The sequence below is a fragment of the Dromiciops gliroides genome, chromosome X (genome assembly GCF_019393635.1).
Source record: "Dromiciops gliroides isolate mDroGli1 chromosome X, mDroGli1.pri, whole genome shotgun sequence".
NCBI classification, from domain to species: domain Eukaryota; kingdom Metazoa; phylum Chordata; class Mammalia; order Microbiotheria; family Microbiotheriidae; genus Dromiciops; species Dromiciops gliroides.
The window spans coordinates 19968549-20040637 of record NC_057867.1 but is presented as its reverse complement, the minus strand read 5'-3'; the positions used below and the strand labels follow the sequence as shown (position 1 = coordinate 20040637).

At 39.6% G+C, this 72089-nt stretch overlaps 1 protein-coding gene, 2 long non-coding RNA genes and 1 pseudogene across 3 annotated transcripts in view; 2 read left to right on the top strand and 2 right to left on the bottom strand.

Annotated features, from left to right (window-relative positions):
* Positions 1–1152, bottom strand: part of LOC122733485 (signal peptidase complex subunit 3-like) — a 6293-nt gene extending 5141 nt beyond the window's left edge. Inside the window, exon 1 of the mRNA XM_043973930.1 lies at positions 1–1152. This exon is cut by the window's left edge and continues 5141 nt beyond it. Coding sequence (XP_043829865.1) covers positions 529–1071 — 543 coding nt within the window. The 5' untranslated portion in view covers positions 1072–1152 and the 3' untranslated portion in view covers positions 1–528.
* Positions 1–1229, bottom strand: part of LOC122733486 — a 6370-nt gene extending 5141 nt beyond the window's left edge. Inside the window, exon 1 of the long non-coding RNA XR_006353879.1 lies at positions 1171–1229. This is a non-coding gene — a long non-coding RNA (uncharacterized LOC122733486). The remainder of the gene's footprint in view (positions 1–1170) is intronic.
* Positions 1230–40904: 39675 nt separating this feature from the next.
* LOC122733784 lies at positions 40905–41468 on the top strand (annotated as a pseudogene).
* Positions 41469–57049: 15581 nt separating this feature from the next.
* Positions 57050–69204, top strand: LOC122733665. The gene is made up of 3 exons (XR_006353940.1): positions 57050–57186; positions 59023–59114; positions 69120–69204. It is a non-coding gene; the product is annotated as an uncharacterized LOC122733665 (long non-coding RNA).
* Positions 69205–72089: the final 2885 nt, after the last annotated feature.

Here is a 72089-nt window from a genome sequence, read left to right as displayed (position 1 = left end):
AAATATGACAGTATTTTGCCGGTTATCAGACTAACTCAAAAAGGGTACAAGAGGATGTCTACATCAGAATCACATCCAATGCTCATTTGCATGAATAGAAGACATATACTACAGAGTTCTTTTAACTCTACAGGCACCAGGAAGTTTTAACTATCCTTCATGCTCTTATTCCATAAGGATAATGGAAATGCAGAGAATACTTCAAAAAGATATTTTACAGATCAAGATTGAGGGTTTTTCCATTTTTATTAATAAGAAAGGTAATAATTCAGGTGGCCAATTAAAAAAGAAATGTTGCAACCCATTTACCTTTCTTTTTCAGTTACGGTTTTCAATGTTGGCTATTGTAAAAAAAAACGAAAACAAAAGAAACGTAATTTTTCGGTAAAACTTCCAACTGAGGGCAAGTCGAAATATCTCTTGCTTTCAGAACAAAAGAAGAGGGAGCAAGAAAAGGGGAAAGGATGGGGCCAATGGGCTAAAATTCATGAAATATAAAAAGATGTTGATGAAATTCCGAATAATAATTTAATAATTCTTTGTTATTTCATACGAATCTGGGAATGGAACAGAGATACGTCCTGATCCGGTCACGAGAGGTAGAATCCCAGCATTTGGTACAACATTCCAAGAGAGGGTTAAAGTAACATTCCTGTTTCCCCTGAGCCCATTTCCATCGTCAAAGAAAAAATATTTCGATTTCATATCTTTCAGCAGCAATTTGGGATTATCGCCTCTCAGAAGGATCTTGTCCCAAAGGACAACCTGGTTGAGAACATTATTTTTGGTGGAATATTCTGCTGACAAATAGAGAAACAATTGCTTGACATTCCAATCAAATATGTTCTCTAGATCAGCGCTTATGTCAAATGTAATGAAGCCCAGATCACTCCGCTCTCTGGGCCCAGTAAAGTCCTCTATATTTTTGAGCATAATTCGGGAGACATGCAGCCGAACCGGGACGCTTCGGTCCTTAAAGGCGGTGGTGATGAAGCAGCCGAAGGTCAGCGCCGCCATCACGCTCAGAGAGAAGGCGAACAGAGAGTTCGCCCGCGACAGAACCGTGTTCATCGCGGCGGTTCGGCTCGGTTCGGTGGGGCTCCCACCCTCCCTCTCGCTTCCCGCCCGCCCTGCCTCCCTCTAACACGCTACCGCTAACGCTACCGTTACCGCCACAGAGACGACCCGGTTCGGTGCCACTCCGCTCCTCGCCTTGTTTCTTCTCCCTCCTCGGTCCTGGACGTGCACGCTCCTCCCGGGAGCGAGCACGTCGTCGCTACGGCATCGCTGCCGCAGGCCGCCCCACCTCCGCACATCCCCCACCCCAGCCCCACCCTTCAACCCCCAAATGGGCCCAGAAACCATTTTCTGTTCCCTTTTGAAAATGCGACTTCCAAATTCTCTCCCTTCCTCCCCCCTCATCGAGAATAGATTATATAGACATAGTCAGGCAACACATATTTTCAGATCGGTCACATTTAAATGAAAACAGACCCCCCCCCCTTCCAAAAAATGAGTAAATAAAGTGAAAAATTGTATGCTTTGAGCAGCATTTAGACTTTATCAGTTCTTTTTTCTGGATGTGGGGAGCATTTTCCATCATGAATCCTTTGGAATCGTCTTGGATCATTGTATGGCCATGAGGAGCTAAGTCATTCACAGCTGATCAGACAATATGGCTGTTGCTGTGTACAAATGCATTGGTTTTATGCATTTCTAAGTTTCTGACCTTTTTCTTTGTCATCAGCTGGCCTTCCTGGCTTCCACAAAACTCCCTCCAAATTCTCATTTGATTTCTTATTCCAATTCAATAAATCAAAACTCTGAAGAGGAAAGTCATAATGTGAAGGGATAACTCTCATTTCTGACACCAAAATCATGTCCTGCTGTGTTTTTCTCCTAAGAGAAGGCTGCTGGGGACCTGCAGCACTACTTCCATTTATACCAGCTCAAAAAACCTTTCCCCTCCTGCTACCAACCTGAGATCTCCCCCCATCATGTGAAAACTCCCTGGTGTAAAAAGAAGAGTTTTCATATCATGCTGTACTAGTTTTAGGAATCCACAAAAAAAGGAATTACAAACATGCTATCAGACTAAGCAAATACAAGCATTAAAAACATGAAAATGGGGGCAGCTAGGTGGCACAGTGGATAAAGCACTGGTCCTGGATCCAGGAGGACACGAGTTAAAATCCAGCCTCAGACACTTGACACTTACTAGCTGTGTGACCCTGGGCAAGTCACTTAACCCTCATTGCCCCTGCAAAAAACAAAAAAAAACAACACAGAAACCAATATCATCACTGTGAGAAAAACAGCTCCTGCTCAATAATTCTCTGGAACTCAGCAGCGATGTGACAAAAGCTAGTTTATTTCCTTCTCACAAGAAAGAGGCACCTCAGTGTGCAGCTATTGGGTGCCAAAAATTGAGGCTCACAGGCCCCATTTTATCCCCTAGTCCATAATGGGAATGGCCCCTCCCCTTTTTCATCACTTCTCTGATTACTCAAAGATTACAATTGGAACCTAGTATTCCCAACCCTCTGCCTCCACTCTCCTTTGTGAGGAAAATATCCATTAGCCTCTGAATCAACCCTCATCTGTGAATACACTTTCCCAGACAGGGCAACCCTTGTGAGGGGAATCTCCATTAGCCTCTGCATTGAGAGGAGACAATTACCTAATTCCTCACAACCACTAAAATCCTATACTCCAAATGACTTAAAGTTTAAATTTATAAAGGAAACATTAACTGAGCTATAAGACCCAGTAACACAAAAGTGACAATATTTCAATGTGACTATTTCAACTCTGACTAAGTCTCATGGAAAGATAAGCAAAAAGAAAAATAGACCTGAACATTATGTCAGAGAGAATAGAGCTGAAAGACTTAAGGCATCTTCTAAATGAAAATTGCTCCAGGAAAAAACACATTTCTTAACACCATAGAAAAGTTTTACAAATATACTTTTTGAGATAAGACAATAAAGGAATGTTGTCTTTGTTTTTCTGAGAGCATCCTGCTCATCATTTCTTACAGTATTCCATCACAATCATATACCATAACTTGTTTGGCCATTCCCCAATTGGTGAACATCCCCTCAATTTCCAATTCTTTGCCACCACAGAGAGAGCTGCTATTTTTTTTTATACATATAAGTCTTTTTTTTCCTTTTTAAAAAAATCTCTTTTTGGATACAGAGTAGTGGTATTGCTAGGTCAAAAGGTATACATGGTTTTATAGCCCTGTGGCCATACCTCCAAATTGTTCTGTCATGGGGTGCAGAGCACCCCAGAAGTTCTCTGGGGCCCATCAAGGAATCTTCTCCTTGAGAAACTAAACCAGAGGACAGATAACGCCTAGAGAGATAAGTGGAACCAAATCAGACTGAGCTAGGTTTGGATTCCCACCCTTCATTCTGGTCTCCCTTACCCTGGGGAGATAAATTTGGGTGTGGCTGCAGCCTTTGCATTCTGAAGAGGGATCCGTAGCCACCCCTCACCCAATTCCCCCAGCTACCACCAGTGGGGGATGGTCCTCCCTCACTAAAGGAATTTTTCACAGGCAGATGGTCCACCCCCATCAGTCCTCTATAAAAGTACCTTCCAGTCTCCTGTTCGGGGAGATTTGGTACCTCTGAGCCATGTGCTTTGTACCTATCTCCCCATGAGAAGTCTAAGGATTTCTTTCATGGTTTCCCTCCTCCCACCCTTCCCTTCCTTTGGCCCTAAATAAACTACCACCTTATTCTAACTACTTTTGTGTGCAAGAGGGTGTAATTCTTTAAAGAGGAATTCCCAAGAACCCCAACCCCATACCCCATCTCCCCCATTACAGTTCTACAGAATAGTCAAATCGGTTCACAACTCTACCAACAGAGCATTAATGTCTCAATTTTCCCACTTCCCCTCCGACATTTGTCATTTTCCTTTTCTGTCCTGTTAGCCAATAGATGTGAGGTGGTACCTCAGAAATTTTAAATTTGCATTTCTCCAATCAATAGTGATTTAGAACGTTTTTTCACATGTAAATTTACTCCTCTCCACATACTCAGCAATTCAGGGACACTGGTCTTCCTGTTCTTTCTTGCTCAGTTTGCTTCACATCCCAATTCAAATTTTATACTGGCAACCCCACTTGACTCCACGAACTTCAAACTTCCTAAAGAAGAGATCAGCCAGTACAAGACAAGGGCCCCCAGATATTCTCTATCTCAATCTATCCAGGTAAGAAGGCCAATGCTCCAGACCCATTTTTTCCATGAAGACTTCCTGAGATGTCATAGATAGATGGACAGACAGATAGATAGATAGATAGATAGATAGATAGATAGATAGATAGATAGATAGATAGATAGATAGATAGATAGAGCAAACATTTCTTAAGCATTTACTATGTGCCAAGCATAGGCCCCAGGTTTATCCCACAGGACACGGTTGGGGGTGGGCAAGGCAGCAATCAAGGAGAGAGAATAGAAGAATATGGAAGAGTGAGTCCAGGCAGTTCTGAAGTGAACCATGGCTTGGGGACACAAGAGGCCATCACAGCCAACCTCATTTTTACAGATGAGCAAAACGGAGGCACGAAGCAGTTAAGTGACTTTCTCAGGGACACATAGCTAGCAAGTATCTGAGGCAGTGTTACACTCAGGTGTTCCTGACTCCACTTGCAGGGTTTTATCCACTGCATAGCTGGGCTGCCTCTTTATTTTCCATGACCTTTCATACCCAATCAGTTATTAAATCCCTAATGAATTATCCACTAGCCCATTCATCACAGCAGCTCTTCCAAAGCTTTTCATCCCTGCTGACATGTTCCTCACCCTCTCAGATGAGAACCCTGCCTCATATATTAAAGGAAAAAATGGAGTCCATTTACCAAGAGGTCCCTATTTTCTCCATTCCATGCCATCATCTTCTGCAGATTGATACACTAGCATCCCTGCTCTCACTTATCTTCAATTTCTCCCTATCTATGGGTTCCTTCCCCCATACCTACAAACACATCCATGTCTCCCTCATCCTCTTGACCTACTCCTCTTCACCAGCTCTCATCCTCTCCTCCCTTTTGTGGCTAAACCTATTGAGAAGGCTGGCTGCCTTCAGTGACTCTACTTCGATTCTTTTCTCTCTCTTCTTAACCCTGTACAGTGTGGCTTCTCTCTTTACATTCAACTAGAATGTCTCTCTCCAAAGTTACTAACAATGTCTTAATTGCCAACTCTAGTGGCTTTTTTCAGTCCTCATTCTTCTTGACCTCCCTGCAACCGCTGATACTATCAATCTTCTTCTCCTTGATATTCTCTTTTCTAGGTTACAAGACAAGCTCTCCTAGTTCTCCTTCTACCTATTACTGCTCCTTCTTAGTATCCTTTTCTGGATTTTCACCTAGAACACATCAGCCAACTGTAGGTGTCCTTCATGGTTCCATCTTGTACTTGCCTTTTCTCCCTCTGTACTTGGTGATCTCAGTCCCCTTGAATGTGGTTGTCCTCTCTATGGTCATGATTCTCACCTCTAGTTATTCTGTCCCAACCTCTCTACTGACCTCCAGTCTCACATCTCCAACTGCCTGTTGGACATCTTGTCCCATAGAAACCTACAACTGAGGTGAACTCATCATCTTCCCTCCTGAAGTTTCCCCTCTTTCAAATTTCCTGATTACTGTTGAAGGCACCACCATCCTGCCAGTGACTCAGGCTCATACCCATAGTGCTATCTTCAACTCCATACTCTCTTATCCCCACCACATCCAATCTGTGGCTAAGGCCTCTTGATTTTGCCTCTGTTACATTTCTTGCGTACACCTCTTCTCCTCTGTCACTGTCATTACCTGGGTGCTAGCCCTCATCACATTAGGCGCAGACCACTAAAATGACCTTCCCAGAGGTGTCCTGGCCAACACTCTTCCCACTTTACCCAGCTGTCAAAATGGTATTCCTAAAACACAGGACATACTCAAGCATGTTCTCCCTGTCAATAAACTCCAATCTTTCCTTCTCACTTTTAGGACCTCTTTTTTCTAGCTTCAAAGTGATTCATTACCTGCCCCTCCTTCATCTTTCCCACTTCTGGTCATCAGCTCAGCCTCTGAAACTGACCCTCCTTCCCCCAATACACCTGCTGTGGTCACCACAGTCTGTTGCCCCTCCTCACCTAGGCCTGGCTACTGGTATAGAGAAACCAGGGCCTCTCCCCTGCCTGCCTGACTCTAGGCCATGCCCTGAGGGCTGAGAGGAACAGGGCCTTGGACCCTCTGGCCCAGCTCGGGGTCACAAGGAAAGCCCCCTGCCCGCCTCAGGTCACAGAACACCACCTCCTTCAGTATCATGTTTAGCCAACCATCTTCATGGTTACTGTTTGTGCTCCATTGGCTGTGATAAGCCATGCCTCCGGATGTAAGATCATAGAAGGGTTAGTGGAATCTCACCCCCCAGCTAAGGAAGGGCCAGTTCAGTTGAGGGGGGTAGGGTAGGGCTGCTGCTGGGGGTCCTCACACATCCCCTCCTACCACATACCCCATTTTATTCCTGTGTAGCCCAGACTCTTCCCACTTTGGTTCCCTAGGTCTGCCTCCCTGACCAGGCCTGGGTATGAGTCGGACCCTCCTAGAGGTCTTGTTGGGGTCCCCACTCCCCGCCCCCATTCGCTGGTGTCTGGGCTAAGTCCAGAAGGTGGGACCCGGTGATTCTTTTGGTCCCTCTGGTCCTGGGGGAGGGGTGAAGAGGATTGGGGAGAGGATCACCCTCCCCCACTCATCCCTCTTGTTTCCTCACTTTTCATTTAATTCTGTTTTTATTTTTATTCTGGACCTCAAGGGCTCCCAATCAACGGGGCATTTCCATGTACATGGACAGATTAAAAGGTGGTATCTCGGGCATCTTCTCATTCTTATTTTCTCCTCACCCATCCCTATATCCCCTGACCCTCTCAGTCCCCAGCCTGTGGAGAAAAAGAAAACAACAGTTTAAACAAGGAGTCATACTCAAATTCCCACCTTGACTGTGTCTGAAAATGTTTTGTCTTATTGCATCTTGAGTCCATCACCTTTGTGCCACAAGGTGTATTGCATGTAATTAGCTGGTCACTGCACTGGTCACTTCTAAAGTCTGTCACTGTGGTAAAAGCCATCCCTTTTAGGGATTCCAACCTCTCCCTTGCTATACCCTATCTCAGGGAACTGGATGCTGAAAGAAAATGTCTTTAAAGGAACAAAAGGCAGCTCCTACCTAAGATTTATTTGTTTGGGTTTTTTTTGTTTTTTTTTTAGGCAATGGGGGTTAAGTGACTTGCCCATGGTCACACAGCTAGTAAATGTCAAGTGTCTGAGGCTGGATTTGAACTCAGGTACTCCTGAATCCTGGGCCAGTGCTTTAACCACTGCGCCATCTAGCTGCCCCCCTACCTAAGATTTGTAACCTATTTAACTGGCTTTTGCTGACCAATTTTTAAAAACTTTTAGGAAATTCCATTTAAAAGGCTATAAACATAATAAACAGAAACCTCACAATACTCAGGGTCCAGAAAGACAAATTCCCCATTGCCTAAGTCCAGATGTGCATCTTTTTCTGGATCTTAACCTATAGCCTCTATCATAAGAGCCATGAGTGTCTGGTATGATTAATCTTCAGTCATCTGAACTCAAGATTTATCATTGCATTAATTAAAAATCCAATACTTTTCAAAATCTTTTTTTCCCTTTAACATTGTTGTGTAAAGTGTTCTAGTTCTGCTCACTTCAGTCTCCATCACAATATAACTAACAATATAACTCCTAGTTTTCCTCTGGAACTGTCCATTTCATCATGGCTTATGGCAGATAATATTCCATCATATTCTTTTGCCACAATTTGTTTACACATTCCTTACTAGGTGGCCACCTCTTTCATTTCTACTTTAGGGCTACTACAAAAAGAGCTGCTATAAATAATTTGCATATATGATGGCTCCTTTTGCAGTAGGCCTGGTATTGGTATTGTTGGTTCGAACGATAATCATGTATTAGTGCTTTGGGGTCATAGTTCCAACTTGCTTTCCAGAGTTTCAAGAACAGTTCAAGTCTCCATTAATGATACATTAGTATGCCTGTATTCCCACAGCCCCTGCAATCTTTTTTTGTTTTCCAAATTCTGGTGGGTATGAGGTGAAACCTGAATTCTTTTAGTTGACATGTCTTCAACTATTAGTAATTTGGAGCATTTTATCATATGGTCTTTGATAGCTTAGATTTCATCCTTTGAAAATTGCCTGTTCACCCCTATACCCCAGCACAAGAAACTTGAAACAGGGACCCTGGTGCCCCCAGGGCAGACCTCAACTTAAAAAAAAATAAGCTGCAGTATGAGTAAGAAACAAAAAAGAGCTCTCACCACTGAGAGCTTCTGTTATCAAAAGGGAAGAGGCAAACACAAATTCAGATGAGGACAATACTCCCAAATTGCCTACATGTGAAGCCTCAAGAGGGAAGATGAATTGGTCTTAAGAATAAAAAGCCGTCTTAGAAGAGCTCAAAAAGGATTTTGAAAATTGCCTGTTCAAAGACTTGAAATTTGAGGGGATGCTCATTAATTAGGGAATGGCTGAACAAGTTGTGATATAAGATTGTGATGGAATGTAATTGTACCATAAGAGATGTTATAAAAACTTGGGAAGATTTATATGAAGTGATGCAAATTGAAATTAACAAAGCAGGAAAACATTATAAACAGTAACAGCAATATTGTAATGCTGATCAACTTTGGAAGACCTAGCTACTCTGATCAACACTTTGATCCAAGACAATTTTAAAGGACATATGAGGAAAAATACTATCTACCTTCAGAGAGAGAGAACTGATGAATACTGGGTGTAGATTGAAGCATACTTTTTTTTCATTTTACTTTTATTCCTTGCTTGTTAGCCTCATTTTTTGTAATATGGATAATGTGGAACTATGTTTTCCATGACTTCACATATATAATTGATATACAGCTTGCCTTCTAAATTGGTGGTGGACAGGCTAGCGGAAGTCAGAGATTTTGGAACTGAAAAATGCTTTTAAATGAAAAAAAATTGTTCATATCATTTGACATTTCATTTATTGGGGAATGACTCTTACTGGTATAAATTTGAATCGGGCAATAAACATTTATGAAGCACCTAATATGTGCCTTGTGCTAAGGCCTTAGTATACAAAGACAGATAAAAGATACCCGCAGCTCTTAGTGAGCTCAGAGTGTAATATGGGATACAACATGAAAATAACTGTGTACAAACAAGCTATATAATGGGTAAATAGGAAATAATTAACAGGGCGATTGCAAGAGAGTTAAAGTAGATTGAGAAAGATATCATATAGAAAGTGGGATTTTACTGATGTTTTTAAGGCATACAGGAGGTGGAAATGAGGAAGGAAAATATTATAGGCATGGGGGACAGCTAGTGAAAATACCTGGAATCTGGAGATGAAGTGTCTTGTACAAGCAACAGCAAGGGGGTTGGCTTGACTGGATTTCAAAATCTATGGTAAATGGGGTATAAGGTATAAGAAGACTAAAAGGTAAAAAGGGGCTAAGGTTCTGAAGGGTTTTCTATGCTAAACCAGAGTATCACATAAGCAAGGAGAGAAGAGAATAAGAACCAGAAAAGGGTGGTCAATAGTGTCCAGTGCTAGAGGTCAAGAAGGATGAGGACTGAGAAAAGGCCAATAGATTTGGCAGTTAAGAGATACTTAGTGACTTTGAAGGGATCAGTTTCATTTTAATGATGAAGTAGGAAGCCAGAATGCATAGAGTTAAGAGAGTGAGAGGGAAAGAAGTGGAGGTATCTGTTGCAGATGACTTTCCTCAAGAGTTTAGCTGCAAGAGGCAGGAGATTTAAGGGATGGATGGATCAGATGAGCTTCTTTGGGGACTCAAGAACATGCTTGTAGTCCATAGGGAAGCAGTCAGTATACAAGGAGAGATTACAGATTAGTAAATGTGGGGATAATAAAAAGAACAGTCTGATGGATGACAGGATGAGATATGCTCCCTTGTGCATGCAGAGGGGTTTGCCTTGGTGAGGAGAAGGGCTACCTTATTATGTGAGAATGGAATGAAGGAAGAGATGGTGGCACAAGGCATGTGGGTGATGTGAGATGAGAAGCAGGGGAGAAGAGGGAATTCTCAGCAAATGGCTTCAATATTTTTGGTAAACTATGAGGCAAGGTCCTCACCTGACAGGGCAGAGGAAGGGAATATGTGGGAGGTACGAGGAGAGATAAAAAGTTTGCAATAGGTTTTGTGGTGAGTGGGATCATGAGTTAAATAGGAACATTTAAAGAAGGATTGACTTGCTGCAGTGAGTACCCAGTTGAGGTTATGTAACAACATTTTAGAAGATTCAGTCATTATTTCCTGAATTCCTCCAGTTTCACTTCTCAGCTTGTATGAAGGAATGAAGATAGTCGATGGTGAGAATGAACCAAGGCAGAGGCTGGACTGGCAAGATCAGGAAGGACGCAAGAAACTCTAGAGAAGAGTACAGTTTAGAGTTCAACTAGTTTACAAAGGACTCAAGATGGAGAAGGGAGGGGAGTATTTCTAGGGCAGGGGTGATGGCCTGGGAAAAGACTGAGAGATTGAAGGATTAGAATGAGAATAGACTCTGATCAGATGAGGGAATTTCACAATTCTTGAACATGGAAGTGTCTTATTTGTGGGTGATGGCAAGATCAAGGGTATGCAGGTCATGTGAAATGAGTAAACTGAGGAAATCTGTGAGGTTAGGGTGTTTGAACTATCAACATGCATGCTGAAGTCCTCTGATATGAGAGCAGGAGTTGGGGAGATGAGAAAGACAGTGACCCAGACACTGAACACATGAAGTAAACAAGGGTAATGTCCTGGAGGCCTGTAGACAACAGCTACCAGATTTCTGATTAAGTGGTAGATATGGATGGAGTGAACCTTAGAGGACAAGCTATTGAGCAATGCTGGAAAAGGAAAGCCTGGAAGTCATATGGAAAGCAAGGAGTGTTCTGACTTTCCCACCTTAGTGAGTAGGGTGAAAGGGTCAAAGTGTAGCCAAAAGGGATACCAAGGGAGGCTGTGTCATCAAGAAGAGCTCGGAGTGGGAAAGGTAAAGATTTAAGGTGAAAACAGGTTTGTTCCCTAGGGAGTTGGCATTCCAGAATGCAGAGTGGAAGGGGTAGGTAGCTTTAGAGAGGGACACTGAGATATCCTGTGGAAGGATGGGTAGTGGAGGGAAGGAGATAATTGAGAACTGAGTTTGAGTATTGAGGGGGCAGAGAGGGAGAGCAGAATCTGTAGAATGGGAAGGGAATGACCAGGGCCTAGAGTTTGTTCATCATTGAAGAATGGCTTCAGGTAGGTTTTCATTGCTGAAGGGTTAATTATGAAATCAGGAAGATCTTCGCTGTTCATGAGAATATACAACTTGCTGGGACCCTTTTGTTTTTTAATCAATCAGGATGATTGATAGGTTTGTTTTCTTCCTTCGAAAGCCTGGCCCACTTCCTGGGAACAAAACAGAACTTTTGCAGAAGTTCAGAAACAGATAAATGTGTTATGGTCAAAAGCAGGGTGTTCTTCCTATATCATAGGCTTGGCCTGCCCTTGTGGAAGGAAGATAATGTCTCTGCTGGTCAACCTTTACAATACATTTGTCCGTAGAGGCATAGCCTCAGGGTACAGTTTCTTCAGGACGTTAACAAGTTCTGGCAAAGGGAAAAGTCTTGGACTAGAAGGAATTATGTTATTCTCCTTTTCCCACGTCAGGACACCAGGATGGAGACTTGATGGAACAGCCTTCCTTTTCTTCCCCTTACCTCAGAGGCAGGAGACTGGCATCTAGTGGAAGGGCATTTCTCTTCCCAATGTATGCTGTAGATGAGGAATCAATTCTTGTTATGTCTTAGATATGAGAAATTAATCAGAGAAGGTTACCACAAAGATTCCCCCCTCCCACTTACCTGTTTCCCTTCATATTTTAAATGCATTAGATGGGTTTGTGCAAAAGCTTTTCAATTTTATATAATCAAAAGTTTCCATTTTATCTTTTGGGATCCACTTTATCATTTATGTAGTCATGAACTCTTCCCCTAATAATAAACTTGAAAGCTCATTTCTTCCTTCCTCTCCAATTGGTTATTCTATATACATTTTCTGCCAAAACTGCTTTCCAGTTTTCCCAGAAATTTTTTTTTTTTAACCAAATAGCTATTTCCTGGTAACCCGGGTCTTTGGGTTGCTTTAACACTATACTACTACATGTATTTGTTTCTGTGTGTTGTGCTCCTAATCTGTTTCAGTTCTTGACCTCTCTATATTTAAAAGCATGTTGCAGGGGGAAGCTAGGTGGAACAGTGGATAAAGCACTGGCCCCAGATTCAGGAAGGCCTGAGTTCAAATCCGGCATCAGACACTTGACACTATCTAGCTGTGTAACCCTGGGAAAGTTACTTAACCCTAATTGCCCTGCAAAAACAAAACAAAAACAAAAACAAAAAAACCCAACCCCCTCCCCCCAAAAAAACCCCAAACAACAAAAAAAGCATGTTGCAGTTCACTGAAATGTTTAGAGCAATAATCAATAAACCTGTTCATTAAATTTCAGTGTCTCTCCTGTCTATCTGGCATGAAACACAGACCCCTCTTTTTCATTTAAAGCACTTAGTCTTATTTTTATTAGCTTTCAGGTAGTTTATTGAAATTCACCTCATTGTCTCTCAGATTTGACACTTAATTTTGGTGTAAGATGTTGGTCTAAGCCGACTTTATGCCATACTATTTTCCAGTTTTCCCAGCCATTTTTTTTCAAATGCTGAGTCCCTATCCCAGAAGCTATGACACTTAATTTCAAAAAGCCTCCTATGATAAAAAAGGGAAAAGGACCCACATATACAAAAATATTTATAGCTGCTCTTTTTGTGGTAGCAAGGAATTGGAAATTGAGGGGTTGCCCATAAATTGGAGAATGGCTGAACAAGTTGTAGTATATGAAGTGTGATGTTTAAAATCTATATTGTGGTCACCTTAAATTAGAAGCTTTAGCACCAGTCTTTGGGCATTAAATATTTATTAAAGCATACAGGTATTCACAAGGAGTTCAGGAAGTTAAGAAAAAGCCTATCTAGCCTAGAGTTCCAACCTGGTTGGGTTCTTCCTTAAGTCCTCCTCCACGAGCCTGCTTTAATCAGGAAATCTCTCCAGCAAACTGATTGTGGAAGCATTTTATAGGTCTGGAACAGAGGCGGTCCTTAGACACTGCTTCAAGCTGATTGGTTGTCATCATCCAAATCCATTGGTTCTGAAGGTGTTCTCAAGGTGTGATTACAATCCAGTTAACTTGAAGCAGTTAATCACTCTCACTTGATTCAATCAGTCTAGATTAATCTCCAGGTGGGTCTTTGAATATCTGCTAGATCTCATTATTTCATCACATTCCCCCCCTTTGTTTCTTCTAGGAACAGGTGTTCCTTGATGAAACAGTAAAAAAATAGCTTTGCCAGTAATCAAATCAAATAATGAAAGTTCTTAAAAACATGAATTGAGAAGACAAGAATTTTTTTAAATCTTCATTTCATCACCTTTTGTATCATCTGCCTAATTATCCTTATGCCATTATGAGAAATTTTAAAATCTAATATAATTGGTAACAGATGTCAAGGCCAAATCCAACACTGTATTTATCATGACATCTGAGATAATTATAGGGATTAACATTGAGCAGTATATACAGCACATGCAGTATGCCAGGCTTAAAATAGGTGGATGGGATATACGTCCATGCCACGGAACATATTGGAGAAAACTGAGTCAGGCTTAATCAGATGCATGGGACTGAGACATCCATGGCATCAGGCATATTGTAGGGGAATAGAAGCCAGGTGTAGAATGAGATGGGTGGGATGAAAACTTCCAGCCATCTGTGCAGTACCTGGACTTCATAAGTGTCTCCCCTTCTGTAAGAGTTCAATGCCTGCTCTTGTATGTATTCCTTTCATGGATAAAGGCAATTAATGTCTTAAATGGTAAATTCCCATAATCCAAGTCTCGTATGGATTTAAAAATTTGAGGATAATAATGATAGCAAAAAATGTGAAATGATCACAAAAACTGTGAATTTGCTTTGAGTCAGAATATAAGTTACAATGTACAATGATTACAAATAATATTTTTTGCAAAAATAGTATATCTAGAATTAATTTACACTTGTCATAGTAATCAATTTACCAAGAAAATACTTTATATAATTTGATCAAATAATCAGTTGGAAAAACAAAACACAATCTTAAAAGAATGAAAATCTCTATGAAAACAAACTCATACTATTAATTTCAAAATGTAGATACAATGGCATAAAAAGGAAACCTTTATGTAACATTTGAACTGACATTATTTCTCTGAGTGAATTTAGAGCATTTTTCATTTCTATATCTAAAGTCTCCACATCTCATTAATATCTTGCTGTCTACTTCTGCATTTTGGCAAAATATGTCCCAGTTTATGGCAATAGAAGCAGATTCTTGAAATATGATGATGATAAAGTTTCCCTTGTTTTTCTTCAACCCCTTTATTTTCTCTTTCATAATACCAATACTTTATAAAGTTATTAATTAAAGGCATAAGCAGGTAAAGATAACTCAAAACAGAAAGTCCACAAAAATGAAGCATTAACATACTTACAAACATAAAATTTCTTACCCAATGTGAAGATCAGAAGGTCGAGGGGTTCAGCAATCCCTTCGTGGTTTCCAAACTGTGATTTTTAAAATCTATATTGTGGTCACCTTAAATTAGAAGCTTTAGCACCTGTCTTTGGGCATTAAACATTTATTAAAGCATACAGGTATTCACAAGGAGTTCAGGAAGTTAAGAAAAAGCCTATATAGCCTAGAGTTCCAGTCTGGTCAGGTTCTTCCTGAAGTCCTCCTCCATGAGCCTGTTTAATCAGGAAATCTCTCCAGCAAACTGATTGTGGAAGCTTTTTATAGGTCTGGAACAGAGGCAGTCCTTAGACACTGCTTCAAGCTGATTGGTTGTCATCATCCAAATCCATTGGTTCTGAAGGTGTTCTCAAGGTGTGATTACAATCCAGTTAACTTGAAGCAATTAATCATTCTCACTTGATTCAATCAGTCTAGATTAATCTCCAGGTGGGTCTTTGAGCATCTGCTAAATCTCATTATTTCATCACAGAAGGTAATGGAATTCTATTGTGCTGTAAGAAACAATGAGCAGGAGGAGTTCAGAGAAACCTGGAAGGACTTGCATGAACTGATGATGAGTAAGATGAGCAGAACCAGAAGAACATTATACACAGTATCATCAACATTATGTATTGATCAACCGTAATAGACTAGATTCATCTCACCAATACAACAGTACAAGAAAGTTCCAAAGGACTCACGATGGAAAAGTCTCTCCAAATCCAGGAAAAAAAAGAACTGTGGAATATGGATGCTGATTGAACCATACTATTTCTTTTGTTTTTGGTGCTGCTGTTTTTCTTTTTTGAGGTTTTTCCTTTTTTGCTCTGATTCTTCTCTTATAACATGACTAATGCAGAAATATGTTTAATGTTATTATATATATATAACCTATATCAGATTACCTGCTATCTAAGGGAGGGGGGAGGGAGGGTAAGGAGGGAGAAAAATTTTAAATTGGAAATCTTATATAAACAAATGTTGAAAACAATCTCAACATGTAACTGGAAAATAATAATTACTTTTATCAGGAAAAAAAGTCCCCTATGACTGACACAAAGTACCTGGCACATAATTGGCTGATCAAAACATGTTTATTGACTTGAATTGAAAGTAGGTTTATGGGGTAAGAGCCAAGATGGCAGAGGAAAGGCAGTGACTTGCCTGAGCTCTCTCCAAAACCCCTCCAAATACCTTCAAATGATGCCACAAGAAAATTCTTGGAGCAGCAGCAACCACAAAAAGGCAGGGTGAAATAATTTTCCAGCCAAAGACAACTTAGAAAGTCATCAGGGGAAAAAAATTTAAAAGGGCAGCTAGGTGGCACAGTGGATAGAGCACCGGCCCTGGAGACAGGAGGACCTGAGTTCAAATCCGGACCCAGACACTTGACACTTACTAGCTGTGTGGCCTTGGGCAAGTCATTTAACCCTCATTGCCCAACACCCCCAAAAAAATAAAAATAAAAAAGTCATCAGAAAAGGTCTGTTTTACCAGGTTGAGAGTGGAGTGTAACCCAGCACAGGCCAAGCCAGCACAGACCCAGGCACAGTCACAGAAATCCAGGAATAGACCTTGAGAGCCTCTGAATCGGCAGAGGAAGGAACTGCTTCTGGAACTCAGCCAACAGATGGTAAGTGGGTCAAACAATTGGCCAGAAGGAGAATACAGGGATCTCTTTGCTAGAAGTAAGGCAGAACTCTGCTGTTTTGCCCATATGATGATCTAGGACATAATCTTGAGTGGGCAATCCCAGGAAGGGGAGGAGCACAAGCACATGAGAGCTTGCAGCCACAGTGGAGCAGTATACTCCTCCTAGTTTCAGGGCAGAAAAACAGGCCTGTTGTTGCTTGCAGATCAGAGCACAGTCCAGGAGAGTAGTAAATATACCTCTCCTTAAATCATACCATATTGGAAGAACTAAAAACATACAAATACCTAGAAGTATCTCTGAAAACAGCTGCACAAACTCCCTGAAGCTTGGGACAACACATACTCTTTCCTGGAAGCTAAAGTTAATATTTTAGTACAATATTAAATAATAGAGGTGATAATGGACATCCCTGTTTCACCACTGATCTTATTGGGAAGGCCTCTTATTTATCTCCATTGCATATAATGCTAGCTGATGGTTTTAGGTAGATACTGCTTATTATTTTAAGGAAAGCTCCACCTATTCCTAAGCTCTCTAATGTTGTTATTAGGAATGGGTGCTATATATTGTTCAAAGCTTTCTCTGCATCTATTGAGATAATCATATGATTTTGGTTAGTTTTCTTATTGATGTGGTTGATTATATTGACAGTTTTCTTCATTTTTTTGTTTTTTGGGGGGGCAGCACAAGGAGGGTTAAGTGACTTGCTCAGGATCACACAGCTAGTTAAGTGTCAAGTGTCTGAGGCTGGACTTGAACTAAGGTCCTCCTGAATCCAAAGACAGTGATTTATCTACTGCACCACCCAGCTGCCCTAGTTTTCCTAATTTTGAACCAGCCCTGCATTCCTCTTATAAATCCCACCTGGTGATCACTAGCTATAATCTCCTTGCTAATATCTTATTTAAAATTTTAGCATCAATATTCATTAGGGAAATTGGTCTATAATTTTCTTTCTCTGTTTTGGCTCTGCCTGGTTTTGGTATCAACACCATATTTGTGTCATAAAAGGACTTTGGTAGCACTCCTTCACCTATTTTTCCAAATGATTTATATAATATTTGGAATTAATTATTCTTTAAATGTATGGTGGAATTCACTTGTAAACCCATGTGGCCCTGGAGATTTTTTCTAAGGGAGTTCATTAATGTCTTGCTCAATTTCTTTTTCTAATATGGGCTTATTTAAGGATTTTATTTCCTCTTCAGTTAACCTGGGCAATTTGTATTTTTGTAAATATTTATCCATTTCATTTAGATTGTCAAATTTATTGGCATACAGTTGGGCAAAATAGTTCCTAATTATTGCTTTAATTTCTACTTCATTGGTGGTAAGATCACCCCTTTCATTTTTTTTTTTGGTTTCGAGGGGCAATGGAGGTTAAGTGACTTGCCCAGGGTCACACAGCTAGTAAGTGTCAAGTGTCTGAGGCCAGATTTGAACTCAGGTACTCCTGAATCCAGGGCTGGTGCTTTATCCACTGTGCCACCTAGCTGCCCCCACCCCTTTCATTTTTGATACTGGTAATTTGGTTTTCTACTTATTTAAAATCAAATTAACCAGTGGTTGATCTATTTTATTGTTTTTTCATAAAACCAGCTCTTAGTTTTATTAATTTTATAGTTTTCTTGCTTTCCATTTTATTAGTCTCTCCTTTGATTTTCAGGATTTCTAATTTAGCATTTAATTTGGGATTTTTAATTTGTTCTTTTTTCTAGCTTTTTAAGTTTCACGTCCAATTAATAATTGATCTCCTCTTTCTCTTTTTTATTCATGTAAGCAGTTATAGATATAAAATTTCCCCCTAAGCACTGCTTTGGCTGCATCCCATAGATTTTGGTATGTTGTCTCATTATTTTCATTGTCTTGGATGAAGTTATTGATTGTTTCTATGATTTGTTGCTTGACCCACTCATTCTTTAGAATGAAATTATTTAGTTTACAATTAATTTTCAGTCTACCTTTGCATGGCTCTTTATAACATGTAATTTTTTGCATCATGATTTGAGAAGTATGCATTTACTATGTCTGCCTTTCTACTTTTGACTTTTAGAGTTTTGTGCCCTAATACATGGTCAATTTTTGAATATGTGCCATGCTCCACTGAGAAAAAGGTCTATTCCTTTCTATCCCCATTCAATTTTCTCCAGACATCTATCATATCTAACTTTTATAACATTCTATTCACCTCTTTCACTTCCTTCTTATTTATTTTGTGGCTAGATTTATCTAATTCTGAGAGGGGAAGATTTAGATCCCCGACTAGTATAGTTTTGCTGTCTATTTCCTCTTGTAACTCACTTAACTTCTCCTCTAAGAATTTGGATGCTATACCACTTGGTGCATACATGTTTAGTATTGATATAACTTCATTATCTATAGTACCTTTTAGCAAGATGTAGTTTCCTTCCTTATCTCTTTTAATTAGATATATTTTTACCTTTGCTTTGTCTGAGATAAGGATTGCTATCTCTGCTTTTTTACTTTAGCTGAAGCATAAAATATTCTGCTTCAACCTTTTACCTTTATCCTGTGTTTATCTCTCTGCTTCAAATGTGTTTCTTATAAACAGCATCTTGTAGGATTCTGGTTTTTAATCCACTCTGCTATTCACTTCCGTTTTATGGCAGAGTTCATCCCATTCACATTAACATTTATTATTACTACCTGTCTATTTCCTTCCATCCTATTTACTCCCTTTGTACGTTTTTCTCCTTCTTTAACCCTATTCCTCCTCACCAACGTTTTGCTTCTCACCCCTGCCTCCCCCAATCTTCCCTTCCTTTTATAACCCCCTCCCTTTTCTTTCCCCTTTTCTCCCTTGCTTTTTCCCTCCCTTCTATCAGTCCCCCCTTTTCCCCTTACCCTTTTATTTCCCTAAAGAATAAGCTCAATTTATTTATCCAAACGAACATATATGTTTTTGCCTCTTTGAACCAAATCTGATGAGAGTAAGGTTAAAACAATGCTCACCCCTCCCTTTGTTCCCTCCATTGTAATAGGGTTTTTTTGCACCTCTTCATATGATGTAATTAAACCTATTCTACCTCCTCTTTCCTCTTCTCCCCATAAACTCCTTTTCTTTACCCCTTAATATTCTTTATATCATGACATCAAAGACAATTTATATTTATAATTGATATGTATACTTCTTCTCTCTGTTCAAATAGAGATACACTTCTCAAGAGTTATATGTATTATCTTCCCATGTAGGTATGTAAACAGTTTAATCTTATTGAATACCTTTTTCCCCACATTTACATTTTTAAACTTCTCTTGGTTCTTGCATGTTAGGATTGAATTTTCTATTCAGTTCAGGTTTTTTCATCAGGAAACCTTGAAAGTCTCCTATTTCATTGAATTTCAATGTTTTCCCCTGAAAGAGAATGATCAGTTTTGCTATAAATAGCAAATATAAATAGTTCATCCTTGGATGCAATCCAAGCTCCTTTGCCTTCTAGAATATCATATTCCAAACAAGCCTTGAGATTCCTTAATGTTGACGCTGCCAGGTCCTGTGCAATCCTGACTCTGGCTCCATGATATTTAAATTGCTTCTTTTGGCTGCTTGGAGTATTTTCTCCTTCATCTGATAATTCTGGAATTTGGCTTCAATATTCCTTGGAGTTTTCTTTTTGGGGTCTCTTTCTAGAGGTGATTGGTGGATTCTTTCAATGACAATTTTATCCTCTGATTCTATAATATCAGGGTATTTCTCCTTGATAATTTCCTGGAATATGGTGTATAGACTCTTTTTCTGATATGGCTTTCAGGTAGTCCAATAATTTTCAAATTGTCTCTCTTGGATCTGTTTTCTAGGTCAGTTGTCTTTCCAATGATGTATTTCACATTTTCTTTTATTTTTTCATTCTTTTGATTCTGTTTGACTGATTCCTGGTGTCTCATGGAGTCATTAGCTTCCAACTGTCCAATTCGAATTTTTAAAGCATTGTTTTCTACAGTCAGATAATGCACTTCCTTTTCCATTTGGCCAAATGAATTTTTTTTAAGGAATGTGCTTCCTTTTCCATGCTTTCATTTCTCTCCCCATTTTTTCTTCTACCTCTCTCAATTGATTTTGAAAATCCCTTTTGAGCTCTTGCAAGAAGGCTTTTTGGTCTTGAGACCAAGTCACTTTCCCTCTTGAGGCTTCATGTGTAGGTGATTTGAGAGTATTGTCTTCATCTGAGTTTCTGTTTTGCTCTTCCCTATCCACACAGAAGTTCTCAATGGTAAGAGCCCTCTTCTGTTTCTTACTCATATTGCAGCTTCTTTTTTTCTTTTTTTTTTTTTTTGTAGGGCAGTGGGGGTTAAGTGACTTGCCCAGGGTCACACAGCTAGTAAGTGTTAAGTGTCTGAGGCCAGATTTGAACTCAGGTATTCCTGACTCCAGGGCTGGTGCTCTATCCACTGCGCCACCTAGCTGCCCCCCGCAGCTTATTTTTTTAAAGTTGCGGTCTGCTCCTGGGCACAAGGGTGACTGTTTCAAGCTTCTTGTGTTGGGGTGTAAGGGCTGTGTCACTGTTTTTCTAATATGAGTCCTTTATGGCTTGTGAATTTCTCACCACTCTGCGCTTGCTCCCTGTGTTTGCTCCTGGCATACTGGGATGGCCAGGCCTGGTCGTGCCTGTCCTGTGGGTGGTCCTCCAGCTGACAGCCTGCCCTCTCATCTGGTGCTGGTGGATCTCACCACTGGCCTGCTGCACCACCAGTTTGCTGAGCCAGCATCAAGGAGCCTCAGTTGCTCCACTGTGGCCAAGAGCTTCCTGATGACTTGCCCAGATCCCCTCAGTGCAGCACTGGGCTGTGAGCTGCACTGCACTCCCCCCTTGCCAGAGTGAGACCAACCTTTCCTGAAGTCTTTCAAATTATCTCAAGTTGGAAAATTGTGTCTCTCTGTTTTTTGTAGGTTCTGTAGTTTCAGAATCCATTTAGAGGCTTGATTAAATGTTGTTTTTGGGCACAGGTGTGAGTTGAATATGAAGGGATGATATTTTTATAAAAATAAAATTAATGGGTGAGAGAAATGCACTGGGAGAAAGGGAAAGGGAGAGGTCGAATGGAGTAAAGTTTATCACATAAAAGAAGAAAGCAAAAGCTTATGGAGTAGAGAAGAAGGGAAAGGTGAGATGGGGGAGGTGCTGGGGAGTGAGTGAACCTTACTCTCATCAGCATTGACTCAAAGAGGGAAGAACATGCACACTCAGTTGGGTATAGTAATCTATCTTACCCTGCAGGAAAGTAGGAGGGGGAAGGGAATAAGGGAGGGGGATTTGATGCAAGGGAGGACAGATTGGGGGAGGGGGCATTCAGAAACAAAACACCTTTGAGGGAGGAAAGGATGAAAGGAGATAGAGAATCGAGTAAATTATATGGGGAGGGAGAAGGATGGAGGGAAATACAGTTAGCAATAGTATCTATGAAAAAATTTTGAAGCAAGTTTGTCTGATAAAGGCCTAATTTTCAAACACATAGAGAACTGAGAAAAAGTTGTTAAAATAAGAGCCATTTCCCAATTGATAAATGATCAAAAATATGAACAGTTTTCAGATGAAATTATCAATGTTATCCATAGCTATATGAAAAAAATGCTCAAACTCACTATTTATTAGAGAGATGCAAGTCAAAACAATTCTGGGATACTACCTCATACCTATGAGATTAGGTAATAGGACAACAGACAGAGGTCTCTGTCTCTGTCTCCTCTTTCAGGCACTGACAAGGTTATATAGTATATATCTGTTACCTCGGTTTCCTCTCTCCCCAGTCATTCCTTTAAGACCTTCAATGAGTCCATAGGATCACAGGACGCTAAAGCCGAAGAGACCTCAGAGGCCATCTAGTTCCATCCCCTTCATTTTACAGAGGAGGAAACTAAAAACCACAGAAGTTAATTGACTTATTTGAGAGCACACAACTACTAGGTGTCTGAGGCAGGATATGAACTTGGATTTTCCTGATTTGAAATTCAGTGCTGTATCTTCTAGGTCCTGCTGCTTTCTATTCTCTCAGCTCAGTAAGCTACTCCCATCTCTTTACAAGTTCTAAGAGTACAGGTCCAAGGAAGGGTTTGGGGGTTTTTATGTTAAAGGAAAAATAACTTTCTCTAAATGAAAAGGTTCCTATAATAAGCACTCAGTAAATCCTCATTGGCTTAAACTGAATTCTGTGGCTTCCTGTCTACATCTATCCTGAAGGTGTTATTTCCTTTACCCCACCTTTGCCTCCTGTTGATATGAAAGGTTTGAAAGGATTTATGGAGCAGCTTAGACTATGAGATAGTAACAGATATAACAATCATTACTTCAGCACCAAATATGATATAAATCTCCTGTAGGCATCCTATCATGGAAGCAACTGAATTCAATAATACTCATTTAGGCATGTGAGATAAAAAGATAAATATTAGATCATAAATCTCCCCTACTTAACCTTTCCCTTAATTTATCTCCCAGACTAGTAAATGGAAGAAGCTTCTGGTTTTCTAGATAGAGCCTTTATTGTATGGTAGTCACAAGGTGATGTTGATTAGAAGGATAGGAAAGTAGAAATACAATACAAATCGTCTTAAGTCTAAGCTTAGTCTATATTCTGTATAAAACTCACCAAAAACCCAAGGCCACTTTTGGGGAGAGAGACCGAGTCAAGTGCGTGCTGTTAACTGAGAGCCGGGCCGAGTCCCAGTCCAGTCCGCGTCTGTCTGTGCAGCGCAGCCACGAGCCCTGCGGAGCAGGAAAAAGCCCCACTTCCATTCTCTCCACCCCGGAAGTCGAGTGCGTAGCAGGCAGTCTGACGTGCGCAGCAGGCGGACTGTTGGTCTCCTCCCCAAAAGGGTGGTCCTTCAAAAACTGGAGTCTTTCAGTTATCCTAACCGACTGTTAAAAAACTTTCATATTTTTTTTTACCACAGGCATAAGGGGAACCTGTGGTGACATGGTAGCACTACTACCCTGTGGTTCTCAGGAAAACATTCTGTCTAGCAGAGTCTGATGGGAATGCATCATCTCCTTCTCTCAGTTCCACATACCTGATGATTACCATAAGCATCAGTGCTTCAAGTATTGCCATCCAAAAGGAAAAAGACAGAGTGTCTATAAAGCCTGGGTCTAGGGTGACCTCTTCTCAGAAAAGTGCCTTCTCTCTACAGCTACGGTGCTATGGAAATAAAATAATGGGGTGGAGCCAAGATGTCAGGGGAAAGGCAGTAATTTCTCAGAGCTCCCCACACAATCACACCAAAAACCTCCAAATAATGACATAAGACAATTCCTGGAGCAGCAGAACACACCAAAGAATGGCATGAGATGATTTCCAGCCAAAGATGGCTTAGACAGTTGGCAGGAAAGGACTGTTGTACTGAGGTGAGAGTGAAGCATAGCCCCACTGCCACACATGCAGATTTAGCCCCAGGCTGACCATGCCAGAGAAAGAGAATCCCAGGCCCCAGTTGATACCACCACTTCTGTTCCAGGGTCTCCATGAGACCCCAGTCATTTGACAGAGCCCTAGCCAAATCATTCATTGCAGTCTAGGGCCCCTTAAAGTCCTAGACCCTCTTCAAAGAAACTACCAGCTAAAGCTTAGCCCCATGAAAACTGCAATCCAACTGCAGAGAATGAACTGATGGTATCTGAAAACAGATTGAAACACATTTTTTTGACAATTCCTTAATCTGAAGTTTTGTTTTAATCTGTTTTCTCTCACAACCTAGCTAATGTGGAGTTGTTTTCCATGACTACTCATGTATAACTTACTTATATTGAATTATATTATATTACTATGGGAAGGGAGGGAGGAAGAAAAGTTGGAATACAAAGTTTTTTTTAAATTGATGTCAAAATTTGTTTTTACATGTAATTTGGAAAATAAAATTCTAATCAGAAAAAAAAAAGCCTAGCCCCACTGTGAGACCACCACATGGTAAACAGGATCCCAGCAAGGTCACCTACTGGATGCCATTAAGTTTTTCCTCAAAGTCCATCCCTTTTCCTGACTTACTTCTTTCTTTCTTTTCTTTTCTTTTTTTTTTTTTTGTGAGGCAATTGGGGTTAAGTGACTTGCTCAGGGTCACATAGCTAGTAAGTGTCAAGCGTCTGAGGCCAGTTTGAACTCAGGTACTCCTGATTCCAGGGGCGGTACTCTATCCACTGCACCACCTAGCTGCCCCTGACTTACTTATTTCTTTTGAGGGAATCCATTTCTTTTTTTTTTTAATCCATATTCTTTGAAAAATGCAACTTTTCATTTTTCCTTTTTTCAAAGAACAAGTATTGATTTTCTCTCTCATCTAACTCCCTTCCTTCCCTTGATGAAAAAAAAGAAAACCAAAAACATTATAAATCACATGAATGCATAGTCAAGCCATGCAAATGTCCCTATTGGTTATATCCCAAAATTTTTCTCATTCTACACCCTAAGTCAATTAATCTATTTGGAAGTGCACAATATGTAGCCTCATGATCAGAATTAAGTGTTTCAATATTATCTGTATAATGTTGCTGTTATTGCATAAATTATTCTGTTTCTGCTCACTTCATTCAGCACAGTCTTCTCAGGCTTCTCTGAAACTACCCCCTTTGTTTTTCTTTATGGCACAATAGTATTTTTAAATAATATTTTATTTTTCTGATTCCATGTAAAGACAAATTTTAATATACATTTTAAAAAATAGGGTTTCAGGAAGCCAATATGGTGGAGAGGAAGCAGCAAGCTGCCTGAGCTCTCCTTCTGTTCCCTCAAAACAAACATTAAATCAAGCCTCTGGACGGATTCTGAAACTACAGAACCTGCAAAGAGACAGAGAGACACAGTTCTCCAACCAGAGATAATTTAGAAGACTTCAGGAAAAGGTCGGTCTGACTCGGGCAAGAGGGAAGCCCAGCACAGGGCAGCAACCCAGCGCCGAGGGGGTCGGGGCAAGTCAGCGGAAGCTGCGGGCCACAGCCGAACAACTGAGGCCCCTGGAACCTGGTTCAAAAATCTGGTGGCCAAGAAGGACAGTGGAAAAACCTACCTGCACTGGCCGAGAGGGCCACGAACGGGTCAGGCGGGATCAGACGCCGGGGTCCGGCGCCTGGCTGGCCGAGCACAATCAGACAGGAAGTGCAGGGCAGGGGATCTCCACACACCATAAAGGCCTCAGAGTAAAAAGCCGGGCACACAGCACCTATACCCCTGCACAAGAAGCCCAAAACAGGGACCCTGGTGCCCCCAGAGCAGACCTCAACTTAAAAAATAAATAAATAAGCTGCAATAATGAGTAAGAAGCAAAAAAGAGCCCTCTCCATTGAGAGCTTCTGTATCAATAGGGAAGAAGCCAACACAAACTCAGATGAGGACAATAGCCTCAAATTGCCTACATCTGAAGCCTCACAAGGGAAGGTGAATTGGTCTCAAGAACAAAAAGCCTTCCTGGAAGAGCTCAAAAAGGATTTTAAAAATCAATTGCAAGAGGTAGAAGAAAAAATGGGGAGAGAAATGAAAGCAAAACAAGAAAACTATGAAAAAAGAATCAGCAGCTTGGAAAAGGAAGCACAAAGATTGACTGGCCAAATGGAAAAAAAAGTGCATAATTTCATTGAAGAAAACAATGCCTTAAAAAATTCAGTTGGCCAAATGGAAAAAAAAGGTACATAATCTCATTGAAGAAAACAGTGCCTTAAAAAATTCACTTGGCCAAATGGAAAAAAAGGTGCATAATCTTACTGAAGAAAACAATGCTTTAAAAATTAAAATTGGACAGTTGGAAGATAAGGAATCCATGAGACACCAGGAATCAGTCAAGCAAAATGAAAAGAATGAAAAAATAGAAGAAAATGTGAAATACCTCATTGGAAAGACAACTGATCTGGAAAACAGATCGAGGAGAGACAATCTGAGAATCATTGGACTGCCTGAAAGCCATGACCAGAAAAAGAATCTAGACACCATATTCCAGGAAATTATTAAGGAGAACTGCCCTGATATCATAGAATCAGAGGATAAAATCATCATTGAAAGAATCCACCGATCACCTCCTGAAAGAGACCCCAAAAGGAAAACTCCAAGGAATATTGTAGCCAAATTCCAGAATTATCAGGTGAAGGAGAAAATACTCCAAGCAGCCAGAAAGAAGCAATTTAAATATCATGGAGCCACAGTCAGGATTGCTCAGGACCTGGCAGCTTCAACATTAAAGGACCGCAAGGCTTGGAATATGATATTCCGGAAGGCAAAGGAGCTTGGATTGCAGCCAAGAATCTATTACCCAGCAAAAATGTGCATTTTCTTTCAGGGGAAAAGATGGACATTTAATGACATTGGGGACTTTCAATCTTTCCTGGTGAAAAGACCAGAACTGAATAGAAAATTTGATCTCGACATACAAGACTCAAGAGAAGTTTAAAAAGGTAAACAGAGGGGAAAAAAAAAGTTTACCCTATTAGGTTAAACTGTTTATATCCTTACACAGGAAAATAATACTCATAACTCGTAAGAACTGTAAATGTATTTGGGCAGAGAGAAGGACTTTACATAGAGGGTATAAATATAAATTGTCTTTGATGTAATGATACAAAAGAATTAAGGGGTTAAAAAGGGAGTCTATGGGGAGGAGAGGAAAGGGGAGATGGAATGGGATGAATTATATCATATGAAGAGGTGGAAAAAAACCTATTACAATAGAGGGAAAGAAAGGAGGGGGGAACATTGTTTCAACCCTATTCTCATTAGATTTGACTCAAAGAGGGAATAACATATACGTTCATTGGGATAAAGAAACTTAACTCATTCTTTAGGGAAGCAAAAGGGGAAGGGAAAGGGGGGGGACTGATAGAAGGGAGGACAAAAGCAAGGGAGAAAAGGGTAAAGAAAAGAGAGGGGGGTGATAAAAAGGGAGGGCAGATCGGGGGAGGCAGGGGTAAGAAGTAAAACGTCGGTGAGGAGGAATAGGGTGAAAGAAGGGGAGAAAAGTACAAAGGGGGTAAATAGAATGGAGGGGAATAAACAGTCAGTAATAATAACTGTAAATGTGAATGGTATGAACTCTGCTATAAAACGGAAGCGAATTGCAGAGTGGATTAAAAACCAGAATCCTACAATTTTACAAGAAACACATTTGAAGCAGAGAGATACACACAGAGTAAAGGTAAAAGGCTGGAGCAGAATATATTATGCCTCAGCTAAAGTAAAAAAGACAGGGGTAGCAATCCTTATCTCAGACAAAGTGCAGGCAAAAATAGATCTCATTAAAAGAGATAAGGAAGGAAATTACATCTTACTTAAAGGTACTATAGATAATGAAGTAATATCAATATTAAATGTGTATGCACCAAGTGGTATAGCATCCAAGTTCTTAGAGGAGAAGTTAAATGAGTTACAAGAGGAATTAGACAGTAATACTATACTAGTGGGGGATCTGAGTCTCCCCCTCTCAGAATTAGATAAATCTAGCCAAAAAATAAATAAGAAAGAAGTGAAAGAGGTGAATAGATTACTAGAAAAGTTAGACATGAGAGGTGTCTGGAGAAAATTGAATGGGGATAGAAAGGAATATACCTTTTTCTCAGCAGTACATGGCACATTTTCAAAAATTGACCATGTATTAGGGCACAAAAACATCATAGTCAAATGTAGAAAGGCAGAAATAGTAAATGCATCCTTCTCAGATCATGATGCAATAAAAATTACATGTAAGAAAGAGCCAGGGAAAAGTAGAATGAAAATCAATTGGAAACTAAATAATTTCATTCTAAAGAATGAATGGGCCAAACAAGAAATCATAGAAACAATCAATAACTTTATCCAAGAGAATGACAATAATGAGACAACATACCAAAATCTATGGGATGCAGCCAAATCAGTGCTTAGGGGAAATTTTATAACTCTAAATGCTTATATCAATAAAAAAGAGAAAGAGGAGATTAATGAATTGGGCATGCAACTTAAAAAGCTAGAAAAAGAACAAATTAGAAATCCCCAATTAGACACTAAATTAGAGATCCTAAAAATTAAAGGAGAAATTAATAAGATTGAAAGCAAAAAAACTATAGAATTAATCAATAAAACTAAGAGCTGGTTTTATGAAAAAAACAATAAAATAGATAAAATATTGGTTAATTTGATTTAAAAAAATAAAGAAGGAAACCAAATTACCAGTATCAAAAATGAAAAGGGTGATGTTACCACCAATGAAGTGGAAATTAAAGCAATAATTAGGAAATATTTTGCCCAACTGTATGCCAACAAATTTGACAATCTAAATGAAATGGATGAATATTTACAAAAATACAAACTGCCCAGGTTAACGGAAGAAGAAATAAAATCCTTAAATAAACCCATATTAGAAAAAGAAATTGAACAAGCCATTAATGAACTCCCTAAGAAAAATTCCCCAGGGCCAGATGGGTTTAAGGGTGAATTTTACCAAACATTTAAAGAACAATTAATTCCAATATTATAGAAATTATTTGGAAAAATAGGTGAAGAAGGAGTTCTACCAAATTCGTTTTATGACACAAATATGGTGGTGATAATAAAACCAGGCAAAGCAAAAACAGGGAAAGGAAATTATAGACCAGTTTCCCTAATGAATATTGATGCTAAAATCTTAAATAAGATATTAGCAAGGAGGTTACAGCAAGTGATCACCAGGATAATACACTATGACGAGGTGGGATTTATACCAGGAATGCAGGGCTGGTTCAACATTAGAAAAACTATTAACATAATCAACCACATCAATAAGAAAACTAACCAAAATCATATGATTATCTCAATAGATGCAGAGAAAGCTTTTGACAAAGTACAGCACCCATTCCTAATAAAAACACTAGAGAGTTTAGGAATAGGTGGAGCTTTCCTTAGAATAATAAACAGTATCTACCTAAAGCCATCAGCAAGTATTATATGCAATGGAGATAAATTAGAGGCCTTCCCTATAAGATCAGGGGTGAAACAGGGATGTCCATTATCACCCCTATTATTTAATATTGTCCTAGAAATGTTAGCTTTAGCAATCAGAGAAGAGAAAGGAATTAAAGGAATTAGAATAGGCAAGGAGGAAACAAAACTATCACTCTTTGCAGATGATATGATGGTATACTTAAAGAATCCTAGAGAATCAACTCAAAAATTACTTGAAACAATTAACAACTTTAGCAAAGTAGCAGGATATAAAATAAATCCATATAAATCATCAGCATTTCTATACATGACCAACAAAGTCCAGCAGCAAGAGATAGAAAGAGAAATTCCATTTAAAGTAACGGTAGATAATATAAACTACTTGGGAGTCTACTTGCCAAGACAAACCCAGGAACTCTATGAACACAACTACCAAACACTCTTCACACAAATCAAATCACATCTAAATAATTGGAAAGATATCAATTGCTTATGGATAGGCAGAGCTAATATAGTAAAAATGACAATACTGCCTAAATTAATTTACCATACCAATCAGACTACCTAAAAATTATTTTATACAGCCAGAAAAAATAATAACAAAATTCATCTGGAAAAACAAAAAATCAAGAATATCCAGGAAAATAATGAAAAAAAATTCACAGGAAGGTGGGTTAGCGGTACCAAACCTGGAGCTTTACTATAAAGTGGCAGTCATCAAAACTATCTGGTACTGGCTAAAAAATAGAGTGGTAGATCAATGGAATAGGCTAGGCTCAGGAAATGCAGTAGTAAATGACACTAGTAATGTAGTGTTTGATAAACCCAAAGACTCCAGCTTCTGGGATAGGAACTCAGTATTTGACAAAAACTGCTGGGAAAACTGGAAGATAGTATGGCAGAAATTAGGCATAGACCAACATCTTACACCTTATACTAAAATAAGGTCAAAATGGATACATGATTTAGACATAAGAAGTGATACCATAGGAAAATTAGGAGGGAAAGGAATAGTGTACCTATCAGATCTTTGGAAAGGAAAACAGTTTATGACCAAACAAGAGATAGAGTATATTATAAAATGCAAAATGGATGATTTTGATTATATTAAATTTAAAAAATTTTGTACAAACAGAAGCAATACATCCAAAATTGGAAGGGAGGCAGAAAACTGGGAAACAATTTTTGAGGCCAGTGCTTCTGATAAAGGCCTCATCTCTAAAATATATAGGGAATCAAATCAAAATTATAAGAACCTAAGTCATTACCCAATTGAGAAATGGTCAAAGGATATGAACAGGCAGTTTTCTGATGAAGAAAACAAAGCTATCTATTCCCATATGAAAAAATGCTCTAAATCACTATTGATTAGAGAGATGCAAATTAAAACAACTCTGAGATACCACCTGACACCTATCAGATTGGCTAAAATGACAGAAAAGGAAGATAATAAATGTTGGAGAGGCTGTGGGAAAATTGGAACACTAATGCATTGTTGGTGGAGCTGTGAACTGATCCAACCATTCTGGAGAGCAATTTGGAATTATGCCCAAAGGGCGATAAAGCTGTGCATACCCTTTGACCCAGCAATCCCACTTTTAGGTCTTTTTCCCAAAGAAATCATGGAAGGGGTAAAGGGACCTACATGTACAAAAATATTTATCGCTGATCTTTACGTGGTAGCAAGGAATTGGAAGTTGAGGGGGTGCCCATCAATTGGGGATGGCTGGACAAGTTGTGGTATATGAATACAATGGAATACTATTGTGCTGTAAGAAATGATGAGCAGGAGGAGTTCAGAGAAACTTGGAGGGTCTTATGTGAGCTGATGATGAGTGAGATGAGCAGAACCAGAAGAACATTGTACACAGTATCATCAACATTGAGTGTTGACCTACTGTGATGGACTATATTCTTCTCACCAATGCAATGGTGCGGAAGAGTTCAAGGGAACTCATGATAGAAGAGGATCTCCAAATCCAAGAAAGAAAAAAAAAAAAGAACTGTGGAGTATAGATGCTGATTGAACCATACTATTTCTTTTGTTTTGGGTGCTGTTGTTTTTTTTTTCTATTTTGAGGTTTTGCATCACTGCTCTGATTTTTTCTCTTGTAATAGGATTAATGCAGAAATAGGATTAATGTTATTATGTGTATATATATATATATGTGTGTGTGTATATGTATATCTATATGTATATGTATATAGATATATAGATATAACCTATATCAGATTACCTGCTGTCTAGGGAAGGGGGGAGGGAGGGAGAAAAATCTGAAGTTGTAAAGCTTGTATAAACAAAAGTTGAGAACTATCTTTACATGTAACGGAAAAAATAAAATACCTTATACATAACCAAAAAAAAATAGGTTTCAAATTTTCTTCCTCCCTTCCCCCCTTCCTTATATAGTAAGCAATTTTATATAGGTTACATATGTGCAATCATGTAAAACATATTTACATATTAGTCATGTAGTAGAAGAAGAAACAGACCAAAAGAAAAAAAAAACAAGAAAAAATAAAGTGCTTATAGCATGCTTCAATCTGTATTCGGACTATATCAGTTCTTTCTCTGGATGTGAAGAGCATTTTTCCTCACTAGTCCTTTGGAATTGTATTAGACCACTGTGTTGCTGAGAAGACCTAAGTCATTCATAGTTGATCATCCTACAATGTAGCTGTTACTGTGTGCCATATTCTCTTGGCTTTGCTTACTTCACTTTGCATCAGTTCATGTAAATCTTTCCAGGTTTTTCTAAAGTCTGCCTGCTTATCATTTGTTATAACACAATAGGATTCCATTACATTCATATATGTCAAGTTGTTTAGCCATTCCCCAATTGATTGGCATCCTCTTAATTTCTAATTCTTTGCCACCACAAAAAAGAGTTGCTATAAATATTTTTGTAAAAGTAGGTCCTTCCCCCTTTTTTTATCTCTCTGGGATATAGACCTAGTAGTGGTATTGCTGGATCAAAGGATATGCATATTTGATTGCCCTTTGGGCATAGTTCCAAATTGCTCTCCATAATGGATGATACAGTTGACAATTTCGCCAACAGTGCATTAGAGTCCCAATTTTCCCACAATCTCTCCTACATTCATCATTTTCCTTTTCTGTCATGTTGCTCAGTATAATAGATGTGAGGTTATACCTCAGAGTAGTTTCAATTTGCATTTCTCTAATCAATAGTGATTTAGAGCATGTTTTTTGGGGGAGGCAATGAGGGTTAAGTGACTTGCCCAGGGTCACACAGCTAGTAAGTGTCAAGTATCTGATTCCAGATTTGAACTCAGGTCCTCCTGAATCCAAAGCCAATACTTTATCCACTGCGCCACCTAGCTGCCCCCAAGAATGATTTAGAACATTTTTATATGACTATAGATAGCTTTGATTTCTTCATCTGAAACTTGCCTATTCATATCATTTGCCCAATTTATGCACTAGGAAATTACTTGCATTCTTCTAAATTTGACTTAGTTTAGTTCAAAACCAACAATTCAATTTCCAAGAAACACAGGGTTTTAATTTAATTATTCAATTGAGAAACACCAAGATGTACTAGCAATAAAGACATACTGGTCATACCCTGCCTATTAATGAATAAGTGATATTTGTTGGACTACAAACAGGATGGTTAAGGAAAATGAGATAAAGGGGAGTGTGTGAGGTGTGTGGGTCAAATCAATGTCTAGCAAAGAGGGCAGTTAATCCTTGTGGTCTCAGGAAGTGAAGAATGTTCAGGGGAATGGGTGAGGAAAGGATTTAAAAGGGGAAGAGGGAAGGAGAGAGTCTTTGTTTGGGTATTTGGAGGGAGACTCTACTGGATTAACTGAGAGGTGGAACTGGGAGAAGAAGTAAATAATCAGAAAAAAAGATGAAAAAAAGGAACTAATAAGCAAAACCCAAAGATAAAGGGATAATAGGAGGGGGTGATCAGGGGTGAGGAGAAAAGAGCCATTGGAAATAGGCCATGTGAAGAATAATACACCAAATTAACTGAAGGAACATAGTACTGAGTTTATAGATGAAGAGAGAAAAAAACACATCTTTAAAAACCCGTAATATTATCAACCCCAAAAATGATTATTAAAACTTTATTAATTGTTTAGTAATATTTATTAAAATGTTTATTGATGTTTATTAAACATGTTTATTATGTGTCCTAGGCACTGTGCTCATTGAAGGAGATACAAAAAAAAAAAAGGCAAAATACAGTCCCTGCCTTCAAGGAGCTTTCAGTCTGAAGAGGGAGTTAATACTCTATTGGGCTGTTTTGCATCCTAATGGTGGATCATGCAGTCTAACAGAGGAGCCTACTCTCTAACATGGGAGTTTATCATTTAATATTAGAGACAAAAAGAGGAAAATGGAAACAATTAAAATTAGAAAGAGTGACAGATTGGAGAAAAAAACAAAATTCTGCAATATGTCAAATATGTAAGAAAGATGTTTGAAATACAAAGACATATGAGAGATAAAGCTGGGGAGATGGAGGAAACCCCTTCCCCCCCCCAATATACTATGCACAAAGGGATGCCAAAGACTAGATAGTACAATCATGGTATCTGACAAAGCAAGAGCAGATATTAAAATAATACCAAAGGCAAAGAAAAAAACTACATTAGACTGCAAGGAACCATAAAGATTAAGCCAATATCAGTAACAGCAAACTGTTACACTCTTAATGCCTCAGAATGCCAATTCATAAAGGAAACATTAACTGACCAACCAGAAGACATAGACAGTAACAGAGCAGTGACAGGAGAGTTCAAAATCCCCCTGGAGGGGCAGCTAGGTGGCACAGTGGATAGAGCACATCCATGGCTTTGGGTAAATGCTTTGTGACTAGTGTTCTTTCTGTGCCATGTAAATACCTTTGCTAAAGAAGGAAGTCTACTGGCTGATTTTTAAAGGGAAAGACAGGAGAGAGGGTTCTTCAACCAGTGCTAGTACCCTGGGTGGAGTAGCAGCTACAGCTGGTAGTACATTGGACACTGTGAGATGGGGAGTCAACTAAGACAGGGATTGTGCAATCAGAAAGACATTAAAAAGCTGGAGAGGAGATAGGATGGACAGGATGGTAAAGTGGCCAAGATTCATGCCATGTGTAGATGAAGAAAACTATGGAGTCCAAGTTATTCAGTCAATAAGTATTTATAAAGTGCCTACTAAGTGCCAGGCACAAAGGTAGGCAAAGAAAAACCAAAGACAATCCCTTTTCTCAAGGACCTCACAGTCTAAAGGGGAGGCAATATATATATAAACAGCTGAAATACAAACAAACCATATACAGGATGAATGGAAAGAAGCAAGAGAACAAAGGCCCAAGAGCTAAGGAGGCCTGGGAAAGGCTTCTTGTGGAAGGTGGGATTCTAGGTGGGACCTGAAAGAAGTCAGGGAAACCAGAAGGCCGAGATGAGGAGGGAGATCTCTGCAGGGAAGAGGGACACCTCATGAAAATGGCCAGAGTTGGGAGATGGAGTGTCTTGTGCAAGAGCAGCATGAAGGAGGGTGTCACTGGATCCCAGACCATGTGGAGGAAGAGTAGTCTGCAGACAGAATGCAGAGGTGGGGGGCAGGTTGGGATGGGCTTTGAATTCCAAGCAGAGGATTTTATATTTGATCCTTGAGGTGATGGGGAGCCACTGGAATATCTTGAAGTTGGGGGAGGATGACTGCCAGACCTGTGTCTTAGGCTCTTTGCAGCAGAGTGGAGAATGGACTTCAGTGGGCAAAGACTTGTGGCAGGAAAACCAAGCAACAGCTATTGTAGTAATACAGACATGAGGGATGAGGGATGTCTGCCTTGAGCCTCGTCTAGAATAATCACCTGCAGTTTCTTCAGGTATATATAGTGTGGGCCCTTGTCAAATGGATTAGACAGAGGTCAGGAATCTGAGTAATGGTCGGATCTTGCTAAAAGAGAGGTTTAGACTTGGTCAGAAACACCCACCCCACACTTATTAGAAGAAACTCAAAGCAAATTGAAGCCTATGCTGCCTCCTGTGCTTCCCTCAGGTTGCTTTGCTCCTTCAGCTAGTGTGGCCTGTATGCCCTATGAGTAGCAGCTGGTTGGCGGTTTAATGGAGTAGGCTGGCCCCTTCACTACAGGAGTTGTTTCCCAAACTGATGTCTGTCAGAGATGGGCTGGAAGCAGTCTGGCTTTTCTGGAGAATGCTTCTACTCCAAGGACTCGTGTGTGTTTTTGTGTGTATGGGTGGTGAAGGTGAGCAGTTGCTGCTGGTACTTGATAATGTGAGATTTAAAATTGGATATTAGATCATAAATCTCCCCTCTTTAACCTTTCCCTTAATTTATCTCCCAGACTAGTAAATGGAAGAAGCTTCTGGTTTTCTAGTTTGAGCTTTTATTGTATGGTAGTCACAAGGTGATGTTGATTAGAAGGATGGGAAAGTAGAAACACAATACAAATTGTCTTAAGTCTAAGCTTAGTCTATATTCCATATAAAACTCACCAAAAGAGAAGGCCACCTTTGGGGAGAGAGAGACCGTGTCAAGGGAGTGCTGCTGCTAACCTCGAGCCGGGCCCAGTCGAACTCTCATCAGCATCAGCCTGTGCAGCGCAGTCAGGAGACCAGCAGAGCAGGAAAAAACTCCCACTTCCGTTCTCTCCTTGCCTTTTAAGCTCGCACCCCGGAAGTGGAGTGCTAGCAGGCAGTCTGACGTGCGCAGCAGGCAGACTGGCGTGCGTAGCTCATGCCATTGGTCTCCTCCCCGAAAGGGTGGTCCTTAAAAAAAAAAAGGGCGTCTTTCAGTTATCCTAACTGACTATTAAAAAACTTTCATATTTTTTTACCACAATAAGGAAGGTGTGTGCTGTCTTTCCAATGATTTCTCCCCTCCATGATGTCTGTGGGGGCTGGGCTAGAAACAGGTCTGGTGGCTTGGAAGGGGGCCATTCTTTCCAAAGTTCTGGCTTCAGGTCACAGGTCTGTCTCTACCAGGGTCTGTGGGGAGATGCTGAACAAAGTGGTTGTAATAGGTTGACTTGTCTAGCACATGCTGCCCCCCCCCCCATCTCTCCCTGAATTGCCTTTATTTTGTTTTTTTGTGGGATTTTTTGCAGAACAATGAGGGTTAAGTGACTTGCCCAGGGTCACACAGCTAGTAAGTATCAAGTGTCTGAGGTTGGATTTGTACTCAGGTCCTCCTGAATCCAAGGCTGGTGTTTTATCCTCTGCCCCCTCAATTGCCTTTGAAAGGCAACTGCTACCACTGTCTAAAACAGTTAAGAGACCTCCTCAAGCAATCAGAGCACATCCTGAAGGAAAATTACCAGGCACTATTCCTACAATCTGCAAAATAGTCATGGAGAGGGTTGCCATGGCAACTCCATCTTCTCAAGTCCTTATCCCACTTGCATTTCCATGATTTTTTGACACTGCCTTTAGAATTTTTCCAGAGACAAAATGGTGGTGTCTATTGATTACTTAACAGCCCCAAACCCTTCATCTATTCAAAGAGAGCTCTGTCCTTCTAACCAAGAATGAATGAATGAATGAATGAATGAATGAATATTTGTTAAGCACTTACTATGTGCAAAGAACTGAACTAAGTGCCATAGTACATGCCTCTATTGTCAATACCCACTTCCACTTTCTGAAGCCCACAAATCCATGTTCATGTATTCAATGTTATTATCCCAAAGCGGGTATCTAAGTTGAGGGAACTGTCCTTCATGATTCAAAGGGAATGAAGGGAAATAGGAGAACAGAGTCAGGCCATCTAGTTCTGGAACTTGCCCCAGGGGTGCTGTTCCCCCTATTCTACACCATACCTCATTCTTATCCCTCCCCCACTCCTCTGCACAGCCTAACAATGTGATGAACATTCAGGAGGTGCCCCAAAATGATTTATGTTCTAAAACAATTTGACTTAAAATCTAATAAACCAGGAAGTGCCTAATTCAAATTTTGTTGATTGTCAAGCCTGTTCTTCCACCAATATTTCGAACCTAGGAATGGTGTTCCCAATTCTCCCAACTCTTTCATGTATAGATTTGTTGTTATGATTTTTCTTTTCTCTGACTCTAACAGACAGTAAAGGGTTTGGCCCTGTAGGCCCTACAGTCAGGAAGAAGCATCCTTTGGACAAGTGTCATTCAATCTAGAAGTCTCTGAGTACCTCTTTTTTGCCAGGCTGTTAGAGGAGGCTTGATCACCAGCAATCTCTTAATTTAGGGTCAGTATTGGGATGAAATGAGGTACTGGGAAGTCATTGGGCAGTTAATAGTAGTGGGTTTACTTTGAGCTAATATAGCATAGAAATAAAACAATATAGAAACATAGCTTCTCTGGACACAGCTACTGTCCTCTTCATATAAAAAGACATCTGGCTATCAGAGCAGGGTTCCAGGAAAGATTGTGAGGACTTGAGTGGCCTTCAGAAATCCACCAAGTTTGAGACATCCTTGACTGCCCACTGGCGGGATTTTTTATGCCTTTAAGGGACCAAGAAGCTACATCATGGGAAAAAGGGGCCAATCAAGTTCTGCTCAATCAAAATACATTTTTTGCAGGGCAATGAGGGCTAAGTGACTTGCCCAGGGTCACACAGCTAGTAAGTGTCAAGTATCTGAGGCCGGATTTGAACTCAGGTCCTCCTGAATCCAGGGCTGGTGCTTTATCCACTGCACCATCTAGCTACCCTCTCAATATACATTTTTTAAGCTGTTTACTAAGTGCCGAGTTTTGTGCTACTCTGGAAATATGAAAAACCGTGGCAGTACCTGCTTCCTCAAAGAACTCATAGACTAATGGGGGAGTCAACATTCAAACAATTATGAAAAAAACAAGTCATATTCAGGAAATACTAGAAATAATCAACATAAGGAAAGTGATAGAAATTTGCAGGAAAGGAAAAAGCTTCCTAGACATGGTGGAATTTTAGCCAAGACTTGAAGAAAGCTAGAAGAGTCATGTGGCAGACTATTACAGAAGAGAGAATGTTACAGGTGTGGGGACAGCGACTGAAAGAAATGGCCAGATTTGGGAGATGAAGAATCTTATGCTAAGAACAGCAAGAAGGCAGGTGTTGCTGCACTGAAGAGTAAAGCGTAGTGGTGAGACAGGGTAGAGTAGGACTGTGCAAGATGTGAGGAAACTGGAAATGTGAGGATGGGTAGTTTATAAAAGGCTTTGAATTCCAGAGAGGATTTTATATTTGATCCTGAGTTCATAGGGAACCACTTGATTTGATTGAGTTTAAAGACAGGGGTTTGAGAGAGGACCCATGGTCAAACTTATGCTTGAGGAAGATGTTTTTGAGAGTTAAGTGCAGGACAGAATAGAATGAGGATGTACTGGAGGTAGAGACCCCAAGCAGAAAGCTGTTTTAGTAGTCCATTTTGTGAAGTGATGAGGGCCCGCACCAAGATGGTGGCACTGTCAGAGGAGACAAGCAGGCCTATATGAGAGTCGTTAAAAAGGTAAAATTGAAACGTCTTGGCAATGTATTGGTTTGGGGGATGGTGAGACAGTCAAGTGAAGAATGACACCTAGGTTGTGAACCTGAGTGTCTGGGAGGATGTTGGTATCTTCAACAGTAATAAGGAATTTTGAAAGAGAGGAGTGTTGAGAATGGAAGGATATAAAGAGTTTGATATCCGGCATGGTGAATTTAAGATATCTAGAGGACATTCAGTTGCATTTGTCTAATAGGTAAGTTAGAGATGCAAGACTGGAGGTCAGCAGAGAGGTTCAGATTGGGTAAATATATGAGAAAAACATCTGTAAATGCATGAATTAAATCCATGAAAACTGATAAGAGCACCATGTTAAATAGTATCAAGATAGAAGGGAAGGCAGTTCAAGAAAGAGCCCAGTAGTACACTCATGTTTACCAGGAATGACCTTGATGAAGATCCACTAAGGAGTGGCCATGATGAGGTGCTGGGGGACAGGTACTGTCTTTTACCTTTCTTTGTATTTCCAGGGCTTAGTATAGTGTCTGACTAATAGGCACTTAATAGATGTTTATTGACTCATTGAAGGAGATCCTGGAGAAAAGAATGTCCCCGAAACTTAGAGAGACAAAAGTATCAAGAGAAAGGTGAACAAAGGCATTAAAAGGTGAAAAGTGATCAGGAAAAGTGGGGATTAAGAAAAGGAAACTAAGTAAACTCTCAAACTCATGACACTCATGACACGATCGCTCCAAAAAACATCCAAATAATGCCACTGGACAATTCCTGGAGCAGCAAAACCCACAGAAGAATGTGCTGAGATCATTTTCCTATTAAGAATGGCTTGGAAGTTCAGAAGGAGGGAGCTACTGTGCTGACACAGGAGTGGAGCTCAACCCCCAGTCACACTGACACAGATCCATTCCCTGGAAGGCCTTGCCAGAGAAGAGACCCCCCCCCCCAGAGCCTCTGAATCAGTTGCAGCACCAATGTCATCTGGAACTAAGCTCACAGTCTGGTGAGAGGGCTGAGCCCTTGGCAGGGGGGAGATTACAGGGCTCTATGCTGGTGCTGAGGCAGAACTTGGGTTTTTCACCCGTGCTGGGAATCAGGAGGTAGGCTAGAGTAGCAGTGGCCCAGATTGGGGAGGGGCACAGGATTGATCATAGGAGCTGACAACCACAACACACAAAGGTGGTTGATTAACAAGTTGGTCTGGGGTCATCTATGGACCAGGGAACAGGCTGGGTGAGTGAAGAACCTGATCCTCCTTAAATCATACCATGCAGGACCTTCTGAAGCTTGGGATACTGCAGCCTGGAAAGAGTGCCCCACTTTAAGAAGCTAAAAGTCAATTAAAAGAAAGGCAAGATGAGCAGAGAGAGAAAGGTGAGGACCATAGAAAGTTTCTTTAGTGACAAGGAAGATCGAGGTGCACCCTCAGAGGAAGATGTCAACGTCAGGGCTCCAATATCTAAAGCTTCCAAGAAAAATATGAATTGGTCTCAGGCCATAGAGGTGCTCAAAAAGGATTTTGAAGATAAAGTTAGAGAGGTAGAGGAAAAAATGGAAAGAGAAATGAGGGTGATGGAGGAAAGACATGAGAAAAAAGTCAACAGCATGAAAAGCCAAATTGGCCTAATGGAAAAGGAGGTACAAAAGCTGTCTGACAAAAATAATTGCCTAAGAATTAGGATTGAACAAATGGAAGCTAGAGACTTTATGAGAAACCAAAATACAATGAAGCAAATCCAAATGAGGGCAATGTGAAATATCTTCTGGGAAAAACTGCTGACCTGGAAAATAGAACCAGGAGATAATTTGAAAATGATTGGGCCAGAAGCACAGGGAAGGGGAGTCACTGTGGTTTCCTGCTTCAGCAGTGCTTGAACTAGGGGCAGCTAGGTGGCACAGTGGATAGAGGACCAGCCCTTGAGTCAGGAGTACCTGAGTTCAAATCCAGCCTCAGACACTTAACATTTACTAGCTGTGTGACCCTGGGCAAGTCACTTAACCCCTCACTAAAAAAAAAAAAAAACAAAAAAACAGTGCTTGAACGGAACCTACTGCTCGATTCCTGGCTGGAGCCACCCTTAGCCACCTCTCCACTTTCACCTCCAGTAACCAACACTTCTCTGTCCTACCGAGCAGTAGCTGTCCTCCGCCGCCACCCCAGGCCGAAGCTGCTGCGAAGCTGCCTCCTCCCTCTGCCTCCTCCCTCTGCCTCCTCGTCTAAGCTGCCTCCACCATCTCCGCCGCCATGATGACCTTATCTCCCTCTCGGGTGCAACAGAACTACCACCAGGACTCTGAGGCCGCCATCAATTGGCAGATCAACCTGGAGCTCTAGGCCTCCTTCATCTACCTGTCTATGTCTTACTACTTCAACTGAGATGACGTGGCCCTGAAGAACTTTGCCAAGTATGTCCTGCACCAGTCCCATGAGAAGCAGGAGCACGCTGAGAAGCTGATGAAGCTGCAGAACCAACGCGGTGGCCGCATCTTCCTGCAGGACATCAAGAAACCAGACCTGGATGACTGGGAGAGCGGACTGAACACAATGGAGTGTGCTCTATACTTGGGAAAAAAAGCCAATCAGTCATTGCTGGCACTGCACAAGCTGGCAACTGACAAAAAATGACCCCATTTATGTGATTTCATTAAAACCCACTACCTGGATGAACAGGTAAAGTCCATCAAACAAGTGGGTGATCACATAACCAACATGCACAAAATGGGGGCCCTCGATTCTGGCACGGTGGAATATCTTTTTGACAAGCACACCCTTGGAGACAGTGACGACAAGAGCTAAGCCACACACCTGACTTGGAACTGTGGGCGCCACTCCTCCTGTCTTTCAGTGCATGCATATTTTGGTTATCTGACTTTTTCATAATCTGTACCAAAAAACTACCACCATTTACATCCCAATAAAGTGACTTGGTACTGATGAAAAAACAAAAGAAAATGATTGGTCTACCTGGAAATCATGATCAAGGAAAGAGCTTAGACATCATCTTCCAAGAAATTTTCAAGGAAAATTTCCATGATATTCTAGAAGCAGAAGGTAAAATAGAAATTGAAAGAATCCACTGGTCACTTCCTGAAAGAGATCCCAAAAGGAAAACTGCCAGGAATATTGTAGCCAAATTCCAGGGCTCCCAGGTCAAGGAGAAAATATTGCAAGCTGCCAAAAATAAAGAATTCAAGTACCGTGGAGCCCCAGTCAAGATAGCACAAGATCTAGCAGCTTCTACATTAAAGGACAGGAGGTCATGGAATATGATATTCCAGAGGACAAAGGAATTGGGATTACAACCAAGAATCATGTATCCAGCAATACTGCGTATAATCTTTCAGAGAAAAACATGGGACTTTAATGAAAAAGAGGACTTTCAAGCATTTGTGATAAAAATACCTGAACTGAATGGCAAATTTGTTTCAAAAGACCCTAGAGAACCATAAAAAATTGGAATTGGGGGACATACCTGGGGTCATTCAGTAGGTGACTGTCTTATGTCTGAGGCTGGGTTTTAGCTGGGGTACCCCTGGGTCTGGGGTGGGCTTTGTCCACTGCATCACCTAGCTGCCCCATGATGACATCTTTAGCATAAAATTTAGGGGTGAGAGAAATGCACTGGGGGAGAGGGGAAGGGCAGAGGTAGCATGGGGTTAAATCCCATATGATAGAAACAGGAAAGGGCTTATGGAGTAGAGGAAGAGATGGGGGAGGAGCAGGGAAGTAAATGAATTTTACACTCATCAGAAAAGGCTCAAAGACCTTCATCTTCTCAGAGTTGGCTCAAGGAGGGATTAACACCCTCCCCCCCATTGGGTGTAATAATCTATTTAATCTGGGCCTAACACTCATCAGATTTGGCTCTAAGACCTTAATCTCACCAGAATTGGCTCTAGAAGGGAATAACATACCCACTTAGTTGGGTGGAGTAATCTATCTAACCCTGCAGGAAAATAGGAGGGGAAGGGGCAAAAGAAGGGAAGACAGATTGGGGAAGGGGAGCGACAGAAGAAAATCCCTTTTGAAGAGGGATAGGATGAAAGAAGATACAGTAAATAGCATGGGGAAGGGAATAGGATGGAAGGGAAAGAGTTAACAATAGTAATCTTGAAAAAGAGAAAAGGGGGGAAAATTGTACAAAAATATTTATAGCAACTCTTTGTGGTGGCTAAGAATTGGGAATTAAAGGAATGTCTATCAATTGAAGAATGACTGAAGAAGCTGTAGTGGTATATGAGTGTAGTAGAATGATATTGTGCTGGGAAGACTCATATGAACTAATGTATAGTGAAGTGAGCAGAACTGGGAGGACATTGTGCATAGAAATAACAGTATTGTTTGATGAGCAATTGTGAATGACTTAACTACTCTCAGCAATACAATGATCCAAGACAATCCCAAGGGACTAATGATCAAGCATACTATCTACCCCCATAGAAAGAACTGTTAAAAGAGCACTTGTGGATTGTACATATCTAAGCTATATCAGATTGGTTGCTGTATTGTAGAGGGGGGAGGAAAGGGAGGGAGGGAGAAAAATTTGGAACTCTAAATCTTATGAAAATGAATGTTGAAAACTACCCTTACATGTAACTGGAAAAAATAAAATAAATGTTTGTTGCATTGAAAAAAAATTGGAAGGGCTAATTCAAAATCTACCTAGTTTCAGTCTCCATCTTATTCCAACTTCCAAAACATTGTGCATTAGCACAATCTGCCTCTGTGCTTGTTGTTTCCCGGAGCAAAATCTTTGGTTACTCCTCATCAGTCATTGGAAAATATCAAATTTACTGATATTCATGCATAATTAGCAGAGTTCTGAATTGGACAAGTCATTCTGGGAAGCAAATAATGAGATAAAAGGAGGAAGATAGATCAATATGTACAAAATCATGTATAGCAGTTCTTTTCATAGTGTGAAAGAAATGGAAACTATATAAGTGACCATCAATTAAGGAATGACTATAAATGCATAGAATACAAATGTAACAGAATATCCCTACTGTAAAAATAAAAGAAAGAAAAGGAAACTAGATTTGACATCTAAGAGATGGTTAACAATATTAGTGAGACAAGGTAGACTGTAGAGAATTAAGAAGAGAAAGGTAATCAGGTGATATAAGGGTGTTAATTTGAAGGGATGGATAGATCCAGGGAGATAACTTTTTTAAAGATGGAGAAGACATAGACATATTTGTAAGCAGTTTGGAAGCAGCCAGTACACAGAGAGATATTGAAGATAAGGGAAAGAATGGAGTTAATGGAGGCAGCAATCTGCTGGAGGAAATGGTCCAGAAGGGGACCACTTGTGCAGGTAGAGAGAGGTTTGGCTAAATAAGGAGAAAGCACATCTCTATGTGTGAGACAGGAGTTGAGAAGGAGAAAGTGACAGAAAGCATGTGAGTGATGTGAGAGGTAGAGGGGGGAGAAGAAAGAGCTCTCAAGGAAAGAACTCAATATTGTCAGTAAAACATGAGTCAAGGATCTCAGCTGGGTGAGTGGATGCATGTAGGAAGGAGCCATGGGAGGTTTGAGGAGGGGCAAAAATTTTCTATGCCTTTGTGCCATTAGGTTAGTGGGATAGTGAGTTAATTAGAGAAGTGTAAAAAGATTGCCTTTGGGATCCAGGAGTAGATTTGTCACCTTTGGGGGAAAACTAATTACTGTTTTAGTAGCGAAAGAAGAGGCTTAGATCAAATCCATGTCGTGGAAAAATACTGGTAGACATTAATCCTATCACACAGGACTTGGGACTGAAATTTTAAAATACCTTGGTGAATTTGATACCAGCCCTTTAACAATTCACTGTCTGTCTGTCTATCTATCTATCTATCTATATATATTTATTTATTTTTTACCAATTCACTATCAATGATTTTCAGATTGGGAAAAGGAAATGAAATGCCTTTTATTATTGTTAACCTAGCAAACCTAGGAAGAATGAGTTTTTCTGGGAAGTGATCTCCCTGGATCCAGGTTTTCTAGAGCATCGATCTTTTTCTTTTGATGGTGATGTAGGGTACGTTGTTGTTTGTAGTGATGATAGAGGACCAGTGTGGGTTTGGGTGCGTCAAAAACATGATTTTTTCTTAATAGTATTTTTTCCAATTACATGTTAAAGATAGTTTTCAACATTCATTTCTTTTTTTTTCAGAGAATTACTTTATTAGACCTTTGTAAAACAGGTGCCCGTCTGGTGAATGAAATCCTTGAGTACCCTGTGCATGTCTATGAATGACCACAGAAATATCACAATTGTTGAGATTTGGGGATAACAAATAAATTTTAGCAAGTAAACAAATTCTTATATATGGAATCCATAAATCATGAGGATTGACTCTACTTGCCCATAAGGTCCCCAAAATTGTAGTCACTTCCAAAATTCACCTCCTACTGAGATATCTCTGGTTCATTGTTACATTATACATGCGTTTACTTTGCTTTTGGAAATTGAAAATTTCAACCACAAAGCTATGATTTATTCCTTGAGTTAGCTAGATGGAAAATTGGATAGAGAGATGGACCTGGAGCCCCCAAAACCTGAGTCCAAATCCAAATTCAGATATTTCCTAGCTGTGTGGCCCTAAGAAAGTAATTTAAGCTCTATTTTTCTGTTTTTTCAACTATAAAATGAGGACAATACCACCTACTTCCAAGGATTTTTGTGAGGATCAAATGAGATGATATTTTTAGTGTTTAGCATAATTTATGTCACATATAATGTGCTTAATAAATTATTGTTACCTTTCTTCCTGTTCCCTGCCTATAACCTCCCCAAATGTCCCACTGTCTCTGTAACTACATTGGAATCAACATTCATTTCTTAAAGATTTCAAGTTCCGGGGCAACTAGGTGTTGTAGTGGATAGAGCACCGGCCCTGGAGTCAGGAGTACCTGAGTTCAAATCAGGTCTCAGACACTTAACACTTACTAGCTGTGTGACCTTGAGCAAGTCACTTAATGCCAATTGCCTCACTTAAAAAAAAGATTTCAAGTTCCAAATTTTTCTCCCTCCCTCAATTCCCCCCCCTCCCAAGACAGCAAGCAATCTGATATAGGTTATATATGTACAATCACATTAAACGTATTTCTGCATTAGACATGCTGTGAAAGAAGAATTAGTTGCTCATCATTTCTTATGTTTTTTTATATAAAAAGTTATAAAAAGAACATTTCCATTTATACAACACAGCACAAAAAGAAGATTCAATATAAAACCATGAAGTTCCAGTTCACATTGTTTACTTTTTTGAAAAACTATGTAATAAATACTACATATCATTTTAAAATCTACCCTGATTTTCTGTGTTGCCTTCTGAATTTTCTTTTGTTTTCTGCTGTAGGATTTTTTTTTGGTGGGGCAATGAGGGTTAAGTGACTTGCCCAGGGTCACATAACTAGTAAGTGTCAAGTGTCTGAGGCCAGATTTGAACTCAGGTCCTCCTGAATCCAGGGCCAGTGCTTTATCCACTGCACTATCTAGCAGCCCTCTCTGCTGTGGGATTTTAATTTTTTTCTATTTCCCTCCCCACCCTACCCTAGAGAAGGCTACTATTAGAAGCAGATATGGGGTGTGTGTGTGTGTGTGTGTGTGTGTGTGTGTGTGTGTGTGTGTGTGTGTGTATAAATACGTGTAAAAACATACTATACATACTGCTATTTATCAGCATTTTCTCTGGACATGGATAGCATCTTCCTCCATAAGTACTTTGTAATTCGTTTGAGTATTTTGTTTTTGTTTTTGTTTTTAGTGAAGCAATTGGGGTTAAGTGACTTACCCAGGGTCACACAGCTAGTAAGTGTTAAGTGTCTGAGGCCGGATTTGAACTCAGGTACTCCTGACTCTAGGGCCGGTGCTCTACCCACTGAGCCACCTAGCTGCCCCCGATTTGAGTATTTTTAATACTCAAAATTACTTACTCGTTAAAAGTTTTTTAAACGATATTGCTGTTACTGTATGCAATGTCCTCTTGCTTCTGATAATTTTACTCTTTATAATTTTATGCAAGTCGTTCCATGTTTTTTCTAGTCAACCAGCTCATCATTTCTTATAGCATAGTAGTATCTCATCACAATCATATAACACAACTTATTTAGCCATTCCCTAGTTGACAAGCATCCTCTCAATTTCCAGTTATTTGCCACCACAAAGAGAACAGCTGTAAATATTTTACTATGTAAAAGTTCTTTCCCTTTTCCCTAATCACGTTGGGAGACAGACCTAATATTGGAATTGCTGGGTCAAATGGTATGGGAAGTTTTATACTTCTTTGAGTATAGTTCCAAATTGTTTACCAGAATGGCAGACCAGTTCATAACTCTACCAAGAGAGCATTAGTTTCCTAACTTTTCTATACCACCTCCAACATTTGTCATTTTCCTTTTTTGTCATATTAGCCAACCTGGTAGGTATGATATGGTACCTCAAAATTGGTCTCATTTGTATTTCTCTAATTAGTAGTGATTTAGAGCATTTTTATGCAATTATTTAAAGCTTTAGTTTCTTCTTCCAAATCCTGACTCCTCATATTCTTTGACCATTTATCAATTGGGGAATGACTCATATATTTATAAATTTGGCTCAGTTCCTTATATATTTGAGAAATAACATCTTTATTAGAGAAACTTGCTCTCAAGTTATTCCTCATCTACTTTTATTCTAATTTTGTCTGCATTAGTTTTTTGTGCAAAAACTTTAATTTTATGTAATCAAAACTTTCTATTTCACTTCCCATGGTCCTCTCTACCTCTTGGTTGGTCATAAAGCCTTCCCTTATCTGTAGATCTGACAGGTACATTTTTCCTTGCTCCCCTGATTTACTAAAGATATCATCACAATAATTTTGACATAAATGTCAAAATCACATATCCATTTTGACCTTATCTTAGTATAAGATGTGACATGTTGATCTATGCTTAGTTCTTCCAAACTGCTTCCCAATTTTCCCAGCATTTTTAATTAAATGGTAAATTCTTACTGCTGAAGCTTGGATCTTTAGGCTTATCAAACACCGGACTACTGTGATAATTTCCTACTGTATATTGTAATCTGTTCTACTGATCCACCCCCTCTATATCTTAGCCAAATAGCTAGTAGTCCTGCATGCAGTGTTAGCACAGGGGTCTCCTGTAATCTCTTTCCGACCAATTGCCAAATGCCCTTACTCTCTCTGGCTTGAGAGCTCTAGAAGTGACTGTTGCTTTTGCTGCCACCTGTGGCATTTCATCCACAGGGGCTCCAGGCCAGCCTCTACCTCATTTGTTACATATCTTTTCTTCCAACTTTTTAAATTGTCTTGGGCTAGAAGAACATCTCACCTTAATCTTTTGTTGGGTATGCCACTCAACAATTCAATTTAAGCCATTATTTTTTAAAATCATAAAAGCATTATATTATTTTCCAGTTACACAGAGAGATAGTTTTCAACATTTGTTTTTATAAGATTTCTAGTTCCAAAATTTCTCCCTCCCTCCCTTCCTTCCTCCCTTCCCAGGACAGCAGGCAATCTGATATAGGTTATATATGTACAATCACATTAAACATATTTCTGCGTTAGTCATGTTGTGAAAGAAGAATCAGAACAAAAGGGGAAAACCTCAAAAAAACAAAAAAAACAAAAACAAAAGTAGAAACAGTATGATTCAATCTGCATTTAGAATCCATTGTTCTTTTTTCTGTATGTGGAGAACATTTTCCATCATGAGTTCTTTGGAATTGTCTTGGATCATTGTATTGCTGAGAAGAGTTAAGCCTATCACAGTTGATCATCACACAATGTTGTTGTTACTGTGTACACTGTTCTCCTGGTTCTGTTAAACCATTATTTTAAAGTTGGTGGAGGGGAATGTTGAGAGAGCTTGGCTTAGTGATTCCTTTATTCTGCCATCTAGCTTACAATTTCTTGTGTTACATTAGTGATCATTTGATTCATCATGAAGTACAGGAAATGTACATGGGGGGAAAAGTACAAAAGGAAATGGTCATTTTTCCCTTGACTTTGAGCATTTTCACTGGCTACCCCATATACATTGAATGTCCCCTCCTTGGCTTCCCTGTGTGATGTTTAAAATCTAAATTGTGGTCGCCTTAAATCAGAAGCTTCAGTACCAGTCTTTGGGCATTAAACATTTATTAAAGCATACAGATATTTACAAAGAGTTCAGAAGGTTATGAAAAAGAAGTCCTACTTAGCCTAGAGTTCCAGCCTGGTTGGGTTCTTCCTGAAGTCCTCCTCCAAGAGCCTGCTTTAATCAGGAACTCCTCCAAGCTGACTGTGGAAGCTTTTTTATAGTTCTGGAACAGAGGCGGTCCTTACACACTGCTTCAAGGTGATTGGTTGGTGTCATCCAAATTCATTGGCTTTGAAGGTGTTCTCAAGTTGAGTTCACAGTCTAGTTTCTGAGAACAATACCTTTTTATGGGCTAGTCAGGTGTGATTACTTTCCAATTAACTTGAAGTAAGCTTAATCAGCAGTCAATCACTCTCACTTGATTCAATCAGTATAGATTAATCTCCAGGTGGGTCTTTGAGTATCTCCTAAATCCCATTATTTCATCACACCTGGCATCCTTGACATCCCAGATAAAACCCCACAATCTACAGGAAGTCTTTCTTGACCCTAATTCTAGCCCCTTCTCACTGCTTATTACTTCCACTTAATCGTGTCCATAGCATGGTTCTCCATAGTTATTTATATGTTATCTTCCCCATGACACTTAGATTATTTAGCATAAAGAATACCTTTTGCCTTTCTTTGTGTTCCCAGCATTTACTTATCTCAGTGCCTGACACATAGTATGTGCTTAATAGATGTTTATTGGCTGACTAATAAAGAGGAACTGGTTCCTGAAATGGAAATGATGGGAATGCTGGGAAGAAGTGATCACTCAGTTCTAGAATTTGTGATAAAGGAGAGGCAATTTATGCAAAGTCTGAGAAGGCAACAAAACTAGTATGTTAGGTTTCCATAAATCTAAAGATCATAACCATTGGGGATAAGGACTTTTGTTTTTGTAAAATAAGGACTTTTAGTTTTTGACAAAAGCTGCTGAGGATGCTGAAAAGAAGTATGGTAGAAATTAGGTATAGATCAACATCTCACAACATATATCAAGATAAGTTCCAAAGTAATACACATATTAGGCAAAAAAGTGATATTATAAACAAATTCCAGAATTGAGAATTACCTTACTTATCTATAGATAGAGAAAGAGTTCAGGAACAAAGAAGAGATAGAGAGGATCCCAGGAGGCAAAACTGATCATTAATTACATCAAAATTACATCTTTTTTTATAAAAATAAAATTAATTAATGCAACTAAAATTAGAAAAAAAGCTGCAAATGGAAAGAAAATCTTTCCAGTATGTTTCTCTGGTACATAGAGGCCAAATTCTAATTTATAATCATAAGAGGAATTTCCCAACTGATAGATGACCAAAGGACTTAAACAAGCAGTTTTCAGAGGAAGAAATCTAAACTATGCACAAATATATGGAAAAATGCTTATAATTTCTAATAATTAGGGAAATGCAAATTTAAGCAACTCTGAAGTTCTACTTTAGAGCCATGAATGATAGGGCATTGATACTGAAGATAAGAATATATATAGTTAAGAGAGCAACTAATTGCCATTTATGAATTGATTGTTAAAGATGACAATAAAAAAGGAAAATGACAACTGTCAAGAATTGCTTCTACAAGTGATCACAAGTGTATGTGTTGAGATTGAAGCAAGAGAAGCACATGTATTTGAGACAATCCTGGGCTCAGGGTTCTGAGCGGTTTCCATTATGGTCTTAGGAAGTGGTAGTAGTTTGATTTGCCCGGCACAAGTTGCCTCAAGGCTCTCTCTCAGTGGGATTTGTTGCTTCAGCAAAGAATACACAAGGATGGTTGAGAAGGGAAAATGTTCCAATTTTCAAAAAGAAGAAGGGAATGGAATCTGCAAATTATAGATCAATTAAATTCAGGTTTGAATTCTGGGAACTACTTTAAGAATATATTTGCAGGGAGACTAGGGTTTTCAGTGGCTAAAGTCTGGTACCAAAACAGCTTTGCTGCTGACATATATGCATAGTAATGAGAGCATTGGGGATGAGGTGCAGGGGGAACACTGGTAAAACTATGTTTTGTTACGGCTTAAATTCATTATCAGAGAATCCAGAATCTTGTGTGTCAGGCTGTCTGAATTCTAACTTAGATAATTAACTGTAAAATAAGTTTTACCTATAACCCAAACAAAGGGGTATATAGGGAGATACCTAATCATAACTAGGGACACTGCTCATATTTCTTCTAGGAGGGGCAAGATGTAATGGCTGTGACTCAAGAAGTGTCAGCCTTCCCTTATCATGGAGAGGTTCTAGCCACCACACCCTTGGCAACTATAGCTGCAACATAGCCAAAAGCTACAGAGCCACTCAGAGTCCAGTGGAGAAATGTGCCAATGGTTGGGCTTCATGAGAGCAGTTTGATGCCATCACCAGAAGAAGCACTGGAGGAATGAATTGCTCCTCCACAACTGTCCCCACCCCTCGAGCTCTTCTTGTGTGATTATTATGGATACTCATTCCCCACCCCTCCTCCCACAAAAGGGGGGCTATTTGTGGGAGAGTGTGCTCTATGCATATTATGGGGAAATGTTCTATTGTAGATATTACTCTGCTGTTCTATTAAATGCCTTTTCTTGGAGCAGTTTCTGTCTTTTGACTAGAGCAAAATGGGGGCTCCTGAGTTCTCATTTTGTGTGTCTATGGACACATGGAGTATCTTGAATGTGGGGCAGACATTCTGGGGACCCTAAATGGAAGGAGAGGTGCGACCGATGCTACGTTAGTAAAGGGATGGCTAATGAACATCTAGAAAAGGGAATGGTGAAGAGAAAAAAATCAACTTGATTTCATCAAAAAATAGGCCAAGCCAGACTAACTTTATTTTCATTTTGGACAAGGTGGATAAAGTGCTCCAACAGGAGAATGTGGTAGCTGTAGTTTACCTAGATATCTGTAAAATATGTGATTCAGTGCTCTTTTGTAGAAGTAGTGTGGAGATGTGGCCCAGATGATAGTGAAATTGGACTTGGAATTGGCTGAATGATTGGAGTGAAAGATTCCATGTTGGCAGGGAAGGAGGTCTCTGGTGGAGTGCACCAAAGATCTGTCCTTGGACCTTTGCTTCTTAACATTTTATTAATGATTGGGACAAAGGGCATAGATGGCAGCCATGTCAGATTTGCAGATGACTCACAACTATATGACAGAGTCAGGGTTCAAAGAAATCTTGACAAGTTAAAACATTGTGTAAAATCTGTTAACGTGAAATTTAATTGGGATAAATAAAAAGTGACTTGGGCACTTGCACTTGGGCTTAAGAAGTTAAGTTTACTAAATGACTATAGTGATCTACTGTTTGATAAACCCAAAGACTTCAGCTTCTGGAATAAGAACTCAGTATTTGACAAAAACTGCTGGGAAAACTGGAAGATAGTATGGCAGAAACTAGGCATAGACCAACATCTTATACCATATAAAAAATAAGGTCAAAATGGGTACATGATTTAGGCATAAAAGATGATACCATAGGTAAATTAGGAGAGGAAGGAATAGTTTACCTCTCAGATCTATGGAGAGGAAAACAATTTATTTCCAAACAAGAGATAGAGAATATTATTAAATGCAAGATGGATGACTTTGATTACATTAAATTAAAATGTTTTTGTACAAACAGAAGGAATTCAGACAAAATTAGAAGGGAGGCAGAAAGCTGGGAAATAATTTTTACAGTCAGTGTTTCTGATAAAGACTTTATTTCTAAAATATATAGAAAACTAAGTCAAATTTATAAGAATGCATTCCCCAATTGAGAAATGGTCAAAGGAAATGAACAGGCAGTTATCTGATGAAGAAATCAAAGCTATCTATTGCCATATGAAAAAAATGCTCTAAATCACTATTGATTAGAGAAATGGAAATTAAAACAACTCTGAGGTACCATCTCACACCTATCAGATTGGCTAATATGACAAAAAAAGAAAATAATAAATGTTAAGCTGTGGAAAAATTGGAACCCTAATATATTATTGGTGGAGTTGTGAAATGATCCAGCCATTCTGGAGAGCAATTTGGAGCTATGCCCAAAAGGCTATGTATCAAGATAATGGAATGTGATAGATGAGATTTAGCAGATACTCAGGGGCCTACCTGGAGACTGGTTTAAACTGATTGAATTGGATAAGGGGACTGACTGCTGACTGGATTATTGGTTTACTTCCAGTTTACTGGATTGTAAGCACATCTGGCTGGTACTTAAGGGTACTTAGGAAGGTGATTGTACTCAGAAGCTAAGAATTTTGAACTTTACATTGAGACCACCTTTGGGTCCAGTGAACCAATGAATTTGAATGACACTAGCCAAACAGCTTGAAGAACCTCCCATTTCTGGGAGGGGAACTGGAAGGAGGAAGTGAATGCTGGTGAGAGAGCTCTGGATCTTTGGCTGCGAGACATTGGGCATGGTGGCAGAGAACTTGAGAAGTGGGAGATTAGGAATGTTAGGATTGCCAGGATATAGGAAATCTGTTCTCAATCTTTCTCTTTCTTTTACTATCTTTCAATAAACCTTTAAAAAACCTAAACTCATTTACCAGTGATTTTAGTCAGTTTCCCCAAAAAACTTGAGGGACAGATTAGAACCCACGTTTAGAATTTTAAATTACACAGCTATAAAACTGTGAATAGCCTTTGACCCAATGGTGTTACTATTGGGTCTATATTCCAAAGAGATCATAAAGAAGGGAAAAGGACCCACATGTACAAAAATATTTATAGCTGCTCATTTTGTGGTGGCAAAGAATTGGAAATTGAGAGAATTCCCATCAATTGGGGAATGGCTGAACAAGTTGTGGTATACGAATGTAATGGAATACTATTGTGCTATAAGAAATGATGAGCAGGCAGTTTCAGAAGAAGCTGTAAAAACTTACATGAATTTATGCTGAATGAAATGAGTACAACCAGGGAACACTGTACACAGTATCAACAACATAGACTTAACTCTTCTCAGCAATACAATGATCTAAGAAAATTCCAAAGGACTCATGATGGAAAGTGTTCTCCACATCCAGAAAAAAAGAACTGTGCAATCTGGATGCAGATGGAGCCATACTATTTCTACTTTTTTGTTTGTTTGTTTTTCTTTTTTGAGGTTTTTCCCTTTTGTTCTGATTCTTCTTTCACAACATGACTAATGCAGAAATATGTTTAATATGATTGTACATCTATAACCTATATCAGATTGCCTGCTGTCCTGGGAAGGGAGGAAGGAAGGGAGGGAGGGAGAAATTTTGGAACTAGAAATCTTATGAAAACAAATGTGGAAAACTATCTCTCCATGTAACTGGAAAATAATATAATACTTTTATGATTTAAAATAAACAAACAAATATACAAACAACCTGAATGAATGGATAAATAAATGAAAGAAAGAAAGAAAGAAAGAAAGAAAGAAAGAAAGAAAGAAAGAAAGAAAGAAAGAAAGAAAGAAAGAAAAAGAAATGCTAATTGCTTAGTTGTTTGATATTTAGGGGCAGGAGGGCCTTTCAGTATTCATCAAATACTATCACAGACCTCACTGTCTCACTTTGCTGATGTTTGGGCTTGGCAGGGAAAATATTATAACTGGGTATAGAACTTAGCATATGGTATTTGGTGGCATTTGCTGTAACTTGGTGGTAGAGGGACACCTGATCATCTTTAGGTCACACATATAATACCCAACAGTCTCGTCTCTCTTTTTCTCTACTGTCCCTCTCAAGCCGCCCTCTCCTCTCAATCATAGTTCCAAATATATTTCTGTGATTCCCAAGGTCCCTCTTCTGCCACATTCACCTGCCTTCTTGCAAACAGACACCTGCATCGTATCTTATCGTAATTCGTGATTCACCTATGCTATTCTGTGCACAGCACCCAGGCTATTCCATTGACATCCCAGCCTTGAGCAACTTCCTCAATCCAGCTCCACTGTCCCTCCCCTGAAGCAATTGCTTCCCCTAGCAATTCCTACACAGGGCTGGATATGTGGAGGAAACCTTTCTTTTCCTCCAATTGCTCACCAAATGTTGTTACCCTCCCCACAAATTTGTGCTGGGTCACAAACATGTAGTTGTCCCTTGCAAAGTGCTAATCTGGCTCAGGGTTCTCATCCTCCCAGTTGCTCTTGTCCAGCTCACTGAAAATATGCCCCTCCTATGGAGCTCTGCATGTCCTTGTAGGGAAGGCAGTCAGGGCCTCTCTACAGGTACAAGTGTGTCCGGTAGAACTAAACTGGGGTAGGAACAAGGAAATGTCAGATGGACTAATCTCTCTGTATGTTATGCTGGGTCCCTTCTACTACATCAAATTATGCCATCATCCCCACTTGAAAAATCAGTTTTACCAATTCCTCATATTCCCATCTTGTCCCATTCCACATTGGGGTAGGTCCTGTTATTGCAGGATTTTGCACTGTGTATATACTACCTTGAGATATGAATCCTGAAAAAAGGGGCAAAACTTCTAGTTCTGTGGTGATCTTCACTAGGAGGGTGATAGTATGTTCAGGTGTTGAATGAAGTCAAATGAGATACCATATGTCTGTCATTATTGAATTGGGGTGAAAGCTCTCGATTATGTATTATACTTAGTAAAACATGAACTGGTGGCTGGAATTATCCATCAGAAGCTCAATATCTTTCAAAAGGGAATGGATAACAGATGTTCATATTACAAATGGGGACCTCAGGCTATCCTTGAGAATTCAGAAATAAATTGTACCAGAAGTGGAATATTGTTATGGAACAAAACTATTACTTCCGTCTCCTAGTTGTAACATTGATCTGTAAATTTCAAGAACAATGTTTTAATGACATACCAAATGTTCCTCATCTCTAAGCCCCATGGATGAAAAGCATATAGAGACTTAGAGGAAGAACTGAAAACCAGGGGCAGCTAGGTGGCACGGTGAATAAAGCACTGGCCTTGCATTGAGGAGGACCTGAGTTCAAATCCAGACTCGGATGCTTGACGCTTACTAGCTGTGTGACCTTGGGCAAGTCACTTAACCCTCATTGCCCCGGGGGAAAAAAAACACCTGAAAACCATGTGGGAACAGGATGAGGAACATGTGATCCCCACAGTCCTGTCTCCTCCTAGAATTGTCCTAAAAATGTCTTCATGGAGCCTGTAGCAGATGAGGTATCATCCCAATATTTTTATTGAGTTAGAAAAGACAGCAATTCTATGCAGTGATGTAAAGAAGATTAAAAAGAAAAGATTCAATAGTATAATGTGTAAACTCCATCAAAAAGACTAACAGATGAATAATAATGATAAGAATAATAATAAACACTTCTATATGGCTTCATGGTTTGAAAAGCAAATCTCATTTGAACTTTACAACCACCCTGTAATTTACCATAGTTATTATTATCACCCCCATTTTACAGATATGAAAATTGAGGTTTGGAGTTTTAAGTGGCTTGCCTAGGGTCATACAGTTAGTGAGGCAGCACTTCTGTCTAGGTCTTGTGACTCCAATTCCAGTTGTCTCTCCACTATGCCAATTCAGTAGTGGCAGAGCAGCTGGTGTTGGAGAGAATAAAACCCCAAATCTGTTTTAGAAAGAAATATATAAAATTACTTGGTAGAGGAGACTGAGCCAGAAAGGAAGGTGTGTGTCCTTTTTGTCCAGGCTCTGGAAGGGTTATATTACATAGGGTTTAGACCAGGGTACCCCCACATGAACAAAAGGCAGTAGACATGCCTGTGTGCCTGGGCGCTCCCGGTCCACATCTGATCTTTGTCTCCTCAGGCCTGGAGAAAGGAGGCTGAGACCTGCCCCTCCCCCAGACCACCCCCTTCCTCCTCAGCTCTCGGGCTTGTGAGAAATCCAAGTCCCATTGAAGGGCTGGTGCTTTGCAAATGCTGCTGCAGCTATTGTGTTTTCCCTCTCCCCGAACCTGACCGCCCGCTCCTCAGCCTGGTCTCCATTCCCTCCCCACCCCTCTAGTTTCTGTAAAGGGGCTGACCCTCAACAACCCCAAGCTGAGCTCAGCAGCTGCCCTCAGGAGCCTGGGACCCGGTTCATCCCCAGGCCCCCCTCCATGTGGAAGATGCACTGTGGCCCTCTCCCCTAGCCAGGCGGGGTGGTACGGTTGAGAGAAACCAGGAGGGGGGCTCCCTATTGCTCTAGGCCTGATGTCACAGAGACCCCTCCCCTCACTCCTCCCTTCCCCCTATACTGTGGTAGGTGACTAGCCCCACCCTGTGGTGACGTCACAGTACACGCCCCCTCCCATCCTCTATTAAGTTTAAGTCTTTGTCTGGAGAATGTGAGTGGGACAGGAGCCGCTGGAGGTCTGCTTGCCCCTCACCCACTTCCCTTCTCCTCCCCCTCCACACCCCTTTCTTTGGTTAGCCCCATCTTCCAGATTGGTCCTGAAGGTCCTGCTAGTACCTAAGTGGCTGTGTGTGAGGTAAATGCCCCCTCTCCTGCTCCTGCCTCAGCCCTCCCTTTCTTCTCCTTCTCTTCCCCCCCTCCCCCTCCCCCGCCCCAGTCTTTTCATGAAGCCCAGCCCACCCTTCCATTTGGCTTTTCTTGGTGCTCTGGAGGATGTGTGTAAGGGTAGGTGGAAGGCCCTGGGAGTATCAATAACTTTGTTTACATGTGTGTGTGTTGCGTAGGATCACTTGTGTGTGGACATGCACATATATGGGTGTGTGTGGTCAGGGGCAAACCTGTGTGTGCCTAGTCCTCTAGGGCTGCTCCTATTTGGAGCTTCTTGCCTCCCTGGGCTTCTGTCTGGAGGGCTGGGGGATTGGGGGGGGTGTCATGGGTTGGAGTGGGGTATGGTGGAGTCCAACAGGAAGAAGTCTTTGGGAACATTTCCTCCCTCCCCTCCTCATGGGATGTTTCTGCCCTCCCTTCCTCCCATCCTTGGCTTGACTTTGGGGTTGGGGAGAGAGCAGACAGTCTAGCAACTCTTCCTTTCCCCTTCTCCATATCATCTTTTTTGTTTCAGTTCAATGGTATATATAGCTTTTGTTCTGGTTTCAATGATCACCTGGGGAAAGGGGCGTTTCCAGGTACCTTGTTGTGGAACAGAAAGAGGGAACTGTCCCTGACCCTGTGGATCTTTATGATTTACACACTGAAAGGAGAAAGTTGTTTTAATGTGCACTGCTCTCATTATGAGGAATTTGGAGTATTTTATCACAGGGCTATTGATAGCTTGGATTTCTTCCTTTGAAAACTTTCTGTTCCTTTGATGTATTGGAGAATGTCTTTTAATCCTGGAAACTGGAATGAGTTCCTTCTATATCTTGCATATGCAACAGTCCTTAGAGAACTTTACTGCAAAGATGTTTTTTTTTTTCTCACTCAACTGTGACCCTGCTCATTTTAACTCCATTTGATCCATTTGTGCAAAAGCATTTTAACTTTATAGCAGAATTCTCCATTTTATTTTCTGTGATCCTCTCCATTGCTTGTTCTATCATGATCTCTTCCCTTATCCACAGATATGAAAAGTAATTTCCTCCTTGCTCCTCTGATTTGCTATTGATTCCCATTTTATGCCTAATGCATGTATCCATTTATAGTTTAATTTGATAGGTGGTGTGAGCTGTTGTTGTCCTATCAAATTTCTGGCAAACTGCTTTTCCTTCATCCCATCTGTTATTTTTAAAATGGTTTGTCCTCCCCTACACCCCTTCCCACAATGCCAACTGCTGTCTTTGGACATATTAAACACTATTTTATTTGTTTGCTTGTATAATTGTATACCTATCTTTTCTATCGATCAACCTTTCAATTTTTAACAAGTTCCAATTGTTTTTTTTGGATAGCTAGATGGCCTACTGGGTCTGAATTCAGGAAGACTCAGCTTCCTGAGTTCAAATCAAGCCTCAGATACTTACTATCTATGTAACCTTGGGTAAGTCACTTAACCCTGTTTGCGTCAGTTTTTCCTCTGTCAAATGAGCTGCTCAAGGAAATGGCAAACCACTCCAGTATCTTTGCCAACAAAACCCTGAATGGGGTCAGGAAAAGTCACACAGGACTAAACAACAATTGTTTTCATAATCACTGATTTGTAGTATTGTTTGAGATCTGCTACTGATAATCACTAACCCAAATTCCTTTCTTTCCTGATTCCCCCCTTCATTATTACCCTTGAGATTCTTGACTTCTTTTAAAAAAATTTATTGGTTTTTTTCTGTATCTTCCATAATCAATGTATCCCATATATCCCTCCCTCTCCCCATCCTCCAGAGCTGTCCCTTGGGACAAATACTATTTTTTGTTTTAGGGAGGGAAAGAAAAGCAAGCACAACTGATTGATGCATTTTTGAAGAAGTGTGGAATGTGTAACACCTGTGGACTTCTCACCTCCTGGATGGGGTAGGATAATGGTGTCTTCTCATGTTTGCTTTTCAGTCCTACTTATTATTTAATGTTTTGTTCCATGTATTTTTAATTTTTTGGTGGGTTGTTCTTTCCATTTAAATTGGTGTAGCTACCACGAATATATACTGTTTTCTTGGCTCTGCTTAATTCATTTTGTATCAGTTCACAATGATTTTTCCAAATTTCTCTGTACTCATCACACACATGTTCTACAGTGCAGTAATTTGTTGATTGTTGTCCTTCATTTTCAAAGAGAACCAAAATGACATCACTAGGTTAGAGTCAAGTTACAGCGTGTCTGACTGTGGCTGATCAGACCAATAAATGCTTTACCACAAGTCGGGCACTAATAGTCCATGTGAACATTTGGGTTGGATTCTCTAAATTTATGCATCTCACATTTCCTTTGAGCTACTTCAGTTCTGCTTTGCTCATAGAGCACAACACCTTCTCTGATGAGGGCACACCATGCTGGGCGGTCCTGTGCAATGTCTCCCACATCATGCAATCAATTTCAAAGTTCTCAAGAGAGACCTTGAGAGTGTCCTTATGTTGCTTTTTCTGACCACCATGTGAGCACACGCCTTCATTTAATTCTCCATAAAATAGTCTTTTAGGCAAGAGTATATTTGGCATTCAGACAATTTGGCCAGCCCATCAGAGTTGTGCTCTCTGCAGTAGAGCTTGGCAGTTGCTGCCAGGTGATCTTCAGAATATTCCTAAGACAATTCATATGGAAGCAATTCAGTTTCCTGGCATGGCACTGGTAGACTGTCCAGGTTTCACAGGCATACTACAATGAGTTCATCACAACAGTTCTGTAGACTTTCAGTTTGGTAGTCAGTCTAATACCTCTTCTCTCCCACACTTTCCTTAAGAGCCTCCCCAATGCTGAGCTATCTCTGGCAATTCATGCATCAACCTCATTATTAATGTGTACATACCTGGAAATTATACTGTCAAAGTATTCAAAACATCTCCATTTGCTGTAACTGATGGCTCCATGTATGGATGGTGTGGTGCTGGCTGATGGAGCACCTGTGTCTTCTTGGTATTAATTGTTAGGGCAAAATTATCATAAGCAGCAGAGAGTCAATCCATACTTTGTTGCATCTCAGCTTCAGAGGCTGCACCGAGTGCACAATCATCTGCAAACAAAAAGTCATGCTCAAACCCTTCCTCCACTTAATTTCCCATCAGTGCAGTAGCTGACCTTGATATAGTGTTCATCCTCATTGAAGGTGTTTGACAACATGGCTGAAAACATCATGCTAAAGAGCATGGAGGCAAGCACACAGTATTTTCACTCCATTGGTGACTGGGAAAGAGTGAGAGTATTGCCCTGTGATGTTTAAAATCTAAACTGTGGTTGCCTTAAATCAGAAGCTTCAGCTCCAGTCTAGCCTAGAGTTCCAGCCTGGTTGGGTTCTTCCTGAAGTCCTCCTCCAAGAGCCTGCTTTAATCAGGAGCACCTTAGCAAGCTGTTCATGGAAGTTTTTTTATAGATCTGGAACAGAGGCAGTCCTTACACACTGCTTCAAGGTGATTGGTTGGCGTCATCCAAATCCATTGTCTTTGAAGGTGTTCTCAAGTTTAGTTCACAGTCTAGTTTCTGAGAACAATACCTTCTTAAGGGATAGCCAGGTGTGATTACAATACAATTAACTTGAAGTAGGCTTAATCAGCAGTCAATCACTCTCACTTGATTCAATCAGTATAGATTAATCTCCAGGTGGGTCTTTGAGTATCTGCTAAATCCCATTATTTCATCATATTCCCCCCTTTGTTTCTTCTAGGAACAGGTGTTCCTAGATGAAACAGCCCATTATCCAGAACCCAGGGAAGCATGACATCATGAAATTGATATATACGACTGATGAACTTCTCTGGGAAACCAAATTTTGACATAATTTTCCATATGCCCTCATGACTGACAGTATCAAAGGCCTTGATGAAATCAACACATGCTGTGTACCGACCTCTTTTCTGCTCCTGACATTTCTCCTGGAATTGTCAGACAGCAAACACCATGTCACCCATTCCTCTGCCCTTTCTGAAGCCACACTGCCTCTCAGGTAGATGACCATCTTCCAGGAAAAGGATTGGCTTATTAAGGAGGACTCTGGCAAGAATCTTACCAGCAATAATTAAGAGAGAGACCCCCTGTGATTGTCACAGGTAAATCTATTTACCTTTATAGAGATGGACAGTGGAGATGTCCTTGAATTCCTGGGGGATAACCTCCTCTTGCCATATAAACCAAAAAATTTCAGTCAACTTTTGTATGAGCAATGGACCCCCAAAGATACAAATCTTAGCTGGAATAGAATCATCACCGGGTACTTTGCCACAGGAAAGGGTCCTAATGGCATTCAAAAATCTCTTCTTTAGTTGGAAATTTGTCTAGAAAGGGGTTGACTTCAACCTGAGTTAAATGGTCAGTGGCTTCAGGATTGATTGATGATGGTCTATTGAAAACACTATGAAAGTGTTCAGCTCATTTCTCCAGGATCATGTCCTTATCAATGTTCACTTGCACTTTACTTTTTTTTTAGTGAGACAATTGGGGTTAAGTGACTTGCCCAGGGTCACACAGCTAGTAAGTATTAAGTGTCTGAGGCCAGATTTGAACTCAGGTACTCCTGACTCCAGGGCCGGTGCTCTATCCACTGTGTCACCTAGCTGCCCCCCTGCACTTTACTTTTGATGGAGTTAAATTCTGCCTTCTTAGACACAGATGAACTATTCTCTAACTAACCCTGTGGAGTTCTCATTTTTTATTTAGCAGTTTCTGAATTTCCATAATTTTTGTTAAGCCAGTCTTCATATTTCTTGGTGCTGTGACCCAGATGATCAGATGTAGTGCTGTACACCAAATCTCTGAAAGCTGCCCACTCCTTTTCTGTTGCCAATCATGTGTTGGCTCAACTTTCCCTCCAAGTTAGCAACAAACTATTCTGGCTAAGAGAAGGGTTCTAATCTGTTGACATTAATCTGTTGATATCTAATCTGGTAATCATTTTGCCTTGGGGACACTGCTTTTGTTGAATGGAAATATTTATCTTGGAAAGGATGTTTATAATTAGTCCAGTACTCTGCACCATGCATTGCCTTAGTCACTCTCATATCCTGTTTCTCTCTTCTCCTTACAATTACATAGTCTATTAAATAGTTTATTAATTTTTTTTTTTGCTGTGAGGGTGCATCCATGAAGTTTTATTGTGTTTAGGTAAATTGAAGACAATGTTGGTGGTGAGAAGGTCATGAGATGCACAAGTCTTCAGTAGTAAGTGACCATTGCTGTTGCTGTTTCCAAATCCATTCTTCCCAAGGACTCTCTGCCATGTCTGGTAGTCTGAGCCTACTCTAGCATTAAAGTCACCCAGAATTATAAGCTTGACCTCTTTGGGCACATTGATGATGAGGGTCTCCAGATCTTCATAAAATTCTTCTTTGACCTGATCAGAGTTTGTCATGGCGGGAACATAGGCACTGATGATGCTGGTGTGGCATTTTCCTGCAAGTGGCAATCAAATTGTCATTCACTCCTTTTGGTAGGCATACAAGTTTGTTGACTAGATTAGTTTTGATTGTGAAACCTACACCAGATTCATGGTCCTCCCCTTCATTGTGGCCACTCCAGAAAAATGTGTATCTAGCTCCAACTTCAGTAAGCTGGCCTTCATTTGCCAGTCTTGTTTCACTCAGGGCTGCACTTTGGATGCGATACCGGCTGACTTCTCTCATAACAAGAGCTGTTCATCTTTCATGTCTACTGGATTTTGTGTTGTCTGTAAGTGTATCTTCCCCATTAGGCTGAGTTCCTTCAGAGTAGAGACTGTCTTTTGCTTTTCTTTGTATCTACACCACTCACTTAGCAAATTACCTGGCACATAGTAAGTGCTTAACATATGTACATTGACTGAATATTCTGGATCAGATTCTCAGTACTAGGAAGGAACTGGTTGATGAAATGGAAATGTAGGGAGTGCCGGGAGGAAGTGACCCCTCAATCTTAGACTTTATGTTAAAGGAGAGGCAATCTGGGCACAGTCTATGAAGCCAGTGATTGCAGTAGTTTAGTGTTCCAGAAATGGGAAGACTAAAGCTTACTTTAAGGACTTACTTTTTGAGAAAATCATCTGAGAACACTGAAAAGCAGTATGGCAGAAATTAGGTATAGACCAACATCTCACAATATAAACCAAGATAAGTTCCAAATGAACACATCAATTACACAAAAAGGAGACACTATAAACAAACTCCAGAACTGAGAAATTACCTTTTTCATCTATAGATGGAGGAAGAGTTCAGGAACAGAGAAGAGACAGAGAGGATCTAAGGAGGTAAAAATGATCATTTAAGTTACATAAAATTCAAATGTTTTTGTAAAAAGAAAGTTAATACAACTGAAACTAAAGGGGAAAGTAGGTAAATAGAAAAAATCTTTCATGTATAAGGTATATAGAGAACCAATTTTCAATTATAAAGATAAGAAGAATTTCTAATTCTAATTTTCTAACTGATAAATGGCCAAAGAATATGAATAAGTAGTTTTCACAGGAAGAAATCTAAACTATCCACAAACAAATAGAACAATGATCAAAATTAATAATAATTGGGAAAATAAAAATTAAAGCAACTTTGATGTTCTACTTTATAACTATGAGTAAAATAGACCATTAATACCAAATAGAAGGGGGCAGCTAGGTGGTGCAGTGGATAAAGCACTGGCCCTAGATTCAGGAGGACCTGAGTTCAAATGTGGCCTCAGACACTTGAGACTTACTAGCTGTGTGACCCTGGGTGAGTCACTTAACCCTCATTGCTCTGCAAAAAAACAAAAAACAAATAGAGATACTTAAGAGAACTAATTGCCCTTATGAACTAATTGGTAAAGATGACAATTTAAAAAAAGGAAACTGACAATTGTTGGAGAGACTTGGGAAAACAGTCCCAATAGTAAACTGTTGGTGCAGCTGTGAGTTGGTCCGGCCATTCTGAAAATCAATATTAAAGTGTGTTCCAAAAGCACTAAACTGAGCATACCTTTTGATCAAGTTATATGAGTATTAGGCCTATACACCAAAAAGATCAAAGAAAGATGAGAGAGACTTGTGTGTACAAAAATATTTATAACACCTTTTTTTGTAGTAGTCATAAAGTGGAAACTAATGGAATTCTCTTCAATTGGCAGAATGCCTAAACAAATTATGTTATATAAATAGAATGGAATATTACCACACTATAAGAAATGCCTAAATGAAGTTTCAGAGAAACCTGTGACATAAAGTATCAAAAATCAAAAGTCTTTTATGTGGATAAAGGATTAGACTTGCTTTTCTTGGCTTCAGAGGTCAGAATCATGAGGAATACTCGGAAGTTATACAGAGACCAATTTAGGCCTCACAGTAGGAAAAAAAACTCCCTCAAAATTTCCTGTCTCTGTAAAATAATTTTTTGGTAGTTCAACTGACATTGCAGTGAATAAGTCAATTAATTTAGGTAGAATCTTTATCATATTGGCTCAGCCTACCCATGCGCAATTAATATGTTGCCAATTTTTTACAAATGATTTTGTTCATATGCAAGGTGTTTTGGAATTGTGTTCAGATAGTTCCTGGGTTTATTTTGGCAGGTAGACTCCCAAGTATTTCATATTGTTAACAGTTATTTTAAATGGAATTTCTCTATCACTTGCTACTGGACTTTATTGGTTATATATAGAAATGCTGATGACTAATGTTGGTTAATTTCTTATCCTACAACTATGCTGAAGTTGTTAATTATTTCAACTAGTTTTTAGTTGATTCTTTATGATTATCTAAGTATACCATTTGCAAAGAGCAATAGTTTTGTTTCTTCATTGCCTATTTTAAGCTTCAATTTCTTTTTTTTCTCTTATTGCTAAAGCTAACATTTCCAGTACAATATTGTGATATATTAGTGGTGATAATAGTGATGATAATGGGCATATTTATTTCACCCCTGATTTTATGGGGAAGGCTTCTAGCTAATTCTCATTATGGATGGTGCTTGCTGATAGCTTTAGAGATATACTACATATCATTTTAAGGAAAGCTCCATTAATTCTATAGTCTCTACTGTTTTTCCTTGGAATGGGTGCTGTATTTAGTTAAAAGCCTTTTCTGTATCTCTTGAGATAATAATATGATTTCTGTTGGTTTTGTTATTGATATGGTCACTTATGCTTATAGTTTTCCTAATACTGAACCAGCCCTGCATTCCTCATATAAGTCCCACTTGCTCATAGTGTATGATCCTGGTGATGTGTGTGTATGTATATAAACAAACACAAATATATATTACATATAGTATATGTAAAAATATATTTATACACATGTATATAAAGAGATATATGTATGTGAATACACACACACACACACACATATATATAATACCAAGGACATTACACACATATATACATATACATATATATGTAATCTCCTTGCTGGTATATGAAGATTACGTGTATGTGTGTGTGTGTGTGTGTGTGTGTAATCTCCTTGATGGTATGTTATTTAACATTTCTGTATCAATATCCATTAGAGCAATTGGTCTATAGTTTTCTTTCTCCGTTTTGGCTCTTCCTGGTTTAGGTATCAATGTTATATTTGTGTCATAAAAGGAATATGGCAGGATTCCTTCTTCACCTATTTTCCAATATTTGGTAGAATTCACTTGTGAATCCTTTTTGCCAAAAGGATTTTTTCTTAGGGAGTGCATTGATGGTTTGTTCAATTTTGTTTTGTATTATTTGTCTAAAATGAATTAAATATTCTATTTCTTCTGTTTATCTAGGCAATTAATATTTTTGTAATTATTCATCCATTTCATTTAGATTGTCAGATTTATTGGCATACAATTAGCCAAAATATCTCCCAATTGTTCCTTTCATTTTCTCTTCATTGGTGGTGAATTCACCTATTTTCATTTTTGATACTAGGCACTGGTTTTTTCTTTCTTTTAAAAAATGAAATAAACCAATGGTTTGTCTTTTTGTTATTTTTTCATAAAACCAGCTTTTATTTTAATTCTTACTTAAATGGTTTTGTTAGCTTTCAGCATTTTTAATCTCCTTTGATTTTCAGGACTTCCAATTTGTTCTTTAATTGTGGATTTTTAATTCATTATTTTTCTAGCTTTTTTAGTTGCATGCCCAATTCATTAATCTGCTCTTTCTCTATGTTATTGATATGTGTTTAGAGATAAAAAAATTTCCCCTAAGTACTGCTTTGGCTGCATATCATGCATTTTGGTGTGTTGTCTCATTGTTGTAATTCTCTTTAATGAAATTATTGATTGATTCTATGATTTCTTCTTTTACCAACTTATTCTTTAGTATTGGATTATTTAGTTTCCAATTAATTTTTAATCTCTCTTTTTATGGCCATTTCTTAAATGTAATTTTTTATTGCATCATGATCTGAAAAGGATGCATTTAATATTTCTGCTTTTCTTCATTTTATTGTGAGGTTTTTATGCCCTAATAAATGGTCAGTGTTTTGGTAGGTGCCATATATTCCTAAGAAAAGGTCTATCATATCCAACTTTTCTAAAATTCTAACCACTACCTTAAGTTCTTTCTTGTTTAGTTTGTAGTTAGATTCATCTAGTTCTGAGAGGGGAAAGTTGAGGTCCCCCACAAGTATAGTTTTACTGTCCATTTTCTCCTGTAACTTCTCCTTTAGAAATATGGATGCTATACCTTTTAATGCATGTATGTTTAATACTGTTATTACTTCATTGTCTATGGTATCTTTTAGGAAGTTTCCTTCTTTGTCTCTTATAATAATTAGATCTAATTTTACTTTTGCTTTATCTGAGATCATGATTGCTGACTCTCTTATATGATTTTTTTTTTTTAGTGAGGCAATTGGGGTTAAGTGACTTGCCCAGGGTCACACAGCTAGTAAATGTTAAGAGGCCGGATTTGAACTCAGGTACTCCTGACTCCAGGACCGGTGCTCTATCCACTGCGCACCTAGCTGCCCCTCTTATATGATTTTTAAAATCCATTTTGAGCTCTTTTAGGAGGCTTTGTGGGCCTTAGACCAAATCATATTTCTCTTTAAGGCTTTGCCTATAGATGTTTTGGCATTGTTGTCCTCTTCTAAGTTTGTGTTTTCATCTTCCCTGTTACCACAGTATCTTTCTACGGTCAGAGATTTTTTTGTTTGTTTTTTTGCTGATTTTCCAGTCTGTTGCTTATTGCTGTGGGGCCTGGGGTGGGGGGGTGGCCATCTGCCTGCTGTGCCTGGATCTCCTGGCATTTCAGGCTTGGCCACTAGCCTTATGATTCATAAGTCCCCACTTGGAACATGAAGTATTTCAAGAAGCCATTCTATACCTATCCTACTTCATAAAAATACAACACACAAGGTGAAACACACCACAGTTGCTTAAAACTTGTTGAATGAATGAATTTTATACATCTGATTGGAAGTGACATTTGGATGAAGTAAACACTGAAGCTAACTCAGGAGTGCGCATGTGTGTGTGTGTGTGTGTGTGTGTGTGTGTGTGTGTGTGTGTACATGTGTTGAGGTCAGGGGAGGTGGAAGTTAAAGCTTCACAGGTTATGAGGGCCATGAAAAGGGATATTACTGCCTCTGTCTTCTGTGCTTAGAGTCAGGAAGAACTGAGTTCAAATCCTGCCTCTGATACTTACAGGCTCATGACCTTGAGCAAGTCACTTAATTTCTCTCCACCCTTTTGTTGACAGGTTGAACTAATTAAATTGGATGATGAGAGGATTTCCATGAGGCTCTCCCATCTCTATTTCAAGGGGAACAAACTTGTAAGGACACAGACCATCCAAGGGATGGCATTCATTATGGTATTCCATAATGGGAAGGTATTCAATTCCAAAGAAAGAAGCAGACTGCACCAGCATGGATTACACACACACACACACACACACACACACACACACACACACACACACACACACATATTCATGTCCTCATCCCCATTGGGCCAGGTCAGGTATTATATAGCAACAGAATGAAGAAGGCCAGAAGCCAGGGATGCCCAGGGGTCAAGTGCAAGTTTTTCCATGGGACAGTTGAAGCTTCTCTTGCAGTTTATATCAAAGGTAGTTTACACTGTCTGTGGGATTATAGGTCCTATTCTCAGACCATTGCACCCACCATACCTAAAGATACTTGGAGAGTTCCTAACTCAGGTAGGGCAGCTAGCATTTGGCCTCAGGGTGGGTGATGTATTTAGAAAGGGCTGAGTACTTGCAGAACTTTAATACACTGAGAATGAGCTCTTTTCCTACCCTTCCCTGGCCTCAAGGCAGCTTCCTGAACAGTTGCTTGGCAACAGTGTTCTGAGATTTCTGAATGAATCCCTCCATCTAGGGGGCTCAGTGGTTAGAGCATGGGGCCTGGAGTTAGGAAGGTCTGAGTTGAAATCTAGCCTCAGGCGCTTATCAGCTATGTGACCTTGGGCAAGGGCAAGTCAGAGTGTTCCAAGTCAAGTCCTCTTTCATCTGTCTCCTCAGTAGGATTGACAACTATCTGAATGCATCTGATCTTACAGAGTTGTCTAGGGGCACTGTTAGGTGACTTAACTGTGGTTATTGTGGAGCCTAAAATTCTAACTGTGATGTCTAAAAAATCTAATGTGTGGCTGCCTTAAATTAGAGACTTTAGCACCAGTCTTTGGGCATTAAGCATTTATTAAAATATATTAAGGGTTAACAAAGAGAAACCTGTGGAGAAAGAAAGAAAAGGAAACTTGCTCCCTGCACCTGAAGCTGATCCTCTTGCTACCTCCAAGGGACAGGAAAAAAAAAAGCCTTCTCCCCCTTCACTGGAGTGGAAGCCCTCTGTGGGCCTGCCCAGGCATGGTCCCTACACACACAGCTCCAAGCTAATTGGCTGATAGCATTGATAGACAAGACTTACAGGCAGTAACTTCCAGACGCCAGACAGCTTCCAGATGCTTAGTCACATGTTTTTTTCTCAGGGTGGTGCTCTGATTCTCATATCATGCTGCTAACATGGATCTGAAGCAGGACTTGAACTCTGAACCTTCCTGACTCTCAAGCTGGCCCTCTATCCTTAGGCCTCAAAGAATCCCTCTCTTCTATAGAGACACAGTTGGAGCATCCCCTATTCCATGAAGCCTTTCCTGATCTCAACTGCCTTGCTCCCAGCCTGCCTTAAAAATAAACAAAAGAAGGTCTTTTATTTGTATTTATTCTCTATATACTTTTATATATTTTCTGTCTCATTAGAATAAAAGCTTCCAGTGGTTAGGGACTTTGTTATTAATAGTGTTTACATCTCCAGAACCTAGCACAATGCCTGTTATGCAGTAGGTACTTGACAAATGCTCCTTGATTGCTTAATTAGGCCACCTGTCTTTCCATGTGCCCAGCACACAGGAGGAGCTTAATCTATAGCTATTGAATGAATAAATTAATGAGTTGTAGGTCTAAACTAGAGTAATTATTAATGGTTGTAGTTATATCTTATTTATACTTCTCATTTATAATTTTCATCAATTATCACTATTACTTTATAATATCTAATTCATGTATCCATTTATAGTTTACTTGCATATGTGATGTGAAGAGTTGGTTTATCAAATTTCTACCAAACTGCTTTCCACTATTGCCATCTTTTTTAAAAAAATCAATTACAGACACTTCTCACTTTGTGTAAGTGGACCATTGTGCAAACCTCTCCGTAGAGCAATTTTGACATAATGTGAATTTACCCACAGACCTGGCTACAAGGGAAGGAGGGAGGCAGGAAGGGGGCCATGCACCTGTGAAGGGAGGAAACCAAGAAACAGTTCAAGGACACATAGGAACTGGGAACGGAGAAGCAAGAGCAAGAGGAAGATCAGGCAGGTGTCAGAGCCAGCCACATGACAACCTGGACAGGATTAAGAGGAAGCAAATTTGGGGGACAAATGTGGCCATAGACATGAGACAGGCAACACACTGACCGAGGAAAGACACATGGTTACCTGAGCACTGATAGAAGACAGACACGTGGATGCCAGACACACAAATAAGTGGGCAAAGCAGGGCAAAAGTCTTATCTCTCAACACTGGAGATCTCAAGCCAAGCCCTGATCCTGAGGCTACAGAGGTGGAAGGAATCACTCTGCACGTCCCAAACCTCTTTCTTTCCTCCTTCCAACCTCTCCATTAATACCCTTTATATTCTTGACCTCATTTAAAAATTGTTCATTGATGTTTTCTGTTTCTTACAACACAGTATTCCATACATCTCTCCCTTTTCTTCTCCTACCCCCTGTGAGCTGTGCCATGTGAAAAATGGTATTTTTTGTTTTAGGAAGGAAAAAAGTCAACATAACTATATAGTACACAGAGGAAAAGATACTTGTGCCAGGAGATACTCTCTCTAGGAACATTCCAGTTACTACAGGCGTCCTCTCTATGGACTGGAGACAAATGCTCTGAGAACATTCTAGTTACAGGCTTGCACATGAAGGGGGAAAATGGATATTTAATGAAACAGAGGCTTTTGGAGTATTCCTGATGAAAGACCAGAGCTGAATAGAAAATGTGACTTTCAAATCCAAGACTCAAAAGAAGCATTAAGGGGCAGCTAGGTGGGGCAGTGGATAAAGCACCGGCCCTGGATTCAGGAGGACCTGAGTTCAAATCTGGCCTCAGACACTTGACACTTACTAGCTGTGGGAACCTGGGCAAGTCACTTAACCCTCATTGCCCTGCAAAAAATAAAATAAAAAAAGAAGCATTAAAAAGTAAATATGAAAGAGAAATCATAAACAACTCAATAAGGTTAAACTGTGTACTTTTCTATAAGGGAAACATATCTTCTAAGAATTTTATCATGATTAGAGCAGTTAGAAAGATTCTACATAGAAATAGGGTTTGGGAGTAAGCCATTTAAGTGGGGATGAAGTAAAATAAATGGATAGGTAAGAAATATGGATGCCCTGAAAGAAAGTAGAAGTCAGAAGAAGAATAGGGAAAATTCTCTCACATAAAATAGGTGTGCAAGGAAGAGCTTTTACAGTGGAGTGGAAAAGGGTGGTGGTAGTGGGCAGCCAATACTTGTACCTCACTTACATCTAAATTGGTTCAAAAAGGGAGAATCAACATACACACACACACACAAATATATATATATATATACACACATACATACATATATATTTATTTAATATATATTATATGACCAATTGAGTATATGTGTGTGTGTGTGTGTGTGTGTACACACACACTCAATTAGTCATAAAAATCTATCTTGCCCTACAGGTAAGTAGGAGAAGGGATAAGAGAAAGAAAAGGTAATGACAAAGGGGTGGGCAGATAAAAGAAACCAGTGGTTATATGCAACACAGGCATTAGGAAAGGGACAGGATAAAGAGAGAGGAGAAACAGAAGAAAATAGGATGGAGGGAAATATATAGTTAGTAATCATAATTGTATGAATGGGATGGACTCAATCAAAATTAAAGTGAGTAGGAAAATAGATTAGAAATCAAAATCCAATAATATCTTTTTCTTTTTCTTCCTTCCTTCCTGCCTTTCTTTCTTTCTTTCTTTTTTACAAGAAACACACTTGAAACAAAAAGAAAGGCACAGAGTTAAAATAGGGGGTTAAAATAAAAACTGTTATACCTCAGCTGAAGTAAAAAATGCAAGGGTAGCAATCATGATTTCAGAAAGAACAAAAGCAAAAATAGCCCTATTTAAAAGGGGTAAGCAGGCAAACTACATCTTGTTCAAAAGAATCATAGACAATGAAAGTATTATCAATAGGAAACATATATGTGGGAAATAGCATTGCATTCAAATTCTTAAAGGTAAAGTTAAATGAATTACAGGAGGAAATAGTAAAACTATGGTAGTGCGGGACTTCAACTTTTCCTCCTTATAAAATAAATAAAAGAAATCAAGATTAATAGAATTTTAGAAAACTTAGGTAT